This window comes from Notolabrus celidotus, chromosome 6 (assembly GCF_009762535.1).
Source record: "Notolabrus celidotus isolate fNotCel1 chromosome 6, fNotCel1.pri, whole genome shotgun sequence".
NCBI lineage: Eukaryota > Metazoa > Chordata > Actinopteri > Labriformes > Labridae > Notolabrus > Notolabrus celidotus.
Genome location: NC_048277.1, coordinates 20,935,280 through 21,007,368, shown reverse-complemented (window position 1 = coordinate 21,007,368; position 72,089 = coordinate 20,935,280). Strand labels below are relative to the sequence as shown.

The window sequence follows — 72,089 nt, the reverse complement described above, 5'->3', positions numbered from 1 at the left end:
CACACACACACACACACACACACACACACACACATCAGGATGTAAATTCAGGGTGTATACCAACATAGATCTGCCTGCACGGACATGTATAAGCACAGGCTCACCTGCATAAGTGCATACATATACATACCAGTAGAAATACATAACCATACATATTTACACATCTACAGGGGTGCATACATGGACCCACATGTCAAAATATACACCAATAATACAAAATTGATTAAATACAATTGGAGAGGAGGCCGCTATACACAAACTTTTGCAGATTCAACACAATGTCACGAGAAGATGAATAAAATGTTATAGCACGCAATCTCTTACTGTTAATGATGCAATACACAGCTACATAAATACAAAAATAGCCACACCCCTTACGGTAGTATTAAGCTTTGGACATGTGAAAGAAATAGTGACCAAGTTTTGTTGTATTTCTCAACTGACCCACGTAAGGAGTACCTCATTTTTTTCTAACTTTAGGAACATAATCAGGTAATTTTTAACAGATTGTGATAGATTGAAAGACGCAATGTTAAGCAAAGAGCAGTGACTATTTAATCTTATTGTACAAAAACTCAAAGTATTATTACACAGGGATTCTGATTAGGATTTAGATTTTGTATACACTTTATTTGTGTTTTTCTCACATGGGGATTTGCATTTTGTGCAGCTGTGGGTTGAAAAACAGTCTGTCATACACTTTATAACAACAAAATGTACAACTGATAGTGAGCAAATGGTGAACATGGTGGTGTGTTTGCATCTCTGGAGATTGATACTTTCCCATGAAATTGGTGGAGACCAAAACTGAGCTGAAAGAAGAGAGAATGGTTCACTCATATGTTCTAGGTTGCCAAAATATTACTACAAAATATATGCAATTAGACCCATGTATGTTTGATATCATCAGGGTCAGGCAGAAACCTTGTATCTCCAAAACTACTACTTAACAGGAATATACTTTTTAAATGTTTTTCTCATAATGAACACTACATAGATTCAACCACAATTCCTCTTTCATCTGGTATATGTTAGAAGGCATACTGATAGACATAAAGGGAGATCATCGAAACAAATTTAAATGATATATTATGGAGTTATCAGGTTTCTGCCCGACAACAACAATATGTAAATAGACCACTAGTAGTAAGTCAAAATAACTTTGCAAGTGATGCTAAGATGTTGCCCAAGAATAAATGAATGTAGGTTGAAGCTGTTGTAAGAGATACTGCAGTATGTCAGGGTAGTTAGACCAATGGAGGAACAACAAAAAGGAGGCATGGTGTGTTTGATTACTCAACCAAGCTAATCTTTGTAGCTAACCAGAAGTTGGTTAGTTTCTGGTTCCTGGTCCTCACGGCCGAATTCCACCAGATCTGTGTCCGATCCGTCTCCGATTCATCACGGCACCAGATCTGAAAGGTTTCTATTCTAGTCAATGTGTTAAACCCACTGGATCTGCTCTGTTGCGTTCCGGCTGCGTCTCTGATCCGGCACGCTGGAAAGCAACAGATCAGATACACAAGACTTCTATTTTCGTCGGATGCTGGAGCATCAATATGCACACAGCAGATGGAGCAGGGCAGGAGGTCAGGCACCAAAACAAAATTAAAACATACAGTAAACTTTCAAAATAAAACACTGTGTTATCACCAGATCGTTTTTTCACTTAACTACAACAAACCGTCAGGCCTGGAGTCAACAGGTTAAAAGGTTTTTAGAGGACCATGAGGACAACATGGATGAGGAGAGGAGGAAGATATTTATTAATGCAGTCATTACTGCGAGAAACCTCGGTCAAATGACTCCAGCTGTGCGGAGGTCCTGATCTGTGCTGTGTTCCGAAAACACAACCGGTGGGTGTTGACGGATGAGAAAGCATGGAGCCGGACCACAGCGGATCGGAGATGGACCGGACACAGATCTGGTGGAAGTCCCGTGTCAAGGAAGCCCACAACAGACAAAAACTGTCTAGCTCTTTTTTCTGTTTACCCTCATTAGCTGGTTCCAACCAAATAGAACAGTTAGGCACCATGATACAAAAAAGACTAAGTTAAAAAGATTACATCTACAAGTGAAGCCTTCATACACTGATTTTTCTGTCAGTAGTTGGTGGAATATAAAATTGAGGTTTAAGGCAAGTGACTATTGTACTGCTATTCACCATGAGGCCAAAAAGAGACTCTAGATGATTATAATTATACTCTGTTGCTGCAGGAGGTGTAAGTAAGAGAATGTTTGCCAACGACTTCAACAGGACAGGTAACCTCAGGTGATCATACTGTATGTAAATACAGTGCTGCCATGTAGTTTAGGGAAATAATTGAAGGCAGGCTTTAGAGTGCAAGTAAGGCCCTCAGTTAAAAAATGAAACATTTTTAGATTTATTTAGACTCCAAAATAAAGAACCTTTTTTGGTTACTGTATTGTCTGTGATTGTGGATTTTTTTTCTCAACTAACCTATATTTAACTTCAAATAAGTCCTGCTGGATTTGCAAGTAACTCCAGTTTATTTACATACATTCACTGCATGTAAATGTGTTTCAGAACATTGGCAACTCTAATGTCCATGCTTGACAAGCCTGCATTATGAAAGAGAGACAGAGAAACATTATTCTTTTCATTTCCTTCTTGTTTATGTTTTCAAACTCTGAAATGTGAAAAGCCATGGTGAGGTGGTGCAGAATAATCGTGTTGTGTTTACATAATGTGTCAATATCAAATGCTCAATGGTTGTTTGAGATGATCTTCAACTGAGGACAGAAAAGTCACATGAATATCTTGTGCTGTGCTGAGCAGAATTTGCGAGTGAATTATCTCCTCAGCTGCATGAAATCATCTTAACTGTGGACAGCCTCCAGTGACAGAGAGCCTTTTGGATGTGGTGCCCAATTAGTCAGCTTTTCACTATGAATTTTCAGCCCACCACATGCCAAACACTGACAATCAAAATGTCAGCGACTAAAATATCTCCTTCGCAAAAGGAGCGATGAAATCTGCTGAGTGTAGAGATCACATGGCCTGTTTCATGCTTTAGGACCATACTGCAGAGATAGTGCTGTGCACTGTTTCTCATGAGGACGACTGGCAGATCCCCCCATGAATAACCACACCCATCCAAACAAAAAATTGCTGTGACTTCCTTTCCACATCCAGAGTAGTGGCATTTGAGTTACGAGTCTTTTCCTCCATGGTCTGGAATCATAGCTGTGCCATAGCATGAAGGCCTCAATTAAAGGGATTACAGGCCTGTGGTAATTCACATTTCAAAAAGGGTCACATGGCAAAACATATACTTCTAGCTTAAGCTCTCTCCACTTAACCCTCTACTTTTCAGCAGCTGCTAGGGGTTGTGCTTCCTTTGTTTTTGCTCCAGGTTCATATCTTTTCAGTCTGGTGACCAAAAGCCTGTAATAACAGACTTTTTTCCTCATGGAAGAAGAAACAAGTTATGAGCACAGTGCCGCCTTCATGGCCCCCTGAAGTGATATCGCTAACATGCTAGCAAACAGTTGATAATTTAAACACTTAGCAAACATTGTATTGTATCATATTGTTTAAATATTCTCCTTTTAGATCTGTTTTTGGTCTCCACCAGCTGATAAAAGTATCTGACTCTGTAGCAGCAAAATCTTCCACTAGATACACCACCTTGTTACCATCTGTCTGTGTCTGCTGTTTTTTTATCAAGCTGTTGGTGTACAGTGGAATTTCAGAGTTTGTCCTGCCAACCAGCTGTGCTTTGTCTGAAAACAACTCTGTGAGAGGGAACAAAACTTCAAAGTTTTGGGGCTGGACTGCTGAACAAAGAGCTAGAACTTACTGTGAAGCTCTGTTAAACCAAAAGCAGCTGCAGCCTCAGGTGACACAAGGTGATCACTATCACTTTTTACAGTCAACACATATTGTTATTATTTAAAGAAAAAAACAATTTTGATTCCCCTTTTCCCCTCTTATAGTTATGTTAGGTCAGTAGAGGTCATGTCCAACAAAGTACATTGGAAAGTTGTGAATTTTAGGCCAACAATGTTGGACGTGTTGGTTAGTGTTCAGTATGTTGTGATTGATAAGTAGGAGGAAAGTGCTATACTAACTATTATTTTAGACTGTTGTTATATACTGTATCTTCATCATTCTACTTCTAAAACCAATGTAGGCATCCCTTCCATAAAGTTTTTTACAGTGGCCACGGTTACATGATGTTTTTTAATTCTGAATTAATAATTCCGAATGAAATAATTCAATTAAAGTATTCTCATTTGTGTTTACATGGAAATAGTAATTCCGAATTGAGGTTTACTTGGAAAACACGTTTAATCGTCTTCATTCAATTCCTCTTAAGGTCTGGGGGTTAGGAAGGGTTCTGATTGGACAGGGGCGGGCGTGACGTTCTTTTGTTTACCGGAAGAAAACAGACTCCAGTTCCTGCTTCTTTCATTTTCGGTTACAACATGGAAGACCACACAATAAGTGCAATTTTCGATTTGATTTTGATTATGGTTCTGAATAAGCAGCTCGACACATACATACATTTCCATGTAAACACGAAGGAGAATACTTTAATTCAGAATTATTTAATTCGGAATTATTAATTTGGAATTAAAAAACATCATGTAACCGTGGCCAGTATGTCATGTAATGTCCAAGATAAGGAAACATATATAAATACTGTACCTATCATACAAGTTTATTTTGTTAAGTTCTGTAAGGGAAAAGTGGATATACAGTATATAATTAGACGTAGATACTGTATATTGTTTTTTTAAATGTATTAATATATTTTAAAACAAGACATACAAGGCAAGACGATATTATTTATATCAATAAAGTTGTGTTGCGCTTTCGGGAATGCAACAATACAGCCCACAGTTTAATACTTACATCCGTTTTTGGTCACATTTTCATCTGTGTTGAACTGTGAATGCCATACCGTTCAGTCAGGGGCTTGTCCAGAACTTTTTGACCAGGGTGGCCCAACTGAGGCTCTCACATAGGCAGGGGTGGCCAGTGCATTTACAAATAAATAACATTTACCCTTTCTGTCTTCACAACCTATTTTTACTAAAGTATTAAACAGTTGTTATATTTCTTTTGACTTAAAAAAAAAAAAACATGACAAAGTGGCATACATCTTTTAAGCTCAATTCTTTAAGGACTTACAAAAGATGTTTTTTCAAAGTCACATTTGAGGGCACTAATAAAGAAATCTACTGTCAGCCTTTTAACTCATCCCAAATTATAGATTTTAACAGAAACCCCACCTCTGACAAGGCAAACAGCCAATCATAGTTTAGGATTTTGGGGTGGCCCCTGGGGTGGCCAATTGGATTTCAAGGGGTGCCAGTGCCACCCTTGGCCACCCCTCTGGACACGCCACTGCGTACAGTTCAATGTTAAATTGAGAATTGTGGCATCCCTATTGTGTACAAATAACATTACATGTTTCTTCTGTAGCACCACCACTTCACCTACTTCTCTTGTCACCATTTGCCCCTCTTCACCTTTCCCCACCTCTCTCCATCCCACCTCTTCTGCAATAATACCAGGGCAGTGGCCTACCATATAACCAAAGACATGAACCCTGTTATAACTGTGGAACACGACATTTACTCAAGTTATGAGTTGCTTAGTCACAGTTACTTGCAAGAGAAGGACTGCTAAAAGTGCACACTGAAGTCAAAGAGAGCCTCGCCTCACGGCTCGTAAAATTTCTCACTTTGTGCTGACCACGGATATGTGGTCCAGCAGAACCTGAGCCATATATGAATGTGACAGTACATTTTATGGAAGACTGGGAAATGAAGAGTGCCTGTCTCCAAACCAATTATTTTCCCAAGATCACACTGGGATTGATTGATGAGTGATAAGTCATACCCCTTTGTCCACAAGGGGCACCAAAATCAACACGAACTGAAAGTTTCTCACTGGGGCTTTGAGTGATTTTTTTTTATTCCACAAATGTCACAGTCCAAAGGTTTAGTGAACAAAGCCAAGAGATAAACAAAACGTACTTTTAAAAAAGTTCAAATTGCAACAGAATCCACACATGAAACATTAGCGATCACAAGGAACGACCATAGACTGTATAAAATATGGACGTAGGATCCGTGACGTCACCCATCTGTTTCTGAAGAAATGTTTTGAGGCCAATCGATGGCGGCAGCCATATTGGAAATGCGGAACTCAACCAGGAAGAGGCTGGGTTTGAGCCTCCTAGCCAACAGCTATGTGTTCCCGCCCGGGAGTCAAGTCAGTCATGTCCTTATTTGGGAAAAAACTCGTAATCTTAATATCTTCTGAACCGTTGTGTTAGAAAACAATTCACCCCCTGTACAGTGTGTGCCAATAGAGAGATTAGCTTCGTAGACCGATGCAGTTTTTTTAACCAGGCTGTAAACATGTTTATTAATGCTGCAAAGATTGTCTTTTTTGAATTGGTGTCTATGTGGTTTCCAGTGTTTCTGCAGCCAGCCTCAAGAGGATACTTGATGAATAGCAGTTTATAACACTTCCGCATGGGCTTCATCATTTGAGACCGGAGGTTGCCGCTTGGGAACGACACAAGGAAAATGCAGCAAGACTCAATTAACTGACAAAAGGAGAGGGTAAACAGAGAAAACTAAATACACAGGTTAATCAACATAGGTGAGACAAAAGAAACAGGTGAAGCTAATTAGTGTAATCAAACAGGAGGAAAACACACAAGAGCAGGTGGTAAAAACTAAACCACATGCACAAGGAACATGCTACAAAATAAAACAGAAAACAATACACACACAAGGAGTACAAGAACACAAGGGTAAAGAATAAAAAAACAACAGAAGTAATTACAACTGAACAACACTGAGAAAACTTAAACCAGAAGGATTCAAAACTGAACAAAATCTAAATGATAAGCTATTTAATAAAACTGAGTTTTCCTGCACACAGTTGAAAAATAAAAACATGAGAATCAACAATTAGAAAAATGAGTATCCCAAGATTTCCAACTGTATTTGAATATATTTCACCCCACTAACATAAGTTATAAAACAAAAATCACATAACTACATATTGAGTTTGCATGAGGTTCTCCAAAGGGTTAAGTTTTGACTCGACTGTATCAAATTGTGGAGAAAATAAAATGATCCAGAGACATGTGACTGTTCCTTGAGGTTATACAACTTATTTTTAACTTAGACTTCTTAATACATGATACACAGAATATTCCCAGTGAAACTTTCTCTTAGTTTAAGAATGTCAGCTCTGTTTACCCTCAGCCTGTAGATATTTAGATTTATAAAGCAAACTTCTGACTATCCTTCAACATTGAAGTGTCTTTTGGGTTATTTTCAGGAATCGTCTGTGTGTTTCTGGTACACATCATTTTAAAACTCTGGAGTAAAAAGGCACATAAGGTCATGACAGCTAAGAAACAAGTAAACAAAGTGCAGTTGCTCCAGGTTGTCCATGTTGATGACATCACTGTGCTTCAACTGTGAGTTCTGGCTTTGGGACTATGTTGTTCATGTTTGCAAATATTGTTTTGACAGACAAATAGGAAGTCAGTGTGACCAGTCGGTGTCTGACTGAAACGTCCTCTCGACCGCTCCCCCGGGCGTTCAATTCTGTCCTTCTATTGTTTCCATCTCACCCAACTTGTAACTCAAAACTTTCTCTGTGTGTGTTTTTCTTTCCCTGTGCTCAGCTGGCTCACCATCCTACTACTTCTTCTTGGCTGACTCTTTGTGACGATGCCACCCGACTTGTTTGTCTGGTTTAAGCAGATTTGCATTTTTCTACCGACTGGTGCATTTTCTGTTTCTGGGTCATTCCCATGAAGCAGGTTGGACAGGTTTTCAAAATATCATCAAACAGAAGTCTGTAAATATAGACTCATACTTCAGAGATTGCCACCTCTGCTGGGTGGAGCAGTTTTTCATTGAATCCAATGTGCTTTTTATCACCAAGTGTTCCAGGAAAGATCATTTGGATTAGATCTGAGCGAACAGCAGGGTCTTCGGCTTCATGAGGCGAGGTTGCATTTAGAAATAAGCAAACGTATCCCTTGGATTTATTCACCCTGGGAGGAAACTGGACCATGGAGCTCTTATACACTATATCTGAAAGCCTCTCCCTAGAAGCAGCAGCAGCAGCACAGAGGAATATTACTCTATTTTAAAACCACACGCTGCCCTCTCTATTGATACCAATGTAAAAATAGACAGCAGAGCGACGGCATGAAATGGTTTAAATGTAGAACAGACAGCGGCTAGCTATATTTAGACAGGACACAATCACAAAAAGTGCCTCGTGACATTTTAGTAACTCCCCATTGAAGCTGCAAATGCCATGTACCCACATTCATGCAGCATTTATGAGTACTGAAGATCCTTGCTGATGTCTGAGAGAAATATTAAGTTTGAGGTGTAACATCATTTCTTTTTAAAACCTGTACCTGCAAGCAAATTGACCATGACAGTAAATACTGAAAAGCAAAAGCTGCACAGTTTGAGCCTGAACTTTTGTCAGTGTTGTAAGGAATCAGGGATGAAAACTCTCTCGCAGTGACTGCTGGTTCTGAAGGCTATGAAGTTCCACAACATGATTGAGTAAATCAAACACTTAACACTGAATCTAATTACATGTCTTCATAACAGCAGCTAAATTGGCTCTAAAAAACATCTCTGTGCTCTTTGGCTTGCTGTTGAAAGAGACAGAGTGGCTGAAGTTCTTACACTCAGTTATAAATGTGGATTTTGAGATTTGGCACATATTGGGATTTATTTTTTCACTGTAAATAATCTTGCAGTATCTGTAAGCACCGTCCTCTCCAGAGGCCACTTCCTCTAGGTGAAATTCCGACTCAGCAGTACTGCACAGCTGAGTGATGCAAAGCCTGAGGCTAGACCATCTGATCATCGGTCTGAAGGAGACAGCTTTGGGCTCAGGATGAACCAGGGAGCTGTCACTGTCTGAACATGCACAGGAATTCATGGAAACTAGTGTCTATTTGAAGCTGCTAGAATTGAGGAACTTGTATAACAGTTTTTTGTGTGTGGATGAATAAAAGTCAATAATAGGGCAACTTAGTCATATTTTCGGCATTTTCACTGGCAGTAAGAACGCTGAAGTGATAATAGCATGGCAACACAACATACAACAACAACAAACAGATGATTGAGGCTATGTCTGGAGCTGTGTCTGTGTTTAGTTTTGCAGATTTAATGGTAAAGACAGAATAAACACTTTCTGTGGTTCTTGTTTTCAATATTTTATTGGCCATGGTTACGAGGGGTGCAGCAACATCGACATTGTTTATAAAAATTGATAACAAAACTAGTTGCCAACAAGTTTATGCCGTTGGTTACACCATTGCACATATTTCTCATGCTGCAAGCGAACAATATTGTTTTCACCTGCTGAGGGATGAGCCATCTAATATTTTTACTATCTTTTGCAAGAGTCGCAGACACTAAACAGTGACTATGAAGTGACAGGTTAACAAAGCAAAGCAAAATGGCAGCAGCTGATGCAACACCATTGGGTCCTAACACTTCTAACGTCTGTGTGTATTTCACCCTCGAGGCTCCAGAGTAAAGGATTACCTACAGGATTTGTTAAGTGAATTATGGGAAAATGTTGGTGGTGTGTGAGTGTTACAGAAGAAGGCGCGTTCAACGTCTCTCTTTTGAACATAAACTGTGACACTCAGCTTAACATTCCAAAGTTAGAGCCATGCTCTGTGATTTTTCTCTCTTTTGCTGCTTTAGTCCCTCACCTTGAAACTTTCCACTGGAACTCTTGATCTTTTTCTTTCCTTCTTGTCTCTTTTTCCCCCTCCCCCTACAACTAAACAGCAGAGCAAACTCTTACCCTACTCAACTCAACTTTATATAGCACCTTTCATACATAAAAACATGCAGCCCGAAGTGCTTTACAGAATAACTGAGATAGAAAACAACAGCAATGGTAAAATTATAAAAGGCAGGATTTTGAATAGAGTTAAAAATAAAATAAAATCAATACAGTAAGCTTAATAAAATAAGTAAGAGTGGAAAGAAAAGTTAAAAATAAGGTAGTGTTAACAAAATCAGGTGAATACAAGAAATACATAGATTAATAAATAATTAAACAAGATAAATATATGTTAAAGCAATGATTCAAATGATAATGGTTAAAATAATTATTTAAAAAAAAATAATAATAATATTAATATTAATATTAATATTAATATTAATAATGATATTAATAATGCAGTCCAGGGCTAAAAATAAATTACTCCAAATTAAAAGCTAGATTAAAAAGGTAAGTCTTACAGTAGCCACACTATAAATAAAAACAAAATCATCAATCTTACATCAACATTAGTTATGTTAGAAGACAAAACAACATTTTTAATGGCATGTTTTGATTTCACAGGAGTAATGTTAGATGTAAAAGCTGATAGCTAAATAAGAGGCATTAAGTAATTGTGCTATTCCTGTTGGATAAATGATCCATGGTTTCAATAATCATTGACTGGTTAACTATCAAAGTAGTCATTAGTTATAAGCTGTCTCATAGGTTCTGAAAGTCTGGGACAATCACCGTACAGTACATCAATCAAGGTTCAAAAATAGACAGAGGGGGAGAGGGTCACATAGGCTTGATGCACAAAGTCTGTGCTTTTGTTCCACATGGCCCAGATAAAGGCAACAGAAAACGTAACACATAGATCAAATAGAGGCCCAGGACCTCAAAACTGTATGTTTCCTCTTTGCAGATGATGTGATTCTGGTGCTTCATTATACTATACTGTGACCTCCAGCGGGCACTGGGGCCATTTGCAGCCACATGTAGAACAGTCAGGTGCATAGTCAGCATCTCTGAGTCTGAAATGTCTGAAAATGATGGATTGGTCACTTTAGTTGGGGAGTTAGTTACTGCCTTGAGCAAGATAGTTCAGAGGTCGTTGGGTCTTGTTCATGAGTGAGGGTAAAATGGATGGTGAGATCAACAGACGGATTGGTGCAGCATCAGCAGTAAGCAGGCTGAATGAGATTGTGGATACAAGAGTTATGTTTACTGATCACTAAATAGCAGACTTACCTGTATGTATTAAAATAATAATAATAATAATAATAATAATAATAATAATAATAATAATAATAATAATAATAATAATAATAATAATAATAATACATTTTATTTATATAGCGCTTTTCAGAAAACTCAATGACACTTCACAAATAGCACACATTAAAAGACAGAATAAAAGAAACAAACCAGAAACATTAACAGTTAAAAGCAGTTCTGAAGAGGTGTATTTTGAGCTGGGATTTGAATGTTTGTAGGTCAGTGGAGCTGTGTATGTGTTTGGGGAGGGAGTTCCAGAGGGTGGGGGCAGCAATTGAGTAAGCCCTGTTGCCCCAGGTTCGGTGCTTGGTCCTACAGGTTGGGGAGAGGAGGTTTTCATTGGAGGAGCGGAGAGCACGGGAGGGGTTGTGAGGGTGAACCAGGTCAGTGAGATGGGAGGGGGCCAGGTGATGGAGGGCTTTGGAGATCAGGAGGAGGAGTTTGAAGTGAGTGCGTTGGGGGACAGGGAGCCAGTGGAGGTTTTGGAGGACGGGGTGATGTGATCACAGGAGCGGGAGTGAGTGAGTAGACGGGCAGCTGAGTTCTGGATGTACTGGACTTTATTGAGGACTTTGGATGATGAACCATATAGGATGCTGTCACAGTAGTCAATTCTGGAGGTGATGAATGAATGGATCAGGGTTTCATCTGCAGGGAAGGAGAATAGTGGGCGGAGTCGGACAATGTTTTTAAGGTGAAAGAAGACTGTTCTGGTGATGTTAGTGACAGGTTTTTCAAAGGTGAGGTTGCTGTCAAAAATTATGCAGAGATTTCGAATATGGGTTGATGGAGTCAGAGTGGTGTTATCAAATGTGAGGGAGAAGTTTTGGGTGGTTGTGGTGAGGGATTTGGGGCCGATGATGATGATATCTGATTTGTCTCAGTTTAGTTGAAGAAAGTTTTTTGCATCCAGGTTTTCTATTACCACTCTGCACAGTTCCCGCTGCCCAAATTTTCTCAGAACCATCTCCATGTCAACTGCTGTGGCATAAGGGAAAGGCTGAAGATTTGAGGATGGGTGCTGAGATCAAATGACAGATATGATGAGCAGTGAGATGATCATCTGTCTTCTTTTTTTTTTTAAAACAAGCTTTTCACTGCAGAGGCATCCAGAGTGAGTGAACCAGCTGCTGATTTATTTAGTGTAGTTCCTGTTCGCATTTGTTTTAGATTTTCTTGTGGGTGCATAGAAACAAAAACTTATCTTGACAGTAGTAGCTAACAGACTGACAGACTTTTCTGAGCCTTTTCAACTGCAGGTGAAAATCATGTGTGGCCATAGAGGAAGTGAAACCAGGAAAAGTGAGAGACAAAGCAGTTTGTGTAAGCAGTAGATTCAGTTTATTTGTACTGCTCATGCTGCTAACATAAATACAGTGGCCTATGGGATGTACAAAAACCTTGAACACGAAAAGTAAGTTTTATTTGAATAAAATACAACAGTTTTAATTTATGTTTCACACTTGGTTGTCTTCTTTTTACTTTTGTTATTGTCAAATTAAGCTACCCACCACCCACCTACTGTAGGCAGCATGACTTCAAATACAAGAGGTAGGCACACCCTGCAGCTTGTCAGTCAGTCACAGGGCTGATATGTACAGCCATTCACTATAACCTTGCCCCACACTAGAAGAGTTCTGGACAGCAGTGTTATCATTTTTCTCAAAAGTCTTCAGGACTATAATAAGGCCAGACCCACTCTTGGTTATACTAGGGACATCAGGGAGCATTGGGAACCTGCAGAATACCCAGCGCCGCCTTCTATCCCATGGTCTCCTCTGTGGGAAAAGACTTGTTCTCCTCCAATGGAAAAAGACGGAGCCACTAACTTTTAATGCATGGTTAATGGCACTGACTGATACATTGCATCTTGAGAGGATTTGTTATTCTCTTAGTGACAGGTTGGGGGACTTCAAAAGGATGTGGAAACCAATTACTTCCTTCTTGAAACAGGATGTATGACAATCTGAGTAGCACTGGGTGGGCGGGTCGGGGTGGGACGGGGAAGGACTTATTCATTTGGTTCATTTTACTTCATTATTATTTTTCGTATTTTTATATTTTTTCTCCCATTTATTGTCTTTTCATTTATTTACTCATTTGTTGTTGTTTTAATGTTCCAAAACATTGAAGCATGGTATAAACTAAAGATGGATGTATTTTTGATACACTGTTTGCTTCACAATAAAAATATTTGAATATGTACAGCCATTCACACTCACACCTGTTGGCAAATAAATCCCCAATTAACCTTCCGAGCATGTCCTTGGATTGTGGGAGCTGATGTACCTGTGACCTGATATCAGAAGAACATGCAAACTCCTTACCATAGGCCCATCTAGCCAGAGATTCAACATGAAACCTTCATACTTTCAGGAGATATCGCTAACCATTGCACCACTATGCTGCTTTTCAGTCATTATAGACTTTAAATTTCCATCTGAAACAAAATGCAGAAATATTTTACTAAACAAACCTCAGTATGAACTCATTCTTTGTCAGTGTTACTGTGTTCACGTCGTATTTGTTACCCATGCTGAAACATCAGCTTTTCCTCACTTGGCTAACAGAGGGCTCTTACTAGTGTTGTAGTACTCGAGACCGGTCTTGGTCTTGAGGCCGCTTACTTCAGGTCTCGGTCTCGTCTGGGAATCGAAAGCATTTTTACTCGATCTTGTCTCGGCCTTGGACTAGGTGAACTCCGTATTTTATATCAAGACCGGTCGAGACCACCACTGATGCACTGTGTCCCAGTCATTACTGTGATAAGGGAAAAAAACAAAACTTAAGGAGTCAAAAGAAAGGCAACAAAGACAAAACCAAACCTTGTTTTTGCTGTCAATAGTATTCAAAACAAACTTAAATAAAATTAACAGAAGTCTTTTATTTTGTTAACTCTCACAATGATTTTTCCTTGATATATATGGTCTTAGTCTTGTCTCTGTCTCAGTGCGCTCTGGTCACGGACATGTCTTGGTCTCAGTTAATGTGGTCTTGACTACAACACTGGCTCTTACATTTCACAATAACCAGAAAAGTGCACCATGTGGCGTTCAGGTCTCCACTGGGTGTGTGTTCTGGCATACAGGCGGGGAGCAGCACCCCCCTAAACATGGAAGAACTAAATCTCACTCATATCTCTTGTCTCCCTAACAGTTAAGATTGTAGTAAGGATAAAACAAACAGTCCTAAATTAATCTCTGATCACGCCTTACTTTCAAAGATCCTGTCGGGTGTAAAATTTATTTTTGGGCGGCTGTGGCTCAGTGGGTAGAGTCGGCCGACTATCAATCAGAAGGTTGGCGGTTTGATCCCAGCTCCGGCAGTCACATACCAAAGTGTCCTTGTGCAAGACACTGAACCCCGAATTGCTCCCTCTGTTGTTCAGAGGTGTGTGAATGTGAACGAATGAGATTAGCACTGATGGTCCCTCACTACATAGCAGCCTCTACCAACAGTGAGTGAATGGGTATGAATGGGTGAATGTGGCCAGTAGTGTAAAAGCGCTTTGAGTGGTCAGAAAGACTGGAGAAGCGCTATATAAGTACAAGTCCATTTACCATTTTATGGATTTCAAAGCCAAACTCTTCCATGAAGTCAGACATGACAAAAGCAGAACTGTGGCCTGTGAGAGACTGGCTTGCTTTCAGCACAGATGTTTGCTGTAATAACCTTTTGTTATCTGATTTTGTGAAAATTTTGCATTAATTTAAACATGATTCTCTTTTACTAGAATGTTGCCCTTTCTTGGTGCTATAAAAAAATAAGTGAACTGTTAATAAATACGTTTTAGAAGCTAGCTAATGTAATGTATTGTTTTAACTGCTGTGCTGCTTGATTACAAAAACGCTAATTTCTTTCTTAAGCATGCAAACCTGGATGAATATACCAGCTTTGGAATACACTGAACACAACAGCGACCACCATGTATGTTGTCCCCAGCAGACAAGAATTTTTTGGCAGAAAAAATCTGAACTAAAGCAAATGTTGAATACATGAAGTTCTTTGCAGCCTATGAAGAGGAGTTATGAGTAGCAAAACAATAAAAGCACTTTTTTTTCACAGTACATTACTGCAACCATAAGAGGCCTTAAAGCATAAAGGCATTAGCGTGCACAAAAATGTTAGTCTGCTGGATCCAGGAGTATGCAAAATAAAGTGTGGTTAGACAGCACCCGGGCACACAAAACACAAACACATGCACAATCCCCTCAAGGCACAGAGATTAAGATTCAAGCAAAGGCTAAGCTGTGTAATAAATTGTAGTAGGTTCTGTGTGCAGCAGAAAAAAGAGCAATCCTTTACTTTTTATGCTTTTGTAAACATTGTGAAAGAACAGGTAGTGCAGGCAGGTTTTCCTCAAAAGTTTAAACAGGAAAAAGTTATTACACAGCTGCAGCATTGTTTGTTCTCCCAGTAATTCGTCAGACTTCTCCCATTTCCCAGTATCTCCCAGCAGACGGGCTGGGCTCCTTTTCCACAGTCCACCCTTTTCCAAAAGCTATAAATAGCAGCTGTTTCGGAGGGCAGAACAATAGACTGCAGCCTTTTCCATTCATACATTCCTGGCTCCGTTCCGAGCCATCTCCACCCACTGCCTGCTACTACCTGACTCATGTCCCTGCACGTTTACTGTATGTAAACAGTGGCTCACACACACACACACACACACACACACACACACACACACACACACACACACACACACACACACACACACACACACCAGGACTTTATGATCTCACACACACACATTTATGCATCGTTTCTCCAATACTAGTCTTGTTATATTAAGAAACTGCTCTGACTGAATCTGATGCACTGATCAGATAAAAATGAACTAACTTATGACAATATGTGAAGCTTGATTATGAAATGTAAATGTGTTTTGATAAAATCTTCATATAGCTTTGTAATCGTTTCCAGACTTGATGACAGTAAAGTCAGAGTCATTAGCGAGAGACAGCACCACATTGTAAAAACACGTTATGCTTATTTTTTGTTAAACCTAACCACAGATAAAGAGCAACAGAGACAGTAAGAGACACATGGATGGATAACATTGTTTGAAATGATGGATGTCCACATTAAAGAAATAAATCATCGGCTGGGAGTCGGCCAGGACAATCCTGAACACGTGCCAGGATAAATCTTTAGGGTAACTACATGATTAAACATTTCTTACTGGAATAATGGTGTCCTTCCTCCATTAATCACTTGTGTTTAATGGAAAAGTGACTGCACACGTCAGAGAACTAAAATAATATGAGGTTGAGGAAGTTGGGATTTGCGCAAACCAGGATAGCTTTTGTATGTTATACCCGGGGCATAAAATTTACTTTTACCTCATCTGCCATTGGCTAGTAACCTCCAAAAATCTACCGGCCAAAAATATTTTTCACTGGCCAAATAAAAAAATCATGCCTTATTTGATTTAAAATAATTACCATACATTTTTATTATGAAAATCCAACTTAAGCATCACTTAAAGAATACAGTTATGTACAGATAAAACTATATTATTGCTATTTTATTAGGTTATACCTCATTTCAAGGTGACTGCTGCATCATCATGTATTAGAAATATTCAAAAATGCAACCTTTAACATTGACTGAGTAAGCCAAATGTCTGTCTCACAGCTTTAACAAGAACGTCTTTAATTTGAACTCCAGTAGCTGACGTCACACTGTCCCTGACGTACCGAATTACAACACAAGTACAGCGCACCACCAGGGTCAAAATAGCCTGACAGTCGGCAGAAACAGGCAAAAGTATGAAAACAAAACTTCACTTGCAATACAAAATTTTCCATCAGCCACTGGTGGGTGTGTGTTTTTGTTTTACATGCCAAACAAATTTGTTACCCGCCGTTTGCGCTTGGCGGTTGTTAATTTTACGCCCTGGTAATACCTATTCACAACTAGATATTATGTGGTGTATGGCGCAAACAAACACTGTAGAACCATTCTAGAGAGAAGTTGGCCAGCACTGTGAAACGACTGACTTGATGATAGCAGTGTAAAGGCTGATTTAAATTTCTGCGTCGAACCGACGGCGTACCCTATGCCGGAGGTCCATGTAGATCACATACGTACGCAGATGTCTATGCATGTAGCTGAAGTGCACCTCCTCCAAAATGTAGCTAGGCGTAGAATCGAAGCGGGCCGCAAGCCCCGTGATTGGTCCGCTCAACAGCATTGTATTTCCTGCATTTACAGCACTTTCGGTATCCCCGCTCATTGGCCGCACATCGGCATGTACTTTATCTCCTTCTCGCTATTCTTCCCTGTAATCATGTCAGCATGATAAACAGTAACATGTATCAGCTGTAGATTAACGTAACACGCTCTGAATCACTGTGGAAAGTAAACAGAGATTGTAGTGGGGCAGGAAGCAGGCGACCGGCTATCGGAGAGACCACACTGCCCTAAAGCGTTTCGGTAGGGAATTGCTTTGCGTCACGGACACATCGACACACAAGTATGTGGTTCTCATGTCCAAGTCAGCCCTTGCTGCGTAGGGGCAATGTAGAAGTATAAATCAGCCTTAACAGTGTTCGAGTCATGAGACACCAAGAACTCTTTCTAACAGAGATTAAAATTGCAATGGATGGATGGATGGACTAACTGACGAATATAAAGGTGAGAAAACGCCCAGAAATCTGTCCAAACCGAACACAATTTATTTAACACGACCAAACACAGGATTACAGAGTCTACGGTTAAACAATATCAAATTAATTTACTACGGGTGGCTAACATTAGCAGAGCTAGCACGCCCAGCCTTCATTCCTCTTGTTCTGGTTACACATTGCTCCAGTCGAGTGGTTATATGTCAGTGTAATGTGATACAGCTAACAAAACTTAATGTTTTAGATCAAAGTACTACCAAACCAAACCACACTAACAGATGCTATTTGTTCTCTGTGCTGGTTTGAAGAAGGCGGACACTTTGTTACTGTTGGCCAGGAGGTTTAAGGCCCGCCTCAACTACCACTTGTCTGTTTCTAGGTTGATCAAACGTTAGGTTGAGCTGGCATTTCATATATGTCAGTCGTCATCATTGGGCTTCATAACTTATTTTCAGAAACCAATTTGTGATGTTACTGAGACCAAAACTTTGTTTTATACCATCTGTGGTTACAAATGCAAATACTTAGTTACTTTGTCCTTGTAAAATTGTTCAGATTCTGAAGTTTACTTAAGTATTCCTGTCTCATACAACTAGCTTCTTTTAGTATTTCATTTTAACCCAAAATATTTGCTACTCAATACATTTTAAGTATTTGGTAATTATTGTGGTGATGACAAGTTATTTTTTGATGATGATAATGGAAGGTCTTAAATTGTTTGGCTGCTTCATTATAGATGTTCCTTATTTTACAAAAAATAAAATAAAAAAATCCTTATTCACTTTTTTGCATTGCCTTTACACTGCTTGGCAGGACCTGCATCCAAATGGACTTGAAGCACTTTATAACTCTTACCGATCTTGTTTCCTCTTGTCTAATTCTTTGCTTTTGTTGTTCTTTTTCTCGTATGTACGTCGCTTTGGATAAAAGTGTCTGCTAAATGACATTGTAACATTGTAACATTAACAATCTTCTCATCTTAACTTTAAATGCATTCAAGAGCCAGAGCCCTTGAGGTTTGGGACACTAATGCAATACATGGTGGTTCCTGGTTTATTCATCCATGCATATCAAGCACAACAGACATATGAAAACATCATAACTAACAACAACAAGAATATACAAAAAGAGGGGAGAAAGCTGAATCAGTACTTCTACTCATACCAGAGTATTTTACACAAGCATTTCCACTTCTTCTTGAGAAAAGAAGGTGTGCAATTTCTGCAGACAAGCACTTTGGCCAAAGCATAACCTCTATTTCCCTTGGGGGACACAAACTGAAATTGTAGGTTAGTTGATTTATTACTCAATAATGAACAGAGTGAAGTAATGACGTCACTCTGACTGAATATTCACTCAGTATATGACTAACACACACAGGTTGCTGTGCATCTGTTAAGGTTTCAGGGTCTTTGAACCGTTAAACTATGCTTGACTAAGGATAACACTTGGCCCAACCGTAACTACATTTACATTTCTCATAGACCTCTTTGTTTGGTTTCAAGTATTTACATCCTTCTCTCATTTTTGATTCAGCAGCATACAGTGGGATTATAAGACTGTACACACTAACTAAACCTTGTGACTCTGGATGTTTTCTGTTTTGCTTTTTCCCTCCAGCAGTCTAAAAGTATAGGTAGCAACCTGCAGAAGTGCAGGAAGTATCTCTGTGTGGGAGTATGCTGGTCCAGAGTGAGGGAGCCTCTACGATTGATGATCACTTTGCATCGGACATCTGCCAAGGCCCCAGTCCGAGAATGAACCACAGACCAATGTTACATCACACAGAGATCATTTACACCTTTCATGCATCTGTTGCTCCAAGGAAGTGAAAGACAGACGGTTTCAGGTAGTCACACTGTAAGATTTAAATATATTTGTTCTTTTCACTGCAATATTAAAACATATAGAGGATTATGTTAAAATGTAAACAATATCTCAGTATATTTATATTTTAAGCCTAAGATCAATCTCTATTATTTCTGATTCCTAGAAAAATAAATAGTAGCTTTAAACATATAGGAAACATAGATTTATCTTCTTGTACTATGTACATACAGTTGAGGCCAAAATTATTAGCCCCCCTTTTGAAATCAGATAAAACCCTTGATTTCTCCATGAAAATGACCATTAAAAAAAAGTGTTTATAGTTTATTTTTTCCAAAATAACAAAGTCAAAATGTTCACTATGTTTGATTTGGATATTTTATTGATGCAATGAGTTGAAACAAGAAAAGGTAAAAATGACACGTCCAAAATTATTAGCCCCCTGGCCATTAGTAGTCAATAGTGCACCCTTTCTGAGCCACACCTGACAACAACCTCTTCAAATAATTCTTTACAAGGTTGGCACATGTCTCTTGAGGGATTTGGCCCATTCTTCCAATGTAAACTGTTCCAGCTGGTCCAAAGTACATGGTTTCTGAGCATGGACATTCACTTTGAGCACCCGCCACAGATTCTCCACAGGACTGAGATCTGGGCTCTGCAAGGGCTACTCCAGGACACTTGGTTTTGGTGTCCTTTAAGAACTGTTGGACCAATTTTGATGTATGCTTTGGGTCATTGTCTTGTTGGTAAGACCCAGTGACTAAGAGCAGAGTTCTTCATATTATCCCTAAAAATGTCAACTTAACTTTCTTTTTTCATGATGCCATGCAGGGTAGGTGTTGAGCAAAGACATTTTACAACATGCTCCAGAAATAGCTTATATGTTCCATGGCATAGGTTGTCAAGAAGTGATATATTTAAATCCAAAAAGCAGAACAAGATTGTTTGTCCCAAAAAAAAGTCTGTTCATACACAACACAAAATCAGGAAAGACATAAGAAGAATAGATTCATCTTGGGGGGCGCCAAAATTGGCACAAACTGAAAGCAACACATGGGAGCTTTTTAAGAAACATAGCTCTCTCAATGAACAAGTGAACCAAAACCATAAAGACAAAACTAGTTTAACCAATACAAAGTTAATGTATATCAGTTATTTTGTATGAGCAACAAGTAAATCCCTCCAAAAGTTGATTTCAAGTAATAGGACACATAGAAAATCACAAGTCAGTCTACTGATCATTGACTCATTCTTTTTAAATGAACTCTAATAGCACTAACTCAGAACATGTTCATCATCACTGAAATGTGAGTTTGGTTCAAAAACACATTTCACAGTTCATGAATTACCAACTCATCTCGTTGACCTTTAAATGTCCCAGCGCTGTTGCTGCTGTGCAGAAAACCTTTGCAGCTTTTACACAACATTTGTTTGTCATCCTGTTTATTTCCAAACCATCATTATCAAATTATGTGGTTTCATTACATCATAGCCACTGCAATACCTCATCCCAGACATGCTGACAGCTTGAAAATGCAGTAATAAATGTTGGAAACACGCTGTGCAAATTTGCCAGAACCTTCCATTACTTCACAAATGAACTGCAAAGTGGATATGTCCTGAAATCGATTATAGCTGAACCGTTACTTGGCTTAATTTTAGTTTTGTGAGATCCTGGTGGGCTCTTATAACCTTTTCCTGTCTTAACCTGTCTGCTCAGCTGTTTTTAGACAACAAATCACCTAATGCTGAAAGACTTCATGAAAAAACATTTTCTTACAGTCATGTTATGTTTAGAGGTGAAATTGTTAATTGGGGGGAAATAGAACTGAGACAATTAGTCAATAAAAACAAATCACTGCAAAACTTGTGATAACTCTTAAGTCATTTCAAACTGTATTCAGCTGTAACACTGCCATCTTTTTCTTGTCATTTATAGCCAAGGTATTAGGTGTTACTTGTTATTGAGTCTGCTGTCTCTTGACATTTTATGGAATTTAAATGTCATTGTTGGAAAACAAACACAGGACTCACCCAGGAGATCAGGTTAAACCAAAGGTCAACATCAAGTTTACATAATGTATAACTTATCCAATCTGAGTAATGACATGCTTACTGTCTTAGTTAGTACATACACTGATACACTTCAACATTCATTCATGTCATTTAAGAAGCAATCACACACAGAGGGCTTATATTGTGTTGGGAGTCAGCCAACACATTGTGTTGTAAAGGTTTGAAGACTTTGAGATGGATGTTAATGTACAATATGTGGTAAATCCATATTATTTTTTATTGTCTGTTTGATGTTTCATTTCTCAAAACAAGGAATTAAGATCAACCTTTCAAAATATATATAATGATTATATCATATCCCATTTTTAATTGTGCAGTGTTGTTTTATTGCTCAAATAATTAATTGACACAATAATTAGAAGCTCAAAGGATATTTTAAATAACCAACAGGCAGTGACAACTGTTATCCTCATAAATTATTTTGTATTATAATTTTGATGAATCAAATCATTGTTTAGTTTATGAAGGTTCCAGTTTATTACATTTTATTAAATATAAAAAAAACGCCTTAACTCGTACAAAATCCTCTATAAGGATATTTCCTTGATAAACAACTTAATTGATTAATATTAACATAATACAGCAGCTGCCCGAATGTATGCAGTTGATTTATAAGTCACTTGCTTTAGATAGTTTTATCTCTAAAGCAGGGGTGTCAAACATACGGCCCGCGGGCCAAAACTGGCCAGCCAGAGGTTCAAATCCGGCCCGCGGAACAACTTTGCAAAGTGAAAAAATTACAGTAGTAACACTAGTACTACACCCCTGCATACAACAATATCCAGCAAGCAAACTGTTCATGCTGGAGCTGAGGGGCCAAAAATAGTCAACTTTACCTTCTTCATTATTATAATAATATAATTACACTCGATAAGACTCATGATGGCAAAAAAAACAACAGCTGTTTTTGTAGAAAGATGGTTCATTAAATGTGAACATCTTCAGAATGCACTTTTACTTTTTTTGCACTAAAACAAAGGGACAAAATTAGAGTTTTCATTATTTACAGGTTATTATGTTATGATTTTACTGGTCCGGCCCACTTCAAATCAACTTGGGCTGTATGTGGCCCCTGAACTGAAATGAGTTTGACGCCCCTGCTCTAAAGTGATCTCCACTTGCAGCCCTGAGACGTTTTATAGACATACTGAGTTTATTATCCCGGTAGATTTATTGTGAAGAAATTACGCCTCAGAAAATAGGCAGTGAGTCACTTTAAACCAGCACCACACACACAAACACACAAATGAGGGGCCCCTCAGGACTACTGTAGTGATTTTTCAAGTGATTCTGCAAGTTGTGCAGACTTGTGAAGCTGCTGCACAGCGCCTCCTGGGCCGTATATGTGCTCACAGAGGAGGAGGAGGGTCGCGGGGAGAGAGAGGTGGGAGCAGAGACAGGGAGCAGTCATAGCGCGCAAAGGACCGTGACAGTCCGGAGCGGCAGGAGTTAGAGGAGCAGGAGGAGGAGAGGAAGAAAAGGACTGAAAGCAGACTCCTCTACCTGCAGCTGGAACCAAAAAAAACCTCCGCTACGGAAACATGCGATGTGACAGAGATTTGCCCGCCCGTGCTTCACTTGTGCCTTTGCGAACACCTTCAGGGAGTTCACATGTTGACGCGCGTCGACGAGGAGGTCATGTTTAGGCTCAGACGAGTGGCAGAGCCTCGCGGAGTTTGGATGTGTGTTTCCTAGCTTTTGTCCAATGTAAGAAGACGTCTTTTTTTCTGAAGCGGGAGAAAACAGCGACAAGAGGAGCACCGCGAATGTAGTCTACAGGGAAAGCGAAACACTGTACCAGCCAGTGTCTTCCTGTGGTCATCCTCCTCCTGTGTGTCTGTGAGTGTGTATGTGTTTGTGTTTCTCAGTGTGTGTGGAGCTAAAGTAAAGGGAGGATGCAGGTGAAGAAGCACCGGGACTCGGACCAGAGCGGCGGGGACATGCTGGAGCGAGACGGCCCTCGTAAAAACTCCTCGTGCTTCTCAAATATCAAGATATTCCTGATATCGGAATGCGCGCTCATGTTGGCTCAGGGGACCGTCGGAGCATACCTGGTGAGTGCAACAAAAGCCGAACTCATGCAGGACTCACTCACACAATGCCTGCACTGAGACATCAGACCCTCCTGCTACTGTAGGTCAGATTTGAGCCGTGTGTTATTCAGTACTTCGCTTTGTATATGGGGTTTCGTGCAGCTTTGCACACTTTGGATCAGATAATAACTCAACAGAGCGATGGAAGGACAGAAAAAAACGTATGGATAGCAAAACTCAGTCTGCAGGACCCTTTTCAATGTTGCTGTAATGTCTCCATGTTTGTTATAGCTCTGTCAAACTATCCTGTAGTTGTGTAATGTTATGTCTAAATTATCTGTAGTGTGTCAGACTGAGCACATCATTAATCACCCATCTAGCAGTAACCCAAGGGTTTTCTTCAAGCACTGCTCAGCATTAATAATTATAGTCTTATTATTTTAAATAGAGTAGTAATTAGCTTATTTTATCCAAAATGCCACTCAAGGTCAACCCCCCTCAAATCCAGATTATGTTGAAGTTTTACTCATGCTTTCACTTTTACTATTGCTCACAATCATAGCCATTTCTTTAAGAGCTACAAATAACACCTTTAAAAAGTCTTCTCATTCTGTAAAAGCTCAAAATGTGTATTTCCAAAACGCATTTGCAATGACAACATAAAAAAAACAGGGAAATCTCAACTCCCACAGTGTATCTAATATAGACTTTGTGGCACAAAAATCCCTGAGGGGCTCTGAAATATTCCTCAAAGTGTCCCAGAGGAGTCCCACAGCCTCAGGCATCCACTCTGAACATTCAGTTTTGACATTAGCAATGTTTATTCTCCAGGAATCACATAGCTCACTCGCAAATAATAGACTAAAGCCCTGAATGCCTTGGCCATATTAGGAGTGGAACATCTTATCTACTCTGTTCGAGGACCTGCTGAGCATCAAGCATCCCGCTGCTCAGTTAGTTTGGATGATGAGGTCACTCCTCCTCTTTATTTCTGATAAAGCAGACATGGTTCTGCTTTTTTTCATGTCATGGACACCTGTTTAGACTGTTCAAACAATAAACCCCACGTGAGGCCAGGGAATCGTCGACTTACACAAACACATGAAGCTTTTTGACCTGCTTCCGTGCGTCAACACGGCACGGCTAATTTCCATGGGCAGCTCATTAGATACCTGCTACAGCCACAATCTGCTCCACCTACATGAGCCGCTGCGATATCTCTGATTGGTTGATGGAGCTTAAGAGCGTTAGCTGGCAGTGAAGGGACAAAACTCACCTATCATCATGGTGCCCTCGCTTTGTGTGAGCTGCTTATAGCACAAGACACTTAGCCACATTGTCCTGATTTAGCAGCCTGACTGCAGGGTACAGACAGTCAGCCTGCACAGATACCACAGATTTCACTTCTCTTTGTTAGCTGGTTTATTGAGAGGTTATCTGAATTGTCATGCCTTCCCTTTGCTTATTATTCAGATACTGTGTTTATTCTAGTAGTGAATAAATGGCCTCATGTGGTTACATATTAGCATTCATTGTGAAGAATTTCATCAGTGATTCTTTTCAGTTGTACATTACTTAGTCTAATTGACATTAAGACTCCAGTTAATGTGTATTTTCATTATTGATTCATCTTGTGATAATTCCCATTACTTTTTAGATAATTTTAGTTTAAATAAATTAAATAAGGATAATGATAAACATTTACTTATTCTTATATCTTGAGTTGACATCTCCTTATGTCTTTTTGTCTCTAGCCAAAACACTAAAACTCAAAATAATATGTGATAGAGAAGCAGCAAACTAACACAATAACCTGAAATCTTAGGGCGTTATCTAGCTCTCGACTGAAATGATACAAAAATATACCTATATTCAAATAGTTCCCCATGTTTCTGTTTCTCAACTGAATCATCTGATCTTTTCAACTTTAATATTCATAGATTTAAATCCAATAACTGAAAAACTGGAGTAAACAAGAGTACTCAATAGAGTCCATTGTTAACGGCTTATACATTAATCCATTTATATGACTGTAACACATTTTTGTGAAGTCCGTTTTTGTCAGGTTTAGTTTGGTTGTCTGACGTAAAATATAAAGTCTTTATTTAGTTTGTATTTGACAGTATCAGTATGAACATTAGTTGTTGTTTGGTGCGTAATATGTGCAGTAACCAACTTGGAATTGCCATATTTTACCAGGTTTACTGATTTCAGAGCCACTGGTTCATATAAAGTTGGTCTGGTCAGGTTTAGATTTCTCAACCTTACTGATAACAAAGCAGCATTTTGCATTTTGAACATTTTGTTTTGGTGTGTTTAACAAATATGCAAACAGGCTGCACAGACAAGAATCCTGTCACTCCCTTTTTTGACTGACTCCCTCCTTACAGCGCCACTCCCATCCGATTTGAATCATATGAGCTCTTCTATATTTTCAGCCCTGGAAGCTTCTCTTGGTGGCTTTGTTGAATGCAGCACCTCAGGGTCTAAGCTCTGTTGACTGAATAACATCTCCCTGAGAAAATTAATTCTGACACTCTGAGCTCAAGCTGTGAAGTGCATCTAACACCTTAACCTGAACAGTGTTTGTCTCAGCTGAACAAACCTGTCAGACTGAACTCACACTGAATCAGATAGAGAGATAGAGAGAGAGAGAGAGAGAGAGAGAGAGAGAGTAGAGAGAGAGTAAAGAGGAGCAACAAGCCAAGATTGATGAAGAGAATATGTGTATGATTTTAAAACCATATCAAAAATTTGTGGCAACTCAGTAATAGAGCGCTCTTATTTGTTGATTTAGTCCTTTAATCAGTCATGAATAAGAATTTAGTTAAGATGTCAGATGATTCTGTTTTAATTTAGGATGATACATAAATAAAAATCAAATACCATATCCATCAGGGTATTTATTTTTGGTGTGTCGCCTCAGGCTTTTAAGTAAAAGGTGCTCAGGTGTTTCCATTAATAGAGTATCTGATGTGAGGTGCCTTTAGAGGAGTGATGAAAGTTAGAAACTCTAAATTGAAAACTGCTCTTTTAAAGCCAGTCGGTTTGTTGTTGAGGATCTTATATATTTAAAATCTACAGCATTGCATGTGATGCATTTATTTCGCACACAGATGCTTAAAATAAAAAATAAATATGTATATATGTATGAAGTTCACTCATGCTCAAACTTAAAAAATATAGAACAAACAGATAAAGGTGTTAAACGGTTAAAACACACCTTGTGCACACAGTAAATAGACGTAGCACCTTTAAGACATCATTAAATAATGATTTAGAATAGTTTTTTCGAGCCTTTGGCTAACGTTCGCTCATCCTTCAGCTGGTTACACTTCATAAAATCAGATTATAAAATGTTTGGAAGTAGCTGAGGTTTCAAGAATGAACAGCTGCTGTGCCGTCTCAGCACTTTCACGTCAGAGCTGAACCTTAGTGAATGCTAGCATTGAGCTGCTTCACCCTGCCTGCTGATTGTACAGACACTGTCAGTGCATCCTGATAGAGAGTCTGTGAAAGTTTGGATTCCTCATACTCAGAAAACACTGCTTCTCCTGTTAGCTGATTGGATGTCACACAACGTGACAAGGTTTGTTTTGTTGCTGTGCAACAGATTAAACATTTCCACAGTTAGAGTACATGTGGCTGTGACCAGCACGCTCTGCACTCGATTTTTCCCATATAATTTATTCTGGGTGTAATCCTCCTGGAGGGCGGCCTTTTTGTGGAAAAAGACAAAATTGTTGAACTGGGAGACAAGGGTTTAACTCCAGCAGGGAGTATTTTTCACTGATGAGCGAAGGCAGGAGCCGTCAGTCACTGTGTCACTCAGACCTCCTGGGACAGGATGGGATGTGATTGGACTGGATGAAGGATTGGCTGGCTCTGCTACACTTTGTTGCGGTCTATCTTTCTGTGTACAGCTGAAGCTACAGTGTCGGCAGGACAGGTTGGCTTTGTTTCTAAGAACTGGATGAGACCACGCTGTGATCAGATCCCAGCCAGGCGGAGCCAGCCAGGCGTCCAGTGAGTTCACATTTGTGAGAAAAAGCCAGCCAAGGGGCAGAGACGTCATGACTCACTCTGGAGTTTTTCTATCCACTCAACTTTGGCAAAGCGCTCCAGCACAAACTGCTCCCACCAATCATCTTCCCTATGCTTTGATGTGGAGTGAAGGAGTCACTGCAGTGTGTTCGGAGCAGCTGCAAGAAAAACCTGCTGTCATTTCAGCTTCATAAAAGCCGCACTCGACAGGCTCTGTAATAACACAGCAAACAAACCTGTACCATGTTTGTTCTTGTTGGCAGTGACATCTTCTTATCTTTTTTGGTGTTGTTTTTTTTAAATCTATTGTCACTGGAAGGTGTAAAGGGAGCAGTGATGAAAGCAGAGGATGAATCAGGTTTATAAATGTCTGGATCACACTTCTACAATCATAAAATATTCATAACAGGTGACGATACAAGCTGGAGGGTTCAGGGCTGCAGGAGACACAGGAGTATAATAGTATGAAAGCTAGAGTTGGTAGTCATGGAAAACTAGCATGAATTTGAATGTAGCATTTCCTCAGGACTCTGTCTAACCCATAGACTGTATAAAATATGGACATAGTATCCGTGACGTCATCCATCTGTTCCTGAGCACTGTTTTGAAGTCAATTGACGGCGGCAGCCATATTGGAAATGCGGAACTCAAAGAGCCGGAATTTTAGCCTCCTAGCCAACAGCTATGTGTTCCCGACTGGGAGTCAAGTCAGTCATGTCCTTATTTGAGCAAAAGTAGTAATCTTAATATCTTCTGAAACGTCGCATTAGAAAGAAATTAACCCCCGTTTCTTGAACCAGGCTGTAAACATGTTTATTAATGCTGCAAAGATCGTCCTTTTTGAATTGGGGTCTATGTGGTTTCCGGTTTTTCTGCAGCCAGCCTCAAGCAGATTCTCGGTGAACTGCAGTTTATAACACTTCTGCATGGGCTTCATAGTTTGAGACCAGAGGTTGCCACTTGGTCTAACCCTTCCCCTCGGAGCTCCTCCAAAACGACGCCCACGCTCACATGCAGAAGCGCCACTGATTCGCGACCATATGATCGTGACTGATTCAAGACCGGTCCTCAGCACATCGTTTGTGTTTTGCACTACGTCAACTCATATCTCACTCAGCGGTAAGAAAACACCAAAACGTTATCATAGTGAAAGTTAAAAACACAAACAAACATGAAATGTATGCGCAGGAGGCGGGCAGAACGGCAGGACGGGATATGATTGGTTTCATAATTTGGCTCCTGATGGCAGGGATTGGTTGGTGTTTTCCCAGGTTTACTCCCCCTGTAGATAGCGGCTTTTTTCGCTCTTTTTTAAGAACACATTATGTAATGATTGCCATTGGGACATAAAGATAATTTTAACCAGTATAACAAAAAGTGTATCTAAATCTGACTACCAACCCCAGCTTTAAGTAAATTAGCTTTAAACTGTAAAACTATGGCAAACCCTGTTGAAGTCAAATGTATGATAAAATTCAAGTGCAATTACATAAAACATACTTGTGATTCCTCATTTGGCCCTCAAGCACGAAGCATAACCCTCCCCCCGTTTAGAAACATCTTGATCCAAATCCTCTGTATACATTAAATTGCAATGATGGAACACTGGATGGGAAATTTTTCCACAAGTTTATTCATGTTGAGATGAACTCACTTTCCGCAGAAAGGGATGTTTGTGTTGGCAGGATCCTTTTTTTGGACTTCAATCAAAAGTCTTAAACAGAGCCAGCTGGGAAATGGAAAATTGTGATGCCCTTTCAAGGATGCTTCGGTACGGACCTGAAAATAGCTTCAATAACTTTTAAAATGTGACGCTGTGGTTCTCATGGCACACAGAGACTGTTCCCACATTGAACGGGCAGACACAACCACTTTCTGCTTAACAACAGGTTCAAGAAATAGCTTTACTTTAAAACAAAGACATGATGAACTTGTTGAACTTTTTCTCTTACAATATTTAATCTCCCACCACTAACAGTTAAATAATAATATGAACAACTCATTTACATGTGGGATGTTACTTGTAGGATCTTATGGTTGTGTGGATGACAGCTGGTGAAAGAAGAAGAAGCCATAGTTCTATAAAACTATGGATGTGAAATTTTGCCTTGCTGGCTAATCAGAAACAGAAGCCTGTTTCCAGGGAACAGCCTCAGTGCGGGGCATCTGAACAGCTTGTTATTCAGGATATTCCACTGGAAAGGCAAAGCATGAGTGATGCTAAAAACATTCAGGATTTCTCTTGGGGAGTTTCCAAAACAATTAAATGATGACTCTGTTTACATCTGGTGTGATCAAGGTACGTCAACTAATGATATGTGATCTAAGGGCTTCAAATTCAAAACTGCTCTCATAAGGCGTTACCGTTGAATTTAGACTGCTCGGATGTTGTAGAGCTGCCCAGTTAATTACAATTTCATCATCATAGTGATATGAGTATTAACAATAAAGAAATCACAAGTTTAAATATACTGCAGTGAATTAGACAAGTAGCATTATAAAAAACAGATATGTCTCTTACTCTGCATGTGTTATTTTACCTGTCGGATGAAGATCTGGGTGTAATGACCATGCTTTCACACCATTTTAATACCGTCAGATGAAGCTAACCTAGCTGTCAGCTACCCTCAGATTAACTAGGGCTAGGTTCTTCGTTAAAAATGATAATAATAACACTTAGGGATTTATTCAGTATTCAGGAGGGACATGTTGCAAACAGTTTTTTGTACGCAATCAAAACAGCAGTGAGTTCAAACTTTTTAATTCAATTAAATTTGCTTTATTGGCATGAGCAAAGACATGTTGTTGCCAAAGCACATAAAATGTATACACATACATTACATATATATTCATTACATATTATATTCATTACATATATATTCATTACATATTATATATATTCAATATTTTATACGCATTAATGAACGATGGTGTCACCCATACAGCATATCTCAATTTCCTCACTTGATGCGGTATGCTCATAAAACCTTCACCTAAAATCATATATCAAACTTTTTATCTATCGCACTCTCTTACCATAATATTGAAAAAATTTATCACACATTGCATATTTTTCTTATATCATGCAGACTTCATATTTTCCTAAATTTTAATATTCAACTTAGTCAGGTGAACTTGCCCTGTCATGTAAAATATTTCCATGATTTTACAAGTCTGGCTCAGCTGCTGCCCCTGCTAGCATCATAACAGTCTGCAGCCAGACCCCTCTTGATAGCTTTTGCTTGGTTTACCTAAGCTAGTGCAGTGAGGCATAGTCACGTTTGATCTTGCTGGACAGTTTTTTCTTAAGAGTATTGTGTAATTGTGTGAATTGTTATTACACCTGGCTGTTATCTTAACCTGTAATGATTGTCCTAGACCCTCTCATTTCCAGGACTTCTCATCCTTGTTAAGTCTAATGTACAAATTATAGAATTCCCTCCATTTACAACTTTTTTACAATATCATTCCCAGGTCTGGGATACAGCCACTGATATGTCAAGCTGTTTCCATGACCTGACTGTAGTCTGCTTATATGAACTCTTACCTCTGTGTCTCTCACTGCCTCAGTGGCTATTTGTGGCATTCCTTTTAGTATCAATATTTAATATTCTACAATACTTGTGTGCATATAAGAGCTTCTTAATAAAATGCTAACCCGTTGTCACCAAGACGTGAGGCCGCTCAGTGTTAATCAAATGCCCCAAATCCCCATATCCTTGTTTTGTATCTGAGCTTCATTTTGACGATTTTACATTCTTCTCTTTATTTCAGGTGAGCGTGCTGACCACCCTGGAGCGGCGGTTTAACTTGCAGAGTGCTGACGTTGGAGTGATCGCCAGCAGCTTCGAGATAGGCAACCTGGCCTTGATTCTGTTTGTCAGCTACTTCGGGGCAAAAGCACACCGACCCCGTCTGATCGGCTGTGGGGGCATTGTCATGGCGCTAGGGGCTCTTCTCTCAGCCCTGCCTGAGTTTCTGACTAATCAGTATGAGATAAGGGACATGTGGAGGACTGACGTAGGTCGGGATGTTTGCTCTAACATCAGCAGCAGGGACGCTCAAACGGCTGAGGATGATTTGTGCGCCAACAAGGCCAACACCAACATGATGTACCTGCTACTCATTGGGGCCCAAGTCCTGCTGGGGATTGGAGCCACACCAGTGCAGCCCCTCGGAGTTTCATACATTGATGATCACGTGAAGAAGAAAGACTCTTCTCTCTATATAGGTAAGTCGTATTCAACGCTATGAACAAATGTAAATAAGTCAAGAGTGTGTCCAGTCTGTTTAAAAAGAACCACTTGAAGGGATATGAGGGTCTTTAGCTGGATCCAATAAGAGTTTAAGATAAGCAGTGTTCACAGAAACAGATGATTATCAGCCTGGAAAATTAAAAAACCTACTTACTGGAGCACATTAATTTACCAAGGCAGCTGAAACTGGTGCAGCAGAAAGTCAACTGTTTTTTCATCACCATCAGATATGATGTTTAGATAGGTTGAGTCATCACAGTTTAAACAGTATGCACGCGTGTGTGTGTCTGTGTGTGTGTGTGTGTGTGTGTGTGTGTGTGTGTGTGTGTGTGTGTGAGAGAGAGCTCTTCTGCTGCACACTGCCCAAGCACAGGCCTGCTCATGTGAGTGCCAGGTGAGCAGATCCTCAGCTTTTTAATCTCCATTATGGCGAACAGGCCAGCCATGGGTTAAACGTCTCTGCTTCACTCAATCCTCTCAAAGGCGATATGCTGCTGATGTGGCTCTTTGAGGTTTAAAGGTGCATTCAAAGTGCTTTCTGTGCAAACTTTTGAATACATAATGGCTGTTTAGGGATATATATTTGCTGCGATATGTACATTTTGCTGTTTTGGTATGTAAAAGGTAGATTTAGCACTGAGCTCGTTAAACCAGGGAGGATTTTCTCTTTGGATGTTGCTTTTTCAGTGAACCCCCAGTGAGCTAAGAAAGATAGCTTGTCATTAAATAAGACCAACAGAAATTAAAGAAATACTTTAAAGAGATTGACAGGAAAATGAATACCACTTTCTTGTTTGTATGGTAAATATGTACCTTGGGTAAACAGTAGGTTGGCTTTGCTTAGCAAAAAACTGGGAGAACAGTTAGCCAGACTCTGGCCCAAACTGCTAAATTCATAAACCAGCATTCTTAAACTCAGTCATAAACACTTTTAATCTTGTGTTTTAAATCTGTACAAAGTTGAAAAACACAGTACTATTTATCGGGCTGGAGCGTAGGGTTGCCAACTTTCTCACTACTAAAAACAGGTGCACGGTGCCATGGTGGTGTGAGCATGATGTGTGAATTCAGCGTATATTCATATTCTGATTCAACTGGAAATGCAGAAAGTGTGTATATTCCCTTTAATCCTTACTGTATCATTATGTAACCTCATATGAATAAATCTCAAAGAAACCACACTTTGGCTCTTTACATCAAAAAACAGGCAAAAGAAAAAGAAAAGTATGACTCACCAAGTTACTTTTTCCATGGATACTTTTTGCTGCTCTTGACTGACTCAAGCAGTCTTTTGTCCTTTTGCACAGCCAGAGAGAAGTCCTTACATGACAAGTCACAGTTTACAGATATTTGAAGTTTATTTTTGATCAGCTCTGTGCTGCATCTGTTTCTTGAGTCTGACCATTTAATGGCCATCAGAGAGAAAATCCTCTCCACACTTTTTTGCAGGATTTGGCGCATTTGAGGGGGTCTGTGATTGGATGACAGGCGGTGTGATTGGCACATTATCTGCCACTGCTGTTTGATCTAGGATCTGTAGAGCGCTGTCTGCTGTATTTACAAGAGTTAATAGTCAATATACGGGACAATTGACGTCTCGTATGAAACAAACCAATTTAGCCCAATATACGGGATGTATATAAACATATAAACATAGGAAATAGCTAGAAAAAGATAAGCTAAAATTAAAAAGAGTAAGCTCATAAAAATAATAAAATACAGTTTAAAATAGTTAAAAGTGAGTGTGTTCAGTCCTGAGGATGACAGACCTCAGCGTTGATTTTTTTTGGGGGGGGGGGGGCAGTGACCGGGTTAGGTCTGTGAAGGGGGCACTATGGGAAGAGGTGGCAAAACAGGGAGAGAGTTCAGCATCCTGACTGCTTGGTGGATCAAACTGTCCCTCAGTCTGCTGATTCTAGCACGGAGACTGCGTAATCTCCTTCCGGATGGCAACAGGCTGAAGATGTATCTCCTCCTTATCTTTTAGGCTCAAAAAAAACTTTTAGTGTGTCCTGAAAGTTTGAACCACTCCTCTAAAGTTGAATCAGTCATTTTGGTAATAGGGATAGAGAGGTTACCTGCTAACTACAGCAACATATCCATGTAATAAAATGTTTCCTTGTTTTGACATGAACCTGCCTATTTGCTCTCCAGACTGCCACATCAGCCTTTGATGGAGTGGATCAGATGTGTCTGCATGGTGTGTGCTGTTTGTTATCAGTTTGCAACAGAGACAATGACAGTGTGAATAGAGGATGAGTTCAGACTGACACACACCCTGCTCTCTGAGCAGCATGGTGTGTGACTGTCTTTTGTCACTCAAATACAGATGTGTCCTGCCAACAAAGGCAGCTCTGTAATCACAGGCACAATGCTGATTTCCTTAACGGTTTTTCCGTTTGTATTTATATGTCTGGAACATAAGTGTTTTTTTTTACGGAAAAACACCCCAAGCTTTGTTTAGAACAATGACCAGTCATAAAGGACTTTGACATTTTGGCACTGACTTTGTGATTTGTTAGCAGTTAGCGGTAAGTGAACTGTGAGTGATTTGAGATTTGGTTCTGTCCTTCTGTGATAAGCTGCGAGGAGAGTTGGAGGAAAAACAAGCGGTGAGCAGCAAGGAACAATGCGGTATTGAGTCGCTCTCAGCTGATCGTCCTAATCCGTCTGCTGCAGGCATGTCATGTGCCCCCAGCTGCATGAATGGAGCAGATTGTTTGAAACTCTGTGAGATTTCCTTTCACATACTGATAATGTATTTTCATTATTCACAAGTTTGCATCAACAAGTTAACATTGTTACAGCTGTGATGGAAATTTTTATTTCAGAACACTTGTTGCCAAAGAGTTGTATGCTAAGTTTCCTGTGGGTTTTGCAGTAGTTGTGCAGGCTTTGTCTTTGTTTAGAATTTGATATGCTTATTTCAGGTTCACCGTATGTAGAATAAGCCTCACAACAACACAACGTTATCTGATAATAGAACAAATGTTGCTTTATCATTGGATTTTCTAAACATAAAAGTTGATTGAGTACTACTCACTAGAAATCAGAATCAGAAATACATTATTAATCCCTGGGGGGGGTTTAAACACCTTTTGAGTCTGAGACCAGGAACTTGAACCTGACACGTATCTCTCCTAAGACCTCTGCTATGCGCAGCTCAACTGAGTAAAGTAAAACTTCCCCTGCTAATGCTGTGTGCTCATTTTCACACTCCCAGATTACAAGTGTGGGTATGTCTAGGAACTGTTTGCCATAATGATTCTTTCACAGCTTTGACTACTGAGACTTTTCCAGCCAGTCATAGACACGAAGGGTTTAAAGAAAAGTACAACTTCATGTTAGGAGGCTGTGTAAAACGTTGATAAGAATCTCATTTGATGGTTTGCAAATCATTTACGACGCAACGCATTGGAAAACACAGAGATTTTGCAATAGGATCAAATTTCTTCACTTACCGATGAGTACCAACTGGTATTATGACCTTTTCTCCAAACCTAGCAGAAAAAAAGTAACGTTTTTGACACCATTCAAACCAACAGCAGCTTTAAAGAGAAATGTGGTCTCGGTCTTGCCAGATATACGATTTCAGCAACAGTTCAGGTTCTCCTTTTGTCATATTTCTTGTTTCATGATATGCCAAATGTTTTTAATGGGTGACAAGTCAGGATTTCAAACAGTAGACTTTTCTACTACAGAGCCATGCTGTTGTTACATGTGCAAAATGTGGTTTGGCATTGTCTTGCTGGAGTATGTATCCCCCATACTATGCTGGCTATTAAATTGTGGACTGATTATATGCTGGGTGGTCCCTCCCATCTTTAGGATGATTTTGATGTCAAATTTTGATTCGCCAAAACCACAGACCAATTTCTACTTTGCCTCAGTCCATCTTAAATGGGCGAAGAGAAGTTACCAGCGTTTCTGAAATATTTTCATATATAGTTTCCTCTTTGTATGATAGAGTTTTAACCTGCATTTGAGCATGCAGCAAAAAACTGTGTTCACAGACAATAGTCTTTGGAACTGATTTTGAGCTCATGCAGTGATTTCCACTATAGAGTCATGTCTGTTTTTTAATGCAGTGCTACCTAAGGGCCTGAAGATCACAGCCACCCAGTATTATATTGCAACTTCGTCCCTTTTGTAGTGAACCTCTTCCCAGCTTTACTTCTGAGAGATCCAGCCACACTGAAATGCCCTTTTGGTACCCAGTCATCTTACTAACCTGTCTTAAATTAACCTAATTAGTTGTAAGATGTTCCTCAGGTGTATTTTTTTTGCATTGCACAACTTTTTCAGTTTTTCAACTTTTTTGAGACATGTTGCTGGCATCAAATTTAAAATGAGCATGTATTTGTCATAAAATAATGAAATATTTTAGTTTTAATAAATGTTGTCTTTGCACTACTTTCAATTAAATATAGGTTACGTGGTTTGAAAACCACCAAATTCTTTTTTAAACGTGTATTTGTATTTACATCACTGATTCTCTTGTTAAGCGAAACGAAAACATCATGATTGACCCGGATTCATGATAGAAGATATAACTGAAGCTGTGTTTTCTGCCTGTTGCTGTCGTCAGTGCAAATTTCCCCCTGAGATGTGTTGTTGTTAAAATTAGAGCCTGAACTCAATGGCCAGGTAAAAACGATGTGCCTTTGATGGAGGAAAGTCCCTCCCTTCAAGAGCGCGGCAGTGCAGGGAGAGCAGAGCCGAGAGGCCTGGAGACAAGCCATAATTACAGAGTGAGGCAGGAATGCCAACCAGCCAGCCATGAGGTGGGTCTGAGTGGGCCGGGCTGCACATACATACCACACAGGCCTGTGAAAAACAACTCCTCCAGAGGCTTCGACTGCCTGCTTTTACTGTGTTCACTGCAGCAGATGGAACATACTCCTGTTTAAACAGCTGTAAAAAAAAAAACTCAAGAAAACGTCTCTTTAAAGAGCTTTTTGTCCCTGTCTGGAGAAGGTATGTTCACTGTCAGTATCAAGACTTTTTAAGAGCGTTCACTGCGTGGTGCAAGTTCTTCTTAAAAGGAAATACTTGAATGTCGTCACCACCGCTGACAAAGTTTAAACACTGAGTCAAACATAAACACATGTATCTTATTGGATCATGTTTTGCTTCTCAAGTCTAGACGTAGGCACTGGGCTCTGGCCAAAGGAAATAAATATGATTGGACAGATTGCGTCAACAGGATCTCTATTCCCACTGCTCTCTGACCTTTCACTATCCACTGCTAATTCTGGCTCTTCCCACAGGACCCCCGCCTGCATAAATATACTGTACAGGACACACACAAGGCTTTAGAGCTTCTGTCACTGTCATACTGCACAAACTCCGCCCAGCTGCCGCTCCAGGTTCCAAAAGCTTTTAAACAGCTGAGTATTTCTTCATTAAACTATAATGTACAGTATGCAGTGCCTGTGGTACAGGACATGCATTGGTGCAGATGAAAGGATGGCATTAATGGTGGCCTTAAAGTCACACAGGTTTGGACATGTGGACGCTTCTTATTGCATTATGAATATAAGAAATGCATGATCCGATTCTGGAATGCTGATTGAGAGTACTTCTCTGCTTAAGCATCCGTACTCTATACCCTATGTAAGCTTCATGTGATGCTCACTGAAGCCATGTTAGCAGTTCTGTGACTAAACATAGGTACTGTGGTGCTTTAAGGTAAACGCTAATGTCAGCAAGCTACAGATGGCAATGCACATAATGTCTGCCATCTTTGCTACAGTTTATATTTAGCACTAAACTCAGATACACAGCAGACTATAAAGGCAGTGTTGTTAGATTTGCTTGCCCAAACCTTGCATTAGTTGTGTTGTTTCTCTTACAAAGTTTGCTTTAACCCAACAAAAGCAACCTGTTTTAAACACTTGTCCTTAAAGCAGCAGTAGTGTCTTTCCTAAAAATGAAGACACTACTAGTGTTGAAGTTTGGCTTCCTTTAAGAGCTACAAAACGAATATTCGCTTGGAAAAATGGCATAGTTAATGCCAGTGTTGCTCGCTAGTTAGCAAGTTAGCTGGGGCATATTGAACTAGGGGTGTGCGATATGAAAAATAAATCATATCACTATTTTTTCATTTAGATTATTCAGACTATTTTACAAGTAGTTTACCAGTAAAACAAACAACTTTACCTATTTAAAATCATAGCCTTAAACGGATAAAAGGATAAAAGATCATTTAAGAGAGGATGCTGTTCAAACACTTTTTTAATTTAGTTTAGCAATTTAGAAAACTTGTGCCAAGTACAATTAACATCAAACAGAAATATTGACATGTACAACTTCAAGTTCTTTTAGTCAGTCTTTTTCTTTTCTGAATTCAAAATGAAAAACAACTTAAACACAACATAGGTGCACACTCGCTGGGGGATCATGTCCTTTGCAAGATAAAACATTACTGCTTCAGTTACATCTTTACAGCGCTTACTTGTTTTCTCATACGGAGTGCCCTTATCAAATGCCAGTGACAAAGTTTTTTGTTTCGCCTGTGTGGATGGCGGCACGACACCGGTCTCCTCGCCTTTTGACTTTCTGCATGGTTGGGTGCTGTCTCTTTAGGTGGTTAAATAAGGTTAGTTGTGTTTCTTTCACTTTCATTAGCAGCCATGCTTTCTCTCACGTAGTTGGGGCAAAAGGGGAGGGGTGATAAACAAACCAAGATACTGCCTATAGTTCGCTCTGATTGGTTCATCCGTGTGTCTGTAGTGCTTACATGAAGCGGACTAACAAATGGTGTGATTCGGCAGAGAGAAAAACAACTTTGGATGAGGTTGTGCGTGGGCACACAGACTTAAGGCACAGAGACAGCAACGAGGGATAGAATATGCACTACAGCCGGTTCTACGATCTCTGTACTTTGGCAGATCGTCGTCACATTCTAATCCTTCACAATCTAAGATCGTCATATCACACGCCCCTATATTGAACAACTCAAAAACAAACCTGCCAATGTCCAAAGTAGTTTACATTCTATGGTTCTCATTCTTCAGTGCCGCTGCAGATGAAACCTCACCTTGACTTGTAAGCTACTGTTTGTTTACATTGTGTAAAATGTATGAAGTGACTGTGAGTTTTAATGTCTAACACTCGCCTGTCAGTATATACCTGACATGCTCCCTCTCACTCACTTGCTCCCTTTCACTGGCTTGCAGCTGAACTACCAAACTAGGAATGACAGACTAGCTGTGGGGGAACACAAAGGTCCTCTTTTTCCTGTTGAGGCATGAGACAAGATAACTGCTTCTACCTGGGGAGCAAATTTGTACAAAAATTTGCCTTTCATATCTCTGTATTTTGCAGCCAACCACTGGTTTGCAATTGTATTATAGGCCTGTGTATTTCATCTAACTTACATATTCCAGCAGTTTTCTGTTTTCTAATTCAGCTCTGCAGGATTAAATGAAAGTTCAGGTTTGTTAGGAAAAATGGTTTCAGAACTTGAAATGAAAAATGTCTCAGAGGGATCCACCAGAGACCTGTCAACATTCTTTCTAAAATGCTCTGACTCCAAACACTTACTGCAGTAGGGCGTTTATATAAGCTACTTAAACTCAGCGCATGTTAATGTCATCTTGAAGGATTAGATTCTAAATGGGTTTTTCCGTCCCTGCCATAAGCTGCATGCTGAGTTTGCCTAGCAACACCATTTTGTTTTATCTCAAGATGATAAACAGCGGTGCAGTAAACATTCATCACCCAGCCTCTGCTCCTCACTGTAATGAACTGTATGACAGGAAGCTCAACAGTCTACTGTGCTACGAGTTACCCAGATAAAGATCACTGTACATTACACTGTAGGCTGGGGCCGACTCGATTACCCTGGGCCGGTCCAAGAAGGGAGAGAAGGCAGCAAACATGAGATTAACTCGTGTCCAACTGGTCAACAGCATGCAGCTGCTGTCTCAAAGCTAATCAGTAATTATCCCCAATACTCTGAGTATCATGTAGAGGAGTCAGAGAGGAGCTGAGGGGGCATAATGATGAGCAGATGGAGACTGATCACTTCACAGAGTCTCTGGTTTTGATGAATAGAAATTCAGTGTGATTGATTAGAGATCGTCTAAGAAAGTTTTAAAAAATGCTAATAGTGAAGAGGCACAACATATGGAGACAATTCATACACGTCAATAATTTTGAATTTTTCAGTGGCAGCAGCCTGCACATAGCAATAAAGATGAAGGAGTTCTTTTTTATTCTGAGTTGTGGTTTGAATCAGACGGGGCGTATTTGCAGATCTTTCAGATGGTGTTAAATGAACCTCAGATGGGTGTTGGCTTGCCACGAGGTTGATTTTTTTTTCACTCTCCTATTTCTGTTGTGTGTAAGGCCATGTAGCAGCCGTGTCATCTGGCTGCTCGTGTGTAGTGAATCACCTCCCCCAGCCAATCTGCTGTTTTTGCTGCATAGTATTGCAGTAACACAGTGGTTATCCCACTGGATGTTTTTCTAAATGTACAGTCCAGCCTGTCAGATGTCTGGTTGTCATAATAAAAGTAAACTTCCAGAGGGTTCGCTGAATTCCCAATCCTTTCTGGTTTTAGAAACTTACACGTGACGTAAAGGGAAACAGCTTAACATATGTGGAACAATTTTTAAGTCTACAAATGACATTTACAGCACATAGTTGATCTTTGAACTAAGTGGTAACATATTAAGCTAAAAATGTATCATTTTAATATCAACGTTAACATCCCAGTTATATGAACAAACACAGCCGTGATCCATGTCTTTTCAATGAGTATCAGTACAATTTGATGAACAATGGACACTCTGACAGCCTGTCAAAATCATGAGGCCTCTTTATTTAAGATTATTGATGAAACATTTTTCGGAAACAACATATTTAATGCTGAAAGACCATTTTTAAACCTCATATTACTCAGAAGAATAATATAACACAGTATTTGCCTGGGTGTATTTTCCACTTTCCTTAGCTGCTGACACACATGGCATCTTTCAGTGAGAATGCTCATGTCATCATCGTCCTCATAGTCTTTGTTTTGATGGCCCTGTAGCCTGAGGTGAAGCGGCCAGCTTTGGATTAATAAAAACCGACCAGTCTTAAGACGTTGTCCTGAAATCACCCTCCGTGTTTCTTATCTGGAGGGTTTCACCTTTTCTGGAGAAAGTCCTACAGGTCTCTCTCAGCTTGACCGTAAGGGATGTAAGAAAATGTGAGTTTGGAAATGAGGAAATGGGTCAGACCTCTGCAGGAACTGGATCAGTGTTTGGGAAACAGACATGAGACCCCTCAAGCTGTCTCCCCAGGGCCTGCAGGGCCGTATGGTGAAGTTTCTTGCCATTGCCATGAGCACTTTTTCTTAATTTCTCTCTACCAGGTCGCCATCTGCAGCAGCCTGAATTGGCATCCTGCTGCATTGTGCCTTTTTATTCCTGGCCTTAACGTGCCTGTTGCACCTTTCTCCCTCCATCCCGAATCCCTGTGGCCTCACTATACCTCACCATGCCACCGTGCCGCCTCCTCTCGGCAATCTGGGTCAGGCTCTGTCACTGCTGATTAAAAAGGGGATTTTTGTGTCATCCACGGGGGGAGGAGCAAGGGGATAAGAGGTGGGAGGAGACGGATAATAAACACATCAGCAAGCCGTCGCCACAGAAACGACCGGTTGTTGGGCCGTTTGTACTATTGGATTGAGATGCTCATACTCTGCAGCTGTCACTCTACTCTGCCTCATCTCCAAACTATGACCAGAAATCACAGGAATGGAGAAACAGGCAGCTGGTCAGCTCTTGTACTAGACTTCTTATACACTTCTCTTTCTTTCTTAAATATGAGCTGTTAAGTGTGCGCCAAGTCCTGACCTTGGGCAAGGTCTTGGCTCAGGAAATACGGATTCACGCTGCGCTTGTGGCTTTGCCACAAATCCCAAGCTTCATTGATTGAGTGGTGTGTAAGTGGTTGCTCTCTGGGCTCCTAGGATTACTCAGAAGCATGTTCAGCACTTAATCCTCATATCACTGATGGCAGAGAGTGAGGGATAACGGAGCCTAATTAAATGGACTCTGATCAATAGGTGGGCAGTCTGTATAATTAACTGTTTGATTTAGTCAACTTTTATTTGCTGAGTGCGCAAACAGAAGTCTGTTTCTTCCTGACTCTCCTCTGGTCCAATAATTTTCTGCCTCCTTTAACAAAACATGAGGCCAATGTTTTTTACTGTCACAGAGCAGCTGGGTTCACACCCATACAGAAAAGTTGTACGATAGAATCTGTTTCAAAGATGTCTATGTTTGAGTGTTGCCCATCGAGCCCCTAAATTTGGTGCCAAAGTGCAGTATTAGTGGCTTATAACTGAGAATGAATCACTGTTTTTAAGGGGTTTTGACCAATTAGACTCAAGTATTTTCACAGACAGGTTATGAAACACACTTCACTGTCTCAGTATTTGTTTTCATCAGAGGGGTTTTTAGGGGGAGGGAAAGGTCAACAGGCTGTGACCATTCACAGAACCCAATGGCTGCCTTTCTACGATTTAGCCTCTGGACATTTTGGGGGGTCTTGCAGGTAGCAATAAAAGACTGCAGGCCAAGACTTGTATTTCCGTTTGTTGCCATTGTTTAGAGTCCAACTAGAAACGTAAGGAAGAAAGGAGTTGAAGTTGAGAAGCAACGTAGAAAAGGGGATCATTAGATGCACCTTTATGGAAATATCCATTTATGAGTAGAGTTAAAAAAAAGTCATTGTTTCATCATCACAAATGGGCTCTGGGTATGCACTGGGATAGTTTGTTTTCTGCCTCTTATACACATTGACTGTTTTCCTGTACATAACCAATGCTTACTGAAACATTAGCGGTCTATAATCCATGTTCCACAAACAGGAACCAAAGCACTAATGATACTAACTACTATAAGGTCATGGCTAATGTCTAACCCTGTGTCAGTCCTGGAAATATGTTGTTGTTATAAATTGTAGAATTTGAATTGAATTAGTAAAATCTTCAGGGGATTTGAAAGGATTCATTCTTCGTTAGAAAACTCACTTCTGGATTTGGATTAGATCAGTTCAAATTGAAACTCATACTTGACATGAAACCACATTTTGTTGCATCAATTTGATTTGATGTTTTAGTGATCATGCATATTGTTGCAATATCACTACACATAGGAAGAACAAGTATCTGTTTTCATTCTGGTGTCCTGTCTTTCAGTTTTCTGGCTCTTTACTACTCAATTAAAATGTTTTCCTATGGAAACTCTTTCCACATCTGGCCTCCTCTTCCTCAGAACGCATCACATTCCTTAATAACTGTTGGAAGATGTGATTCACAGCCACCCTTTTATTTGTCACACATTCCTTGAGAGAAGGGTTGAAACAGGCTATTGGCATCTCCATCCTGACAATTAGTCGCAGCCACCTGCAGAAGAAGCTGGTACCAGCTGCTGTCAGAGAGTCCCATACCTCTCTGTGCTCCTCGTCTTCAATAGAGCAGCTGTGGCCCTTTAGCAGAGAGACACACATGCTCTGGTCTCTTGCCCTTTCTCCTCAGTGCCTTCATCCTACCACCCAACAAGCCAACAATGGAGACCGTGGGCAGCTCTGTCTCAGCTCCAGGAAAACATCTGAAGCAGGATTACAAACAGATCACTGTGGCAGAGCGGAGAGACAAGGCTTTGCTCTGTCACAGTAACTCCTACCCCCCCGTCGATCTGTCTCTCCCCTGTTTTTCTCCCCGTCTCTCCCTCCTGTGCTGACCCGTTGCTCAGTGTGGCAGAGTCCTCTGTGCGTCCAGCATTACATTAGCGCTCTGTTTGACAGCATGCCCAGGCTGTTTATGTAATGTGATGGCACAGAAAGACACTTATTGTCATTGTAAACGCAGTGGAAGCTTGTGTTTATGTAACAGTTTAAAAATGCTAGCCTTGCACCTAAGACCTGGTAGCGCAAACATTGTTCATTGTGCAGTCTGGTGACAAGCCACGGTGATCATTTCATCGTCATAATTAGGAGTGTGGATTTAACTTTGTTTGACATGACAGGAAAAAAAATGGACTTCATTTAGAGCTTACTAATACTGATGCCATTTAGGTTAATGAGAGCTTTTACTGCTTCCTGGAATAGTCGGTGTGTTCACACAAGGTTAATTGGACTCAAAGATTAAGTGACTGCGTGTCAGGTTTAAGTAGCCTAATGTCATTGACCTACAAGAAGAAGAGCTTGATGCTGGAAGAGGAAAGTGTCTCATACATGTTTGGTGACGGCACATTTATTTGAACAAAAATGGGTATAGGAACATTAAACAGCTTTTTATTTTATATAATTATATTTTCCCATAATATATCACTTCTGTAAGCTACAGATTCAACTTTTAATCATTTCTTTAACCATCTCACCGCCCAAAGAATGTTGAACATATTGCTTAAAGCCAAAGGTGATATCCTCAGGAATCTTGCTCAATGCACAGCCAAATGAGGTTTTGATAAAGTGTTCATATTAAAAAAAAGAAAGATTTGAAGAGCGAGGACTTGTTTTCTCATCAAACAAAAAGCTCAAAATAATTTATGGAGTATCAAAATTAGGGGTCACGCTACGATAGTATCACGATATATCACGATATCACAATATTGTGATATATTGCGATATTCTACACATTAAACTAAGAAAAAATATGTAAATCACACAATATTATTCAAAATTGAAAGGACAAATTAAGTCAAAACTATTTGATTGAAAACAACTTTTCCACTTAATTCTTTTTGAAATACTGAAGTTGTATTTTAGTTCCAACAAAAATATCTATATTAAGAGTTGAAATATCCATATCATATTGGAGGTCAAAGTATCGCGATATATTGCTGTATCAATATTTTTTCACACCTCTTATCAAAATAGTTGGTGATTCATTTCTGTTGTCAAAAGAATTTAAGGATTTAACATTGCAGCTCTGATAAGCTGTTAGAATCTGTTAAGGTGGGCAAACCATGTGTCTTTATACGACAGATATTCTGATTAAAACAACATTAATGAGTTAATAATAATATACATGAGAGCTGTGTTCTTTAATATGATGCAGGCATGCACCAAAATGAACCTGCAAGAAGGGTTAGGTTTAAGATTAGGTTTTGCCATGCACCAAAAAGGATCCTGCAATAAAAGCAGAAAAAGATAATTTTCAAAATTTTCATTTCATAATATTAAAAATTGTTTTACTGTCATATTTCAAAATGTCTCAATGCAAAAAATTGTTATTTCTCCAGCAAACAACACCGTGAACATGCTGTGCTTGATTCAAATGTCCCGATGTCAGCATTGTTGCTCATTTTGTTGATATTCCTTTTAAGTAAGACTCTTTGACCTGCACAACAACTCTGGCAGACGTGCAGATGTCAGATATCAACAGTCGTGATCCATTTAAATGTCAAGTGAGTTTTAATAAACTTTTGAGATGTTGCAAGAAAAAACATGCAAAAGAGGTATGTTTATATCCACTACATTTGGAGGCTCAACAAGGATCACTGTAAAGCATATTTTCAGAAAATAAGAGTTTTGGATGCACTTTGCACCTGGTTGTTATTTGGAAGAAAAGAAAGTTGAAGTTGCAAATGGGGGTAAATAAGCTCTCTTGGCCATGTAACCCATCTTTAGTCAGAAAATAGCAGGAATTAGGTCCTTTTTTTTCAATTTTCTTTTTATTTAAGTTCAAGATAGATTTACACAGCACATTTTCAAATGAACACTTTATTTTCACTAGAAAAAACAGAGGACAGACAAAAATACAACAAACAAAGAAAACATAATAGTCCATGTGTAGCAGTGAACTAAGGGAGTTACAGAACAGCTGTAGATCTTTACCTGAAATCCGTTCTATGGGGGTTAATGAACTCAATCCATCCTTTCCAACAATTATCAAAAACATCACTTTTGAGCCTCAGAGTAAAGTTAGTTTTTCCATTACAAAAGTCATGCATCACATTAAACCAATCTACTAATGCAGGTGAATGTTGACATAACCACTTTTTTGTTATGTCTTTTTTGCTGGCCACCAGCATTTCTCTAAACATGTACACTCTGGAAAAGCTGAGAAGTTGAGGTGGCATCTTGCCCAGATACAATACTTGAAAACATACATCAATCTTGATTTTTAAAACTTGTTCCATGCTATCTCTGATTGACTTCCAGTAATTTGCAATCTCTGAACAATCCCAAAACACTTGAAAGTGGTTTGTTCTCAGCGTCCCACACCCTCTCCAGCATGCTGTCTGCCCCTCTGAATGTTTTTGTACAGGTGTTATAAAAAACCTAACCAAGTTGAAATTAGGTTCTTTTGAGACATTTTATTAGTTGTTTATGTCAACTAGAACTTACATGTCTTTTGTAACCCAGGGACCACAATAATATATTTCAGTCATTTTTATTCAAGCAGAAAGGGTCAGCTTTATCGCTTCTTCAGAACTTATTCAAAATAATATTGTTTGCTGTCCTTCATTAACAGCAAGTTAGGAGGGAAAACAGCAGGTAAAGAACTCAAAGGCAGGTAGAAAAAGGTTGACAACTCAATGGATTAAATTTCAAAGATAATCTAATAGGCAGATACCAGCAGGCGCTCAGGCAGTTTTTCTGTTTGTGGGAGACAGACTGAAAACAGGTAGGTTGGCAAGCAAGTCAATATTAGAGCAACAACTCCAACATGTAATAATAGAAAATACAGTAATAAAGCAACTAGTATGAACTGTCAAACAAACAGGAAATTCTGGGCTATATCTGGAGTGAGACCAAGGGAGGTGACAAGTGAGCAGATCAATGGATAAGGTCAGGCTATGATGGACTGATGAGATGTGGACTCAGGTGTGTAGACAGGGAAACGTAAGGTGTCTGGTGAAGAGGTGGAAAGTCACAGTGAGTCTAATTAAGCAGGAGGAGGGATGGTGGCAAAGTCAGCCATGCTTCTATGTTACACTTACACTTAAAAAGAAACTGAAAAAACATGTCCTTCTTTTGAGATCTTGTGCTCTGTAGTAGAAATGTTGAACTGTGATTTTGTGTCAGTCAGGAGAGACGGGACCACCTCCATCTCTTGTGTCCCATACACATTTACAAGAGTTATCGTAAACCTAATGCAGTAGATTATTTTTCAAACAATCATTCCTGAAAGGAGAAACAGGATAGGAACTTGTACTTACAGAGCTTACCAAAGTTGAATATAATGACCTCACTTCATCTGATTTTATGTAAGAGCGCTGGATGTCAATTTTTTATTTCAGATTGGAAAAACATTTATTTTCATGACATGGCTTCCATGTATCTCTTTACATAAAACCTTTTTTTTTCCTTCCATTCCAGTGCAGCATGTTTTACTTAAGTGATTTTTTTTCCTCTGTATTGTCATCTAAAGAGTCATGGGATGTGGCAGCTTGGTGTTCGCTGCTCTTAAATTATGAAAGAGGAGAGAGATCTGCTGGGGACAAAAGAATGTCTCCCAGCATTTATTGGTTTTATTTTGTCTCTGATATAACCCAGTGTTATAGTGAACAATGTAAAATAGAATAGGAAGGGCTTAATGTTCTTATTTGCATTGTTGTTTTTAACCCTCCTGTTATGTTCGTTTCTCTAGTACAGCAATAATGTTCCTTGGTCAATTTGACCCGGGGCATATTCAATTATTCAAAAGTGTCAGAACCCCAAAAATCCCAAGACACTTTTTTTTTTTAATCTATTTTTTAACTCCATTACTAACCATTTAAATCAAGATTTAGTCCATTAGTGTTCTTTAATTCTCACAGATCATGGTTCAATGAGGATAACTCACTCGTTTTTCATTAAAATCCATGTTAAAACTTTTTTAATGTACATTGGAAAGCCCTAAATATAAATACAATACTTTTACATGACAGATTTTGATTATTTTATTTTAAATTTTAAATCTTTATATTTTTATGAAGTGATGTTGATAAATTTACACGACTCCTCTTCTGTCACATGCTGTCCAGATTTTTATGCTGGTTTGGAAGGCTTATATTGCTTAAAATAGACTTAAAACAGGTCAATTTGACCTGCAACATAACAGGAGGGTTAAAGCTGGGGTTGGTAGTCTCTGAAAACTAGCATGAATTTGAATGTAGCATTTCCTCATGACTCCGTCTAACACCAACACCCCCCCCCCCCCCACACCCCCCCACCCCCCCACCCCCCCCCACCCAGCTCACTTGCGACCATATGATCGTGACTGATTAAAAACCGGTCCTCACCAGAACATTATCATAGTGAAAGTTAAAAACACAAACAAACATGGCTATTGTTAGTACTCACAGCTGTCATGCTAGCATTATCCAGTTGTACTGGTGACACGATATCAGGAGAAAAGTTATAACACATATAAAATTGTAACAGCTCTACTATTTGTTAAACATGTTCAGTGTAGATGTTCTTTATTCCTACAGTGTTGATAGTCAGTGAAGGCATCAGGAGAGGTGTAGAGAGTGCGAGTGGGAGAGAGGAGAGACAAGAGGAGAAGTTTTTCATTCATTGAAACATTGATTGTTGCTTTGTTGGTTGGCTACAGTACATATATATTTTCTGTAGGACTTACTAAATGTCATTAATTATTTTGCTTGTCAGAGCCCCCGTGGTGAGAGCTTTTTAGACTCTGATCCGGACTACAGTCCTGAGCAAAGCACCTCATCGGGTCAGAGGGGACAGGCCTGAGGTCGAGCGAGAGGGGCAGTAAATAGAGTCAGGGGAAGCAGAGGCAGGAGACGGGGACTCGGAGAACACGCCGGGGAAATGTACGCGCAGGAGGCGGGCAGAATGGCAGGACGGGATTTGAATGGGGTAAAATTTTGGCACCCAAAAAACGGTGATTGGTTGGTGTTTTCTCAGGTTTACTCCGGCTGTAGATAGCAGCTTTTCTTCACTCTTTTTTAAGAACACATTATGTATTGATTGCCTTCAGGACATAAAGATCATTTTAACCAGTGTAACAAAAAGTGTATCTAAATCTGATTACCAACCCCAGCTTTAAGAAATATCTTTACAGACTATTATGTCCAACCAAAAGTGTAAGCCCCAAAAATATAAAACTCGCAATCGGTGTAAAACTTAGAGGAATAACAGGTCACCACATTTAAACAAATTGGAAGCTGTAAATGTTAATTTAGCGATAAAAAAGAAACAAAAATTCTAAATAATCTTAATAAACTAATCTTTACATATTGGCTGCACTGATATTTGTTTTACTTTTGTGACTTGAATTCAGTGCCCCAATACAAAGCATGATACTGTCATATTGCACAGAGAGTTCTTTACGTAACAACTTTTACACAGTATAATAAAAGGCATCAGGTGTCACAAACCGCACTACCAGCACTTATTGGTTTTGCATACTCTGTTAATCAAAAAAATGTTTGGTCAGCTTAATGAAATAAAGTTTAGAACAAAATATTTTATTTTTAAGAATTTTACATGTTCACATCAATGGAAAATAGTTGTGTATCAATTAAATGCCTCAAGGTTGTGAGTGAGGGTAACAGCATTTAGGAAAGATGTGAAAATGTTGATAGTAAATTGTGAAAATTAAACTATTGTACTTAAAAGTACAGTAAATTTGACTTAATGTGGTATTTACCTGTTACTATTAATAGCCATAACAATCTGACATTATGAGGAGATTGAGTTGATATGCTGTTATCAGTCTTTTATTACATCATCACCTGTAACTCAACACAAAGCATCACATCATTTCACAAACCGTACATTAGGCTCAGTGAACGTCACCTACCTGTCCATAAGAATAATCTTATCAGCAGTCTAGACTCATAACAGTCCAGTGTTCAACCAACCACTGACTTGAGGCAGTGATGCCTTCAGGGAGACCAAGCATTCACCTCCTGCTCAGACCTTGACCCCTCAGGGGGCTTAGATTGAGCCTGAGCTCGGCTTAACATGACAGGGTGTCGAGGGGGAACAGAGCCACTGAGAAGCCGGGCGTCTCTGCAGGGCCGCAGCACCGAACGACGCTCTGCAGCAACCCTGCTGCTCATCCTAAGGCCAGAATGCTAATAGTTTTAAACGTGCCCTTAAGCTGCACTTTTTATAAAGCAACCATATGGCATGAGTGAAACCGTTTCAACACTCGTCTGCTGGAGTGTAAGTTGGAAGTTAACACAGCGATAAGACGATGTTTTGGTATCAGATCACAGCAGGGTGTGTGTGGAGGCCTGGTTTCAAATTTTAAATGTTTTGACGTAAGCGGAAGTCAAAGTAGGATGATCCTGATGTAATGGCATTTGAATCTGAGATGAGAGCTGACTTTAAGCTTTGGCTTGTTATTTAGGTCAGGGCTGGTTAGAGCCAACAGGGTTACTAAAGGGTAAATCTAACCAAGCAGTCATCTCTCTGCTTCCTCCTCATTCATAAAGTTCAGACTGACATGCTGATCATTTTATCGTTGATCAAGAAACTATGCAAAAAGCCACGTTTACTGTTTTTAGATCCAAAACTTTAGATGCAGCATGTGATAGTGAGCTTGATTTTTGGGGTTTTGAATGGTTCATGTGAAATAAACAGGTACAGACATCAGATTTGGCTGTGAGAAATTATGATGGTCATTTTACAGAGTTTTCTTGCGCTTCATACACTCAACTAGCAATCATCATTGCCCATTCATGTCTCTGAAATTTTGGCATATTTGAATTTTTAATGAGAGGCAAAAAACAACATCAAGGAACCTGCTGGATTGTGTTGACAAATGTATTCAAAAGCAGTAAAATGAGTTTAAGTTGATATTTTTGAAGGCTCATGGGGAACAGAAAACAGTAAAATGAAGACTTACCTTTTTTAATCTAGCTTTTAATTTGGAGTAATTTATTTTAAGACCTGGACTGCATTATAAAATGTATTATTTCTATTATTATTTTAACCATTATTATTTGAATAATTGCTTTAACATATATTTATCTTATTTAATTATTCTATTTATTTCTTGTATTCACCTGATAACGCTACCTTATTTTTAAACTTTTGTTTCCACTATTACTTATTTTATTAATTTTACTGTATTGATTTGATTTGATTTTTAGGTATTTTATTAATTATCATGCCTTTTATAATTTTACCATTGCTGTTATTTTCCGTTTCTCTGTTATTCTGTGAAGCACTTTGGGCTGCATGTTTTTATGAATGAAAGGTGATATATAAATAAAGTAGAGTTGAGTTGAGTTAAGTATTTTAACAATGTTCGATACTATCTACATGTAATGCAATGTTAAAAAGCATTGGTTCCTCAGGACACTTCCATATTTTATAAGCCTTGTTGAGACTTCTTGCCGTCAGTGTGAATAATGTGCTGCCTGACAGGTGATGTTGATGCTGAAACTAAAGTCAATCAGGTGGGCCAAGGCTTCACGTCCTGGGGTAAAATCTGCTGTCTGATGCTGTTGGTTCTTACTTATGGATCACTGCAGATTTGGCAGCCCTTGATATCCTCTGTATTTCATCAAAACACACTTCACCTCAGAGGCGTCTTTTGCATGACTTTTACGGCTTTGTTTCAAACAGGACTGAGTTTACATAACAGCTGAATTCATTCTCTGAACACGTCTGCCTTTTGGATTTTGGGTCACACTTAACAGAATTTAGAATCAGTCCTCAGAGGATCTAATCCTTTAAATTTACTCACTTCCTGGCAGCAAGTTTGTTTTTGTTGTTTTTCACAGGTTCACATCTTGGGTGTCAACCAAATGTCAGGGAGTCAGTTAGCAAGAGTCTGGAAGATTACTGTGTTAGTATCATCCAAAAATAGGAGAGGAAGTGGTGCTTCAGTGAGGTACTCAGTGAGAAATGTAAGATAAGGATTTCGTCAGTTCCCCTCACAGTGCCTAAAGACAAACGACATTGAGATTGAGATCAGATGTGACAGCAAAAATAGTGCAGAAGAACAAGCAATAAAATGACACTGAGAAATGAAGGCCCTGATTTTTCAAGTTAGGTGTTAGTTAATTTTATTCTGAAACATTTTGGCATGTATGATTTACATTTGCAGAACTTCTTCAGATACATTGATCCCTATACGCATATCTGATAACATCATGTGGGTTCACTGTGTTAACGTCAAGCAGAGTCTTGCTGTGTTATTAGCAGATGTAGTGGGCAGTAATTTGTGAACCAAAGATTATGTAATAGCATGGTTGCTTTCCCTCTTACTTTCCAGTGACGTTTGAAGACCTGAGATCTAATGAAATGTCTTGGAAGGGTTTGTGCAAAACCACAGGAGGTTGTGAATCATGAATGTTTGACACCTGCTGCCATGGCTCTTTAACCACTTGTATGTGGGCATTTAAAAAACTCCCTTAACAGTAAAAAATGGAAAGTATTGACCTGTAAAAAAAAAACAGAGAACTAAACATGCATGCTGTTGAATAACACAGCTCACCACCCCACTATTTGTTTGTTTGGTCGTGTGTCTGTGTGTTTGTTTTTCTCCTCTCTGTCCCTTATTATGGTATACCATGTCAAGCATTTTACCTCACCCATGATGACCCTGTCTGTCTTATGTTTTCAGTATTGTTTGTAAAATATTTGTTAGAAAACAACAAAAATAAAGTAAAATAACAACCCAGAGACCACAGGGGAAAGTCACTGAAAAACACTTGATTTGGGTTGTAAGTATGAAAGAATGACGGCACTCTCTTAATTCAGCGTCTTATACATTATGATTCATTTTTACTTATTAAAAATTTCCTCCAGCAGTTACTTTATGCAGCTTCCACATGTAACATATGTGCTACTAACTGTATTCACTTTGTTGGTCATTCAAACCAATGCATTGCTCGCTTGGACCATGTCCAGTCGGTCTAGGTCAACTTACTCTTACTCATTCTCATCCCTTATAAAACCAAAAGTTAGTATTTAAACATCATTTTGGTTCAGATAATCCCCCCCTAAACCAGTGGTTTGGTTAACTGCCTACATCAAACCACATGTTTGAAACAATGTGACGCATTTTGGTTAGGTGTGGGCACTAGAAGTGTTCAGGTCAGATGTGGTGGAATGAATGAGTCAAGTCAAGTTGGCTTGTGGTTACAGACTGGGCTCCAACAGCAGTCATCAGGATAAAAGTCCTTCAGCCACCTGCTCTCTCTGTAGATTTCATTGTTGTTTATGCTTCTTTACAATAGACTGTGTAAGTCCTGTGTAAGTTATTGTGTGTTATACTGTAGACCATGGGTTCCCAAACTTTTCAGTCCGCGACCCCCAAAATATAGGTGCGAAAGATTTGAGACCCCCATCGTCCCTCAAGTGATTTAATGTGGCTTCATTTAGCTGGTCTGCAGAAAATGAGCCTACCTATATGAGCATGTGGCTGTGTTTTCTGTGCTGTTAGGAATTAACCTGCTTCTACTGATGCTTTTGATAATTAATTGTTCACTAACCCTAAACTCATTTGAGTCAGCCGGCGAAAAGAAAGGCAGAAAACTCATTACTTCTTCTATTTTCAAGGTTTTATTTCAAGTTTAGCTACTATTTCTGTTGATATTTTTTTACTATAAATGGATACAATTCACTATTTTTAGATAACTTTTGTCATGCAACTTATTTTATTGCATTTTTACAGTATTTCTTTGTTTACCACAAGTTAACAAATTATATAAAAGTAATACAAAATCAACAAAGAAAAGAAAAAATAAATAAATACAAAAAAATACAAAAATAATGATAATAAACAAATAATAATAATTAACAGTACAAACAAAAAGGAAGATACACATAAGAAAACAAGGTAAATAAAAAAAAATAAATAAAAAAAAAATAATAATATATATATTTTTTTAATTCTGGAAGACATCTCACGACCCCCCCATTTGTGTTCTCGCAACCCCCCAGGGGGTCCCGACCCACACTTTGGGAACCCCTGCTCTAGACTGCACAGTATTCTTTGCTCCCGGTCTAAGACAGTCCGCCAGTGCAAGCTGTTTTCACTACTTACACTATCGGCTACCAGTATTTTAGCTGGCTAGTGCAACAATACGAAAAAGGAGGGATAAAAAAAAGATAATATACCCAGCTCACAAACTTAATGTGAGTTTAAATCACCATTATTATTCCTTTTCTTTTCAATGTAAATTTGTGAAACAGTTGGCAAAATGACCAAATCAAAAGGCACAGCTAAATAAAATACTGTGATGCTTTCCCTCCATAAAAAAATTATTTAACCTACTGATCTTACTGCATTGCATAGTTGCAAATTTCTTTCACAAACCAGAAAACACTGTGCTGTCATTCTGCTACCACTTCGGTGCAGCTAAATAGGGCAGAGGAAGTGTGTTGCCAGGAAGCAGTTGGACTGTCGTTAGGTGTGGTTTAAGCATGGAGGTGTACTCGTGTTGTTTGTATCTTTTGTGTTACTGTCAGAGTGAGTGATGCTGCTTTGTGTAAGTGGGCATGCAGAAAATGTCCTGTGCTCAGTGAGACGTCTGTGGCCTGTTTGTGTGTCTCTCTCCAGAGTCTCTTTCATCTCTAAAATGTCTTTACTCCTCTACACACAAGATGTATGAGTCAGTCTTTTGTCTGAAAGCTCTTTAAATTGTACAGCCATTAAACTTTACCGTAGCTGTGAACATAAACTTGAAATCTTGTGTCTGCTTTATGCAGTTTGTCTATAATGGGACTCTCTTTTCCCCCTCTCTTTTGACCTTTTGACATGAGCTTATGTTGAGGTCCCAGTGGTGGAGAGCTGGGACACTGACTCTTGGATTTATCCTTCAGTGATCGTTTAACTCACTATCAGTTTCAGAACCGTCCCTTGTGAAAGTGGCACAAGCTGTTGTTTGGCCTCAACATCCCACTCTGCTCTTATTTAGCTCAGGGGATTACTCAACCAACTTGAGCAGGATTAATGGAGAAGGAGAAGGAATTCCTTTTATAAAGTAAAAGCAGAAAGTAAAGCGAGGACGCTGCAGGCGTAATGTAATGTATCTGACATTTCGATTAGCATGAGCTGTTGATACCCTCGCTGTGCTGGTTTATAATCTCAATCTCTTGATTTAGAGTTTCAAAAGTAACTGAACTTTGCAACTGGGAGTTTTTACATTTTTGGTATCCATATCTATGTAAAGCAGCTTTAAATATGTCTCTATCTCTGGGTATCAACTGGTTACACTAAAATATAAGAGTGATTTTATTCATCACTTGTACGATTGGCTAAATCTTTACCAAGTAGTACAGGCATTCCTAAGATGGAGTTTCTTGTAGTCAGCTCTGTGTAAGTGTGAAGACAGACAGCATGACGTTAAGGACCTTGCATTTGTGTAAACCACCAGTGCAACATGTGAAAAACTGACTCTGATCTCCAGTTTGCACAAGACAGCCCCACAAAGTAACCCTCTGTGCTCTTTGAAGGGAATGCGTGGGCGTTAATAAATGTAATATTCATATTAAATCAACTTTCTGAATGCATTGCGTAGGATACGGGATGCATCTGTGGGTTAATTAAAATCCGGAAGCACAAGCCTCATGGACAGCAGCTCTTCCTGCCTTTTCTGTTGGTCTCTAAACAAATTAGAGGGAGACAAAAACACAAGAGCTGAGCTTTGTAATTGAATTACATCTGACATGCTCCCCTGAGAGTATAATTCACAGGATACTAAAAGGCCCAGAGAACTACAACATGAACAAATTAGTTTGTTTTGTACTTATCTCCTAACAGAACTGCTGGAAGGGAAAAGGGATTTAGAGGCAGTTTGGAGAGGGAGAGTATTACAAAGATTACCCACGGCTGTGGTCGTGTATTGTCCTTCATGGAGATTTAATGTGCTTTACTTAGGTTTGCTGTTCTGTTTTTTGTCTTCATCTTAATCCTGGCAGGACAAACAGGAAATATGGGCTTTGAAAACTTGTACAAGCAGTATTCTGTTTGGCATTCACCTGATGGCAAGGGTCAGTTTGAAACAAGATAAAAAGTGTATTGAAGCAGCACAGAGGTGAAATGGAAACAGAGGTTTGTCTAAAAGGGTCTCTGTGAGTGCCCACATAAATCCTTTATGTGAAACAGTCAAATTACTTTTAAACATTCACCTCCTCTGGCACCACATTATGTACAGTAACTCTATATTAAAGTTACAATTTTTTTTTTTAATGGAACAAATAGATACAACTTTTAACTGAGCTGGCAGAATTTGTTAGCTTTGAACTAAGAGAAGCTTGCTGTTTCTGTGCCAAGCTATGCCAACTGTCTGCTGTCCCTGGTTTATACTTACCACCCCAACATAAGTATGGTATCAACTTTGTCAACTAGCTAGAGCTACTGTAAGTATGAAGCAACAGCTAGCTTATTCAAATAAAATGAGGGTTTAGGGCCAGAATATTTCCTGGCCATTCTCACTGACTTCCTAGAGTTTCCGCTAACTGCCTAGCTAGCTATGTCTTCATGCTTCTGTTTTTTTGTACGAAGCTAAGTTACACTACGTAACTTAAGTCCAAAGCTCCAAATTTAATGGACTTTCTTATTTTTTACCACCTCAAATTAGAAAGATAATGAGAAGAAGGTAAAAGTGAAGATAAGATAAGATCTACATAGACTGCAAATTTCACCGTCACAAAATGAATGCCACTTTATCTCCTCTCTGCCTTAAATGTAAAGTTGAGATAGGAGACTATACTCACTATATGTGGTCTTGTTCCAAAATAGAACGATACTGGTTGGGTGTAGTATAGCAGCTGAGTCTAATATTTGGCGTGAAGTTTGAGCCAGACCCTGTTTGTCTTATTCTTGGCCTTCCTGACAGGAAGCTTGTCAGTAGACATCACAAACAACTGTTTAACCTTTTAGCATATGCTGCAAGGAAACACATTCTGTTATCCTGGATTAAGGAGAAGCCACCAACGAAGAAAAACTGGCACAAAATGATCATGCATTGTATGCCCATGGAGTTTCTTACATGTATGCTGCACTCAACAACTGATACTTTTTACAAGATATGGGATCTGTACCTACAGTATATTGATCCCAACCTAGCTAACACATTAACTGTGGGATTCCTTAACAGAAGTGACATTGTCAACCAGGACACATAGGATCAATGACTGCACCTTACCCTGAATATAGCGGTAATGGGACTGTCCTGTCTGCAAATGTGAATGAGGGGGGCCTAACCGACTGACTTACGTTTTCATCTTCTCGGTCTATATGTTACATATGTAAGCTGTATAACCTGTTTTGTGTCTCTTTTATTTCCTAGTAGTATGTCCTTTTTTAAAATGTCTGAGCTGCCGTGTTTATATTCTTGTTTGTTTGTATGTTCTTTTTAATTTGAAAAAACCCCAATAAAATATGATTGGGGGAAAAAAAAGTGAAGATAAGCTACACTGAAGCAATGCTTCTGTTTTAACCATAAGATCACGCTCATGTTGATGCTAGCTTATCCTCATAGTGAGAGACACGACTTGCTGTTTCTCTTCTTTTAATCTTTAGACACACAAAAAATAATCCATGCCCGTTATTTATTTAATTATTTCATGTGAAGATTATCAGCCCTCATTTCTTGTGCAGAAGCAGCAGATTGATAAGGGGGAATGCTCCCTCATAGATTAGCAATCTTTCCCACATGCGAGACTCACGCTGTGGCACAATGTTATCATCAAGGAGACAGAGTTTCTTAAAGCACTGGGAGAACCAGCGACTCGGGGAGAGGCATTTATCCTCTCGGTGGTCGAGGACCTGTGGGCTTGCTAAACTATCATCCCCTTGAAGGTGATTTCACTAACTGAATTTCCTCTTTTGGGCTTCCTATGGTGAAAGCAATTGTGATGTTGTTGCTATGAGAAGACAACACTCAGTTTCTAAGGAAACACTTGAAATAGCGAGTGCACAGGCCTCATTTGCAACACCACAGGCAAAATGTTCACATAGTGACTGCAGACCTACTTCACATAAGCATTACATGTTGTTACACTGCAGTTTTATTGGTCTTTAGGCACAGCAGCTCCTTCCTGTGTGTCTGTACTGTATGAGTTTGTGGTTTAAGTCTGTGCGCACATGCTTCTTCTCTTCATGCCTTATCTTTTTTAAACTTTAATTTTATATTTTATAAAAGCAGAGGATATTAATTTAATATCTGGCTCTTTTTTTGTAATTATTCAAAACCACAAGACTTAGCTGAAGGAAGAGGTGAAAAAATATCTGTCACACTCGGGTGCCTCACAGACTCTACCAGTTTATCATGCTCATTTCCGTTCTGGTTTGTCTGTTAACCACAAAGCTGTTTCAGTTATGAGGAAAATGGGTTCCCATCACATCACAAAATGAAACTTTACTTTTTCTTTTGTTTCTCTCCTCATCTTGCCTCAAGAGTCCACATTGTGGCAGTTATCCTTTCCTAACAGATCTATGAGCCGTTTCCTTCATGTGAAGAATTAAACCATGATGTGAATGAGGCTACGATCGTGTGAACGTGTTGACTCCCTTCCTATGTGGGTGGTCAGGGCAGGAAGCAGGCCGTACATTCAGTCTCAGAACTAGTGGAGGGAAACATGAAGCTTAGTCACAGTTTCCATGCTTGTTTGTTAAGTGGCTGCTCCTGGCATCCAAATAATGTCTTACTGAAGGCGCCGTGCTGATAGCAGCGATGTTCAGGCCAACAGGCAGCCAGTAAAAGGGGGATGTTTGTGATGCTGCAGGGCCGCAAGGGGAAGATATATAGCAGAGATGATTTCATTGTAGTTTAACGGTAATCTGAAGCTACCATTACCACATTTGTCAAACTTAGAGGAAGATCTGGTCTGTGTCTGTGTGCCAAATACACTCCATCCTGTGGCCTAATAATACCACACATCACAGGACATATAGCCAGGAAGAAATTTGTCTCCCAAATTGAGCTTTGAGTCTTCATTATGTGCCTGCAGTCTGAGTCACAGTGCCAGACTTTAGCCCTGCTGATAGCACTCTAATGAGGCTTTTGGACCACATTTATATCTCCAGCTGCCCGCTACAGCAGACTGGAACACAAAACAACTGGTTCCTGTAGTCAGGGGTCCACCTCACAGAATGTGTTTGGGTCTGTTTGCATATGGTGTTAACCTGCCAGGAGGCTGAGCCATGTGATCGTAATGAGTGCAGTCACACTAAGTGTGTGTGTGTGTGTGTGTGTGTGTGTGTTGCCACGACTGCTGCACTTGCCTTGTGGTTCAAACTGGCTGATTTGATCTTTCCTGACAGCCCAAACTGTTTCCCTGTTTGCTGTCTGGATTCAAAGAAACCTGGAAAAGGCCAGATAAAAGAAGTGCTCAAATGAAGATGAGCTTCCCAAGTTGTCTCTTTACTCTACTTTTGTAATGGAATCTTGTTTTACCTTCATGAATTCATTAGATTTGTTGCAAGCCATGCTAACCTAATCTTGTTTTTTTTAAGTAAAATGAAACTTTATTGACACTTCACAGCAGGAAATGTATAATCGTCTCATTAAACAAGAATAATAAACTAATCAGAAGATGTTCAATCAGAAAATATCTGACTGTGTGGACATTGTTTGCTCTTAAATACTTCTTATAATCATTTTTGTTTACCAGGTGTGTTTTATGGATTTATACAAGGGATTAATAGTATTATACAGATAACCTCAAGATTTATGTAAACTGAAATGTAATATTCATGGCTGCAGTAACAAAGTGTGGCTGTTATTTCCCCTAAAAACATATTTCTAGTAGTGTCAAGTGAATATAATAAGACCTGAGCATTAAAGTGGATATTTGTGTCTCTGCAGGTATCCTCTTCTCCACTCTGGTGTTTGGACCGGCCTGTGGCTTCATCCTTGGCTCTCTCTGCACTAAGTTCTATGTGGATGCTATCTTCATTGACACTAGTGAGTTTTCTCCTGTATCTTTTTTTTTTTTTTTAAACTTCAGCATGTTTCTGTTTGACTGTGGTGTCTTAACTCTCTTTTTCCTCTGCTTCAGGTAAGCTGAACATCACCCCAGACGACCCCCGATGGATCGGGGCCTGGTGGGCAGGCTTCCTCCTGTGCGGTGCCTTACTCTTTTGCTCTGCTATCCTGATGTTTGGCTTCCCTCAGTCCCTGCCGACCAAGGACAGAGAGGAAGGTGCTGAGAGCGAGCAGGTTATGCTTCCTCCGTCACTGAATTCAGAATATGAGACTCCAAAGTCCAGCAACGGGCTCGTTGGCAACCACGAGCCTGCCAACAGCCCCACCTGCTGTCAGCAACTCAGGGGTGAGTGTGCAAGCTGTACTGCTGCACTGCAGTGTTAAAATGCAGAGAAAACATTTCCTGTCAGTGTTACAACCTTTTTAAATTTGTGACACTTATAAATACTTTGTGATTTTACATATAATTATGTATGTTAACTAAATATTAAACTGTGAGTTTGATACTGCTGTAGATGTGCCTACATGGATAGAACAAAATTATTTAAATTCCACCAGATGTAAAGCACTGCACTAAAAAATGTGCTAGATTCACTTTTTACTCAAATATTAAAAGGAAATAGTACTCAAAATGTAGATTGATTCAAGTCAGACCTGTTGTTATTTTTTATCATTTTTTATTATACCACTTGAAATAGCTGTTAGCAGGATTGTAATGATTTAAATGGTGGAAATTTGAAATAGATGCAACTATAAAAGCTATTCATAGACTCAAATACAAGTTCAAATTACTAAAACTATTAATTATTTTTTTGAAGTGTAGAAAAATAAAAACGTTTTGCTCATGCTCAGATATTAATGATCATTTTTCTGTGGTGCTAGTCATTCCCAAGGTAACCAAGCACCTCCTGTCCAACCCCGTGTTCACCTGCATCATCCTGGCGGCCTGTATGGAGATTGCTGTCGTGGCCGGCTTTGCAGCCTTTCTGGGGAAATACCTCGAGCAGCAATTCAACCTCACCACCACTTCAGCAAACCAGCTGCTAGGTCTGTCTGCACACATTCACAAACACACACACAGAGCCTTGCAGCTTTTCTTTTTTTGTAGTAGTTGTAAATTAAACAGGTATCTCATCAACTTTTATTTTGAAAGGTATGACTGCCATTCCATGTGCATGTCTGGGGATCTTCATGGGTGGTCTGCTGGTGAAGAAGCTCAACCTGTCGGCACTTGGGGCCATCCGCATGGCCATGCTGGTCAACCTGATTTCCACTGCGTGCTACGTCTCCTTCCTCTTCCTGGGATGTGACACAGGTCCTGTGGCTGGGGTGACCGTCAGATATGGCAACGAGTAAGAGAGATTATATAGAAGCTCTTTGTTTTAAATGTTGTATACATGCTTAGCTTGGAGCTGCCAAACAATACATTGGGTGTTATTGTTTTTTTATTGTATTAAGTAAATAAGTAAGTAAACTTTATTTAGTATAGCACCTATCACAGACAGGCACAAAGTGCTTTACAGAGAATCAACATGCTGCAGTCAACATGCTCAAAGGCACGGTCACCCTTAGTTTTAAGCCTGACACGAGGCACAGCAAGCAGACCCTGGTCTGAGGATCTGAGGGGTCTACTGGGGATGTAAGGGTGGAGCAGGTCAGAGATATAAGAGGGTGCTTGATGATGGATTGCTTTGTATGTTAATATGAGGATCTTAAACATAGCCAGTGTAAGGAGAATAGGATGGGAGTGATGTGGGATACTTTACTGGACCTGGTTAACAGTCTAGCAGCAGCGTTTTGAATTAATTGTAGTTGGTGAAGAGAGGATTTATAATAACAGTTTGTCTCTTAGGATCAGGACTTTAATTAGATGAGGAACAACAGGGGTGTCATGTTGACCCTAAAAGAGAACATGAAGGACAGGGGCTGGGGTTTAGGAAACTAACAAATAACTGCACTTGCATAAAAAGTCAGACAAAAATGGGCCCTTGTGATTTCAAAAAGGTGTCATTGGAAGTACGATGCTGCACAAGCACACACTGATGCTATCAAAATGATGGATGGACAAATAATTAGACCCAAAACAAAAGAGAAATGTGAGCCGCTGACGAGGGGGTAAATACAATGATTGCTGAACAGAAGGAAAACTTGCAACTGACTCAAACGTCAACTGAAAATAAAGAAAGCCAACAGATGGTGTTGACCTTCTCATGAGTAAAAACCCAACTGCAGAGGGAGACCTCAGCCTTCTTATATAGCCTCTCTCAGCTGATGGCAATCAAGAGAACATCACAGGTGCTCCCAATATCTGCTGATTGGAAAGAAAACCTGTGACCCCAATTTGGATCTCTTTCCAAACAAACAAACAAATGCTAACTAACAATTGATAAAATTACGTTACCCACGTCTTTCAATATCATGAGGAAAGTGCAACATAGTCATGCTGTGTTGAAGTTATCTGGTTAAAGTAAAGTTTAACTTCCTCAAATACCTGTTTGACAATGGGCTGCGTTCACACAAGGCCTTTCACAACCGCTTGTTTTGTTGCACTTCACCATTCACATGCAAAGTAGCAGATCATGGTATTGCATGCAAGAGCAAATTAAATATATGATCCTCCCCCAAATTCAAAGACTTCATCTGGATTAATTAAAGTTAGCAAACAATAAATTAAAAACAATAACTAGCAGATTATGGGTAATGATTTAATGTCAATTAATTGAAATTTCAGTGAGTTTTCATAACCTTGATTGTGGAAAAAAGAACTTGCAAAGATTGTATTCTTATCGTAAGGACACTCTAATAAATAAATATGAGCAGTAACTCTGTTGCCAAGGTTACAGGACTTTATCAGAGGTGAATAGAAGAGGATCTAAATGTGAAAATAAAAATTCTTATCAGCGCCACCGGTCATTGGGGCACAGAGCGCTCACTTTTTATTCAAACAACATTGTGTCATCTAATCGAGTCTATAAAAAGATTTTCTATTCAGAAAGTGGACTTGTGGTGCTCGAGGCCGCACGCGCTGAATACAAATATAAAAGACCGAATCAGAAACAAGTCCTGCCAGAGAGTTTTAGAGCATGATTGTCATGCAACAGGAGAACAGGATGTTTTGTCACGTAAATATTCATGACTGATTAACTTTTACGACAGGCAACTTTCCATAAAAGTTAATTTACCAATATATATATTTAGTAGTTTCCTGTTTGATTTATCTTGATGGATTACTCTCCATCTGTTGAGTCACTGCAGCCTGTTTTTGTCTGCTGCTGATAAATGTTTGTCATTCAACAATTCCAGTCTTAACAGAGGGCTTTTCTGTTCATGATACCAGACGCTGTTCTTATTCTTCCTTTAAGAAATATCAACTTCTTTTAAACAAAACTTTATGACAATAAGACAAACTTTGTGGACAGGTAATTGTGATGATGAGTGGGGTATGCAGTACAGGGAGGTTTCTTAATTTTTCAAGAGAAGAGTTAAACTTCAGAGTTATTTGGATGTGTGAATATCTTTGAAAATGTCCTTTAACCTCTGTCTCACACTTACAATGCTCAGAGATAGCTTCCGGTGCTTCGCAGCTTTCTCTATCACACTGAAATACAACTGTAGTAACTGCAATATTTGGTCAGTTAAATAATCAATTGACAGGCTTTTCATTTGTAAACATTTTTGTAAATATTCCTCTCCCAATTAGCCTTTTTCTTTCAAATTGTCACATAGAATAACTCATGGGAATTTTCACTATTTTACAGATCATAGATATCTGAGTTTATTGTGAAAATACCACCTTGATATCATCATAAACTTTATTTTTTATACAATAATGATGGTATTTGTTGGTTGCAACCCGGATCACAGCAAAATAAAATAAAAACAAGAAAAAAAAAACCATGATGTGATATAGAACATTGTAGGCTTGAGTTGTCAGAGGGCAGACAAAAGAAACTAAATGAAAGAGATTAACTTTTCTATATAGTCAATGTATTACAAAGAGCTTAAATTTATGCAGTGTCACTGAAATGTTATTGGGCACGATCCACTTGTGAGAAATGACCCTACTGTAGATCATTGACCGTGTACTCTGAAGTTGGTAAGGAACTACAAAGGTGTCACATTTACTTTTGTCTATTTACTAAGCCTTCCCAGTGAGCGAATTTCTGCAGAGAAGACATTAAAAAACAATCATGTTAACAAACAAATTAATAGCAGTTTTCAAGTCCCATCTCATGCAATTTGTGGCTAAAATAAATTGCCAACCCTGCAATGCAGTCACTAATGAAAAAACTAAAGTTAGTGAAGCTGCTATCGTTCCCATGACCTTCAGCATGCAAGCCCTACTCCACTGAAATCCATTAAGTTCTTCTTAACCACCGTGTTGTCAACTACAAAAGCATCCAAGGGTCTTTCATCTTTCATAGACAGAGGTGCTTTGCTAAATTACCAATTTTCTTTCTTCTTCTTCTGTGAATAATGCACTAAAGTTGTGCTTTTTGTTTAAAAACTAGTTATTTTGGAGAAATGCTGTCAAAGTAGTAATTTCTGTCTTCTTTTTTTCCCCTTAACATTAACAATTTATCAAAAAAAATTAAAACAAAATTGTGTTTTCTGGCATGTTGATGCTGTAACCATATTCCAGCAGATTGATAAATTGTTGTCATAAGGTTTTAGACGTCCAGACCTGATTTTAACTTCTTTTTCAAACAATTTTCAACCTTGAGACCCGTGCCAGTGCCTACTGAGGGTTTTTTATTTAAAAAAAGACAAAAAAAACAAATATTTTACTGTTTAGTTAGGATGTTTTCATTGACTGTAAAACTGCATGATTTTGTTCAGTTGAGTCCAAGTGGATTCTTTGGCCTGCAGTAGATAAGTAGTGCTTTTTGATGCACCATAGTAGCACTTTGGTGCCAGTGGTAGTCCCGCACAAACACTGACTTTGTATCAGGCCTTTACTGCTTTTGGATTTGCTTACCTGAACCCAGTGCAGTGCAGTTTCCATGGAGATGTTAAAAGTGAACTACAGACCAATAGTATCTCAGAGAAAGGGCAGAGAGTGCTCCTTCAATTTTTTTTTTTTGTACAGATACAGTTATTACTTCTAGAAGGAAAGGACCCTGAGGTTTCTGTCTGTGTCTCTGTTCAGGACTCTGAGGACGGGCGAGAAACCAGAAGCTCCATGCATCAGTCAATGCAACTGCTTCACTTCTTCCATCAGTCCCGTGTGTGGAGCCAACGGAATCACCTACCTGTCCGCCTGCTTCGCCGGCTGCTCTCGTACAGGAACGACTCAGATGACACGGAACGCCTCTCAGGTCTCTACACTAAAACTAATCTATGACTACAACTCAGTTAAGAAAACCTATAATCACGGTCTTGGTTTCCTTTCACCTGATTGTGCAGCAGAGATAACTTCTCTCTAGTTTCCCTTTAAATCATGGATTTTACACCCACCGAACAAAAAAAAAGGCCTTTCATGGTTCTTTCATAAGCTTCAACATATTAGCCAATCAAGCTTTACTGAGTTTTTTTTGATCAGATGCACTGATGTGCAGATTAGAGTCTTCTATATTCAAATCACATGCCGAGTTTTTCTCTGCTCTCAGCAGCACAGACAATCTTTAGTACTGCTTGTTCACTGCAGCAGGTTCAGCAGTCATTTTGTGCAGATGTAAAACAAAGATCACTCATTTCTTCTGCACTGTTTCCAGATCCCTCTCCAAATATTAAAGCAACGTACACCATGTATTTTATGACTTCAACATTAACCTGTTTTTGTTCACGTTGCTCTGAAATGAAACCCCCCCCCTTGTGTTTTTATTTTCACAGAACCTGACAGGATGCAGCTGTGTTTCCGCTGAAAGTGCATTGGCCACAGCCGTTCCAGGGAAATGTCCGACGCCGGGCTGCCAGGAGTCTTTCCTGATCTTCCTGTGTGTGATCTGTGCCTGCAGCCTGGTTGGGGCCATGGCCCAGACTCCCTCTGTTATCATCCTGATCAGGCATGTTGTGAATATAGAAACGTATGAGTGTGTGCAGTGCGGTGCAGTGAAAAGTAATATAAAAGTAATGTATTCTCTCTGCTTCTCTTGAAGGACGGTGAGCCCTGAACTGAAATCCTATGCACTTGGAGTATTGTTTCTTTTGCTGCGACTTATAGGTAGGAGCAATTGAAAAGATATCTCTGTCAAAACATTCATTTTAGACACCTAAGGTCAGAATTAAGTTGGCAGGATATACTGAAGTGGATGGTACTGAAAAAGCCAAATGCACATTTGATTGTTGAAGGAGTGATAAAGTGAAGTCTAAATCAAGAAATGTAGAAATAGACACTTAACTTGAAATAGACGTAGTACCATTATATATATAAGTGTCTCCTTTTTGGGGTAGGTAGGGGTTAAAAATTCATGCTGTTAGTATCATTTATAACAGAAAATTTGTCCTGTAACATTTGTTTCTTTTGTTTTGTTTTGTTTTGTTTTGTTTTGTTTTGTTTTGTTTGCTGGTGTTGTTGCTTTGTTTTTGTTTTTGCCTTGGTTTTCGTCTCACTATTATTATTATTATTATTAGTAGTAGTAGTAGTAGTAATAGTAGTAGTAGTAGTATTACTATTACTATTATTACCACTTCTTTGTCTGTCTGTTTTTTTTTTGTTGTTCACATTCGTGCCTTGTTCACTTGTTACTCTGTCTACTATCACTTGGTCACACTTTCTTGTAAAGCACATTCCTTGCCAGTGGTGGACAGTAACAGAGTAAATTTACTTGAGTACAGTACTTAAGTATATTTTTTGAGTATCTGTACTTTACTTTAGTATTATTTTACTTATTACTTTTACTCCACTACATTTATAAGACAATTATTGTACTTTTGACTCCACTACATTTATATCAATGCTCTAGTTACTCACTACTTTTGCTTTGAGGTCAGCTCATGAATTTCCTTCTCTTTTCTGAAATCTGATCCCTAAGACGGTAAAATGTGTTTGTGTAGTTCTGTTTGTCTCAGTGGTTTAGCTGTACCTGTATATAGTGCGTCTCCACGGCTGAATGTGGAGCAAACACAGCAGATATCACTCAGATCAGGCAGTTCATTTAGAGGTGGTAATGATGGCTATAATTCTCCACCTGAGCACCCACGTAGATATCTTCAGCCTGTGTTAGAGGTTATTGAAATGAAGAATGATACATATCGTTTGAATGTTCTCCCTGTTTCCCACTACGCCCAAACCTACAAACATTCACTGTTCAACCGAGAAAGTGTGTTGAGCTACGTAACATTTGTTTCATTCCAAATGAACATTTCAAACTAAGTTGTCTGTGCTTGGAGTAACTTAGTTTATGTTTTTATTCCATGGTATAGTTTTTAGAGATTTTAAGTAATGGTTTCTAGATAAACAGAATGTAACAGAATATACTCCTGTGTATGTTTTGTGAAAATACAATGTTTTGAGATTTTTTAAGAAGTACTTTGAATACTTGAGTATTTTTAAAAGGAAGTACTCCAGTACTTTAACTCAAGTAATAATTTGAAAGAGAAACTTTCACTTGTATTGGAGTAATATCTGACCTGGAGGATCTATACTTTGACTTAAGTAATGAAGCTGTGTACTTTGTCCACCACTGTTCATTGCACAATAAAACAAAAAAAATCATTTATAACAGAACATCAAGAATAAATCTATAACTAAATAGAAAAAGATGACCCAGGAGAATAATAATTAAATGTGATTGGAGATACAGTCGAGTTATCCTGTATTGTTTGACCATTACTGTTACTTTGTATTACTATTGATGCGTATTCCTTCAAAATCCAAAATGTCTTTATTTTAACTTCCATATAAATGTATTAATAATAATACTATTGCCCCTTCAAGACATCGCCGTGTTTTTCAGAATCAATTTGAGGTTTGGGAAAATGTCTCCATTCACTGTCTTTATTCCAAACTAAGTTGACTGGCTGCAGACTGTAGCTGCAACACATGCAGGAGACTGATGTCAATCTTCTCTCAATCTTGGCAGGCAGACAAACATACTTCCACAAATTTCAAATTCTGTTAAGAGTGAGTTTAAATGTATCTCTTGTATGTTAATGTGTAATTGTAAAGTTACATAATCGTTTTTTGAATGCTTGAAGCTGAGTGACTCGATAGATCAGGTGGTGTTTTGAGACTAAAGGAATACAGAGGAGACATTCTCTTTTTGCACTCTGCTATTGAACATGCTAGACACACATGCACATGTAGAGAGATGTAAGGAAGACGGGGCTCCATACCGAGTGCACTGGGAGTACAGTGCCTGGGACTCAAGGGCACCTCAGCAGGAAGCACATTGCCCCTCTCCAGCATCCTGTCCCAACCTACCAGTCCCTACAGACTAAGCTACTGCCGCCACACAAAGAAAACCACACATTTGATTTGATTTGATGTCTTTGAAAAAAAAAAAAAAAAAGCATACAAGTAGAAAAGAAGAAATAGTTACACAAACATACAAGAAAAAAAAGAAATAGTTATACAAAAGAAACAAAATCAATAATAGCAAGCAGTTAAACATTTTACTTTACATGTGCGAAAAGGAGTTGGAAGAAGTTAAAACTTATCTAATCCTACCCCTTTATTCACTATTATCTGGCATTATACTAGTGCACTCCCACAAGTCAAATCTTCATATATTATCTTCATATTTACACCAACAATCAAAAGTAAACCCCCCGTGATTATCAACACTTGTCTTCTTCCTTATACCTTGTGAAAGTTATTTCTTTGTACTTCTTGAACTGCATTATGTTCTGACATTGCTGTAGCTCCATATTGAGACTGTTCCACAGTTTTTCACCACAGACTGAAATACAAAAACTTATCCTTGTGGTCCGAACACTGACCATCTTTAATCTTAACTTCCGTCTTAAGTTATAACCCCCCCCCAGGGTTCCCATGTGTCCTGGAAAACCTGGAAAACCTGGAAAACCTGGAAAACAGTTGACCAGTTTTACAGTACTGGAAAACACCTGGAAAATGGGAGGAAAAAGTAAAATGTCCTGGAAAATCACATATTATCCTGGAAAATTATTCCAACATGACTGCAGGCGACTTGACCCGATTAAAAAAACACATCCCCATTCATTGAAAGCTGAGTGAACACTGAGCTGGAAAAGACAGCGACACAGACCGGTCCTGATGTGCGACTTGTTTGACATCTTTTCTCCCTCACTTAGTCATAATCATGCATTTATATTGTTTGTATATTATATATTATATTGTGGAGTGCTCTTTTGAGTCAAAGAGTCCTATATTTAAGTTAAAGAGTGACCAGCAGTGTCGGGCAGAGAGCCCGGGCGTCTGTACCTCACAACTTTTCCTGCAGGCTGAGAGCTCATTTACCGTACTGTAGGTAGTAGGAGCACAATCTCCTGATAATGAAAACAAACGGAACAAAAAGAGCGACACAGAAACTGTATGTTGTAGACATCGCTGATCACAACAGACATCGCCACGCAGGAAGACAGTTTAAACTTTGTTAAATCTCTGAGAGTTAAAAACTTCACTGAAAATGTCCTGGAAACTTCCTGGAAAATAATCTCTGGAAAAGAGTGGGAACCCTGCCCCCCTCTCTTTCAAAGAATATTTCCTGGCAGTAGACTTTTCCTTACCTTATACACAATTTGTGCAGTTTTAAAATCTACGAGGTCAAATAATTTCAATCTTTTTGATTTGAGGAACAATGAATTTGTGTGTTCACGGAAATCAACATTGTGAACTATTCTGATGTCTCTTTTCTGTAGTATTCCAAAAAGAGCACAAAAACAAAAGAATGTAGCCAGACAAATCAAAGGCAAGGGAAAACGTTTAAGGTTTAAAATCAGTCTTCATTCAGGAGACATTTGTTTCTTTTATTGCATTATTTTAGAAGAAGAAGTTGTCCAGCTCTTAGAGGTAAAACTGGAGTCATACAAGCCTGAGATCTGGTCTGTTGAGATGTGTTTGTAAAATTGAGAAGTTGGAGTTTGAACACAGTTTATTGACGGTTATTTTAAAAATTAGAAACACAAATCCAGAAAACTGTCCAATTAATTAACACAAATTAGTTTTATTTTCATCTTTGAAGTATTTTTTATGAAGCTCAGAGTATTTGTCAGCTCACTCAGTGTCTCTGTCCTCCAGGCTTCATCCCCCCTCCTCTGATCTTCGGTGCTGGGATCGACTCCACTTGCCTTTTCTGGAGTTCAGACTGCGGCGAGAAGGGTGCATGTCTACTGTACAACAACGTGAAATACAGGCATCTGTATGTGAGCCTCGCCATCATCCTCAAGGGCGTGGCTTTCCTCCTCTACTCCACCACATGGTATTGTTTACGCAGGAACTACAAGAAGTACATCAAGACTCACGAGGGTTACATGACGCCCACCGAGTTTTACCCATCACTCACAGACGGCCCCAAACTAGTGGACAGGACAAAGTTTATATACAGCCTGGAGGACCACGAGTTTTGTGAAAATATGGAGTCAGTTTTATAGTTCATTACAGAAAAATGGACAATGTGGACATTTATACTCTAACGGATTATTTGATGATTTTATTCTTCTCTTGAAAGGAGGAATTTGTTTTTTGATAAAGGCAATCTATTTAACGCTTTGTTCAGGTCACAGGGGAAGTTGCTCCACGTCTTGGGTAAACTTTCAAAAGGGTCCATTTTAGTCGTTTACATACCAGCACGGTGTTGAACTCCTGTGTTGACTCTGGTGGTATAGATGACATCCACCCCACTGTTTCGCTCAGTCCGAGCTGATTTTTAGCGAGTGGACGTGATGTTACTGAAACTGTAGCTGCCATATTTGTTGAGGTCTGTCATGATGCCCGTGAAAAATGACCTTTCAGTCAGTGCACTGTGTGTTCTGTCTGTCTCTCGCTCAAACATGAGATTACTGTCATTAAAAAAAATGTTGGTTGGTTCTTCCGTTACTCATACATATTTAAAAGTTGCCAAGTGTTTACAAACTAATACTGTAGTTTTATTTCAATGCAGGAAGGTTTCGTATAAAAAGAGAACAGAATACCCAGACTGGGTTGTTTTTAGTGGCCTATTAGATGTGTTTAATTTCCCAAGAATAAGTCTAAAAACTTAAAACAAGATATTTTTAATGTCAGGATGCATCAGTTTGTCGTTCTCTTGCTGGATAACAGGCACTGTTTTTGATACTGTTTAGACTAGACTGTGAAGTCTCGTCTCATAGGTGAACATGTGCAATTTGTGTCTGATTTGTCTATGTTTGTAACTAGTTTTGAGTCAGACAGCAGGTTTGTTTCTCATATATAGCATTATGTTTCATTTCCATTTTTGTTATACATCTGCAGAGTTTATTCAGCCTAATATGTCTTAATAAGGGATTATTCAAAGAAGAATGTGGATTGTATTTTCTTGTGGCTTTTCCACCTTGTGGAAGCGCAAAGACGAAAATCAGTAATATTTTTATGTGTTTGGAATTCAAGACAAAGAAAAGAGAAGTAATATATTTGTTTAATTAGGCCCGGGATGTTTATTAGATTGTATTTGAGAACAAACTATAAATTATATATAATCGAATTATATTAAAATGTGTGTGTTTGATGTCACAGAAGATTTGGGACAACTCATAGAAATGAAATTAGTATGTTGCATTAAAAGGAACAGAATCTGTGTCTTCAAACGAGGCCTGTAAAATCTGGGGTACAAGTTTTAGAATAGACACAAGAAGCTGTGTGTGCAAAGTCGAACAACATAAAAATCAACAACGACACACTGGATTTATTCTAGGTCTTGTTTTATAAGGAAATCTTTAACATAACGCAGCACATGCGACCTGTTACTCTACTGATCTCTGCAGTTACAGTTTTGACATTGTCCCTTTTCTTACTCTTTTTGTATGGCAACATATGGTTTATTTTACTCTGGAAATAAATTATTTTTCAGAAAAGAAATCAAACACGAGTGTTTTTGCATTCATTTTTATCACTTCAGAGAGGTGCTTTGTCTTTTGTGTCAATTCTGTTTCTATAAACGGACAACACACATTTTAACAAAACAACTAACCTTGAAACTGAAATAAAAAATAATGACTTCTGCCAGCACACACAAAAAATATATGTTGAATGAATTACTGATAGAGAGTTAGATCAGAAAAAAAGTTCTGAATACGACTGAAGTTCAGCAACATACAAAAGGACAAGAACTGATCCTGATCTTCTTATAATAACTCTGACAAGACGCTGCACTCCAAAACA

At 39.1% G+C, this 72,089-nt stretch overlaps 1 protein-coding gene across 1 annotated transcript; it reads left to right on the top strand.

The window, feature by feature from the left end:
• The first annotated feature begins 22,910 nt into the window (after positions 1-22,910).
• On the top strand, positions 22,911-71,791 carry slco3a1 (solute carrier organic anion transporter family, member 3A1). Its single transcript, XM_034686696.1, has 10 exons — positions 22,911-23,690; positions 31,488-31,944; positions 59,711-59,809; positions 59,904-60,176; positions 60,713-60,877; positions 60,984-61,182; positions 64,980-65,148; positions 65,663-65,835; positions 65,929-65,993; positions 69,993-71,791. Exons 1-10 carry the CDS (start codon positions 23,532-23,534, stop codon positions 70,343-70,345), a joined length of 2,112 nt encoding a protein of 703 aa, XP_034542587.1. The 5' UTR covers positions 22,911-23,531; the 3' UTR covers positions 70,346-71,791.
• The last annotated feature ends 298 nt before the right edge of the window (positions 71,792-72,089 follow it).

Coding starts and splice junctions, on each gene's coding strand:
- slco3a1 (XM_034686696.1), top strand. CDS start 23,532: ATGCAGGTGAAGAAGCACCGGGACTCGGACCAGAGCGGCGGGGACATG. Junction 61,183..64,979: donor ACCGTCAGATATGGCAACGA/GTAAGAGAGATT, acceptor GTCTCTGTTCAG/GACTCTGAGGACGGGCGAGA. Junction 65,994..69,992: donor TCTTTTGCTGCGACTTATAG/GTAGGAGCAATT, acceptor TCTGTCCTCCAG/GCTTCATCCCCCCTCCTCTG.